The sequence below is a fragment of the Salvia miltiorrhiza genome, chromosome 6 (assembly GCF_028751815.1).
Source record: "Salvia miltiorrhiza cultivar Shanhuang (shh) chromosome 6, IMPLAD_Smil_shh, whole genome shotgun sequence".
Taxonomy (NCBI): domain Eukaryota; kingdom Viridiplantae; phylum Streptophyta; class Magnoliopsida; order Lamiales; family Lamiaceae; genus Salvia; species Salvia miltiorrhiza.
Genome location: NC_080392.1, coordinates 4,747,157 through 4,808,104, shown reverse-complemented (window position 1 = coordinate 4,808,104; position 60,948 = coordinate 4,747,157). Strand labels below are relative to the sequence as shown.

General features: G+C 34.4%; 7 protein-coding genes, 3 long non-coding RNA genes and 1 other non-coding gene across 15 annotated transcripts in view; 7 read left to right on the top strand and 4 right to left on the bottom strand.

The window, feature by feature from the left end:
- Positions 1 to 653: 653 nt before the first annotated feature.
- On the top strand, positions 654 to 4,512 carry LOC130988109 (uncharacterized). Its single transcript, XM_057911868.1, has 8 exons — positions 654 to 886; positions 1,241 to 1,329; positions 1,568 to 1,631; positions 1,912 to 1,989; positions 2,762 to 2,838; positions 2,926 to 2,992; positions 3,072 to 3,179; positions 4,096 to 4,512. Exons 1-8 carry the CDS (start codon positions 815 to 817, stop codon positions 4,123 to 4,125), a joined length of 585 nt encoding a protein of 194 aa, XP_057767851.1. The 5' UTR covers positions 654 to 814; the 3' UTR covers positions 4,126 to 4,512.
- Positions 4,513 to 5,587: 1,075 nt separating this feature from the next.
- On the bottom strand, positions 5,588 to 7,106 carry LOC130988108 (uncharacterized). Its single transcript, XM_057911867.1, has one exon. It carries the CDS (start codon positions 6,899 to 6,901, stop codon positions 5,774 to 5,776), a length of 1,128 nt encoding a protein of 375 aa, XP_057767850.1. The 5' UTR covers positions 6,902 to 7,106; the 3' UTR covers positions 5,588 to 5,773.
- On the bottom strand, positions 6,992 to 7,094 carry LOC130991093 (U6 spliceosomal RNA). The gene has a single exon (XR_009091056.1). It is a non-coding gene; the product is annotated as a U6 spliceosomal RNA (small nuclear RNA).
- A 1,195-nt stretch (positions 7,107 to 8,301) lies between the features above and the next one.
- LOC130988105 (formin-like protein 13) lies at positions 8,302 to 20,551 on the top strand. 3 transcript variants are annotated; one of them, XM_057911865.1, is made up of 17 exons: positions 8,303 to 8,627; positions 9,148 to 9,848; positions 12,433 to 12,654; positions 12,748 to 14,501; positions 14,621 to 14,744; positions 14,981 to 15,052; positions 16,141 to 16,239; positions 16,361 to 16,402; positions 16,493 to 16,573; positions 16,661 to 16,711; positions 16,804 to 16,885; positions 17,932 to 18,026; positions 18,410 to 18,481; positions 18,580 to 18,696; positions 19,376 to 19,444; positions 19,546 to 19,612; positions 19,855 to 20,551. In XM_057911865.1, exons 1-17 carry the CDS (start codon positions 8,555 to 8,557, stop codon positions 20,025 to 20,027), a joined length of 3,894 nt encoding a protein of 1,297 aa, XP_057767848.1. In that variant the 5' UTR covers positions 8,303 to 8,554; the 3' UTR covers positions 20,028 to 20,551. The 3 variants fall into 3 exon arrangements, 1 of the variants encoding a protein (XP_057767848.1); XR_009089984.1 differs by lacking the exons at positions 19,546 to 19,612; positions 19,855 to 20,551 and having other exon boundaries at positions 8,302 to 8,627; positions 18,567 to 18,696; XR_009089985.1 differs by lacking the exons at positions 18,410 to 18,481; positions 18,580 to 18,696; positions 19,376 to 19,444; positions 19,546 to 19,612; positions 19,855 to 20,551 and having other exon boundaries at positions 8,302 to 8,627; positions 16,809 to 16,885.
- Positions 20,552 to 21,490: 939 nt separating this feature from the next.
- Positions 21,491 to 24,713, top strand: LOC130988106 (reticulon-like protein B21). The gene is made up of 8 exons (XM_057911866.1): positions 21,491 to 22,294; positions 22,368 to 22,415; positions 22,489 to 22,591; positions 22,695 to 22,769; positions 22,853 to 23,003; positions 23,104 to 23,173; positions 23,713 to 23,778; positions 24,272 to 24,713. Exons 1-8 carry the CDS (start codon positions 21,685 to 21,687, stop codon positions 24,550 to 24,552), a joined length of 1,404 nt encoding a protein of 467 aa, XP_057767849.1. The 5' UTR covers positions 21,491 to 21,684; the 3' UTR covers positions 24,553 to 24,713.
- A 3,920-nt stretch (positions 24,714 to 28,633) lies between these two features.
- Positions 28,634 to 30,503, top strand: LOC130988103 (probable protein phosphatase 2C 22). The gene is made up of 2 exons (XM_057911864.1): positions 28,634 to 29,140; positions 29,813 to 30,503. Exon 2 carries the CDS (start codon positions 29,817 to 29,819, stop codon positions 30,342 to 30,344), a length of 528 nt encoding a protein of 175 aa, XP_057767847.1. The 5' UTR covers positions 28,634 to 29,140; positions 29,813 to 29,816; the 3' UTR covers positions 30,345 to 30,503.
- On the bottom strand, positions 30,496 to 31,701 carry LOC130988104 (uncharacterized). The gene is made up of 2 exons (XR_009089983.1): positions 31,446 to 31,701; positions 30,496 to 30,859 (listed from the first exon to the last, which is right to left on the bottom strand). It is a non-coding gene; the product is annotated as an uncharacterized LOC130988104 (long non-coding RNA).
- Positions 31,702 to 33,212: 1,511 nt separating this feature from the next.
- Positions 33,213 to 35,329, top strand: LOC130988102 (CBL-interacting serine/threonine-protein kinase 6-like). Its single transcript, XM_057911863.1, has one exon. It carries the CDS (start codon positions 33,915 to 33,917, stop codon positions 35,163 to 35,165), a length of 1,251 nt encoding a protein of 416 aa, XP_057767846.1. The 5' UTR covers positions 33,213 to 33,914; the 3' UTR covers positions 35,166 to 35,329.
- Positions 35,330 to 39,763: 4,434 nt separating this feature from the next.
- On the top strand, positions 39,764 to 42,563 carry LOC130988101 (syntaxin-51-like). Of its 2 annotated transcripts, none has more exons than XM_057911861.1 (5): positions 39,764 to 40,138; positions 41,037 to 41,111; positions 41,756 to 41,856; positions 42,138 to 42,182; positions 42,301 to 42,563. In XM_057911861.1, exons 2-5 carry the CDS (start codon positions 41,048 to 41,050, stop codon positions 42,412 to 42,414), a joined length of 324 nt encoding a protein of 107 aa, XP_057767844.1. In that variant the 5' UTR covers positions 39,764 to 40,138; positions 41,037 to 41,047; the 3' UTR covers positions 42,415 to 42,563. The 2 variants fall into 2 exon arrangements, with proteins under 2 accessions (XP_057767844.1, XP_057767845.1); XM_057911862.1 differs by having other exon boundaries at positions 39,771 to 40,139; positions 41,043 to 41,111.
- An 8,312-nt stretch (positions 42,564 to 50,875) lies between these two features.
- LOC130988100 (uncharacterized) lies at positions 50,876 to 56,328 on the top strand. 2 transcript variants are annotated; one of them, XR_009089982.1, is made up of 3 exons: positions 51,375 to 52,229; positions 53,548 to 53,809; positions 56,020 to 56,328. It is a non-coding gene; the product is annotated as an uncharacterized LOC130988100 (long non-coding RNA). The 2 variants fall into 2 exon arrangements; XR_009089981.1 differs by having other exon boundaries at positions 50,876 to 52,229; positions 53,548 to 56,328.
- LOC130988099 (uncharacterized) overlaps positions 56,223 to 60,948 on the bottom strand; it is a 7,018-nt gene continuing 2,292 nt past the window's right edge. Inside the window, exons 2-4 of the long non-coding RNA XR_009089980.1 lie at positions 58,066 to 58,254; positions 57,766 to 57,806; positions 56,223 to 56,461 (exon numbers count right to left, since the gene is read on the bottom strand). This is a non-coding gene — a long non-coding RNA (uncharacterized LOC130988099). The remainder of the gene's footprint in view (positions 56,462 to 57,765; positions 57,807 to 58,065; positions 58,255 to 60,948) is intronic.

Genomic DNA, 60,948 nt, shown 5'->3' with positions numbered 1-60,948 from the left:
TCAGTACCAGGAAGCTCGATCCTCCCTTACCCTCTCCCAATTGATCTTACCGGTTGAAGGTGATCGAATTTGGAGGCCACCAGATCGACGAGTTCTGAGATTGGATGTTGACGCAACTTTTAACGGCTTGGGCCAGAAAGTGGGGGTTGGTTTTATTCTCCGTGACTTTGCCGGTAACGTGGTGATGGCTTCCTGTCAGACGGTGGGTTTCACCGAGACGGTCCTCATGGCGGAGCTCCACGCTATGATGATTGGTATTGGGTGGTGCCTTCATTATGATGTGGGACCAATCGTCCTCTACTCGGACTCTTGGCTATCCATGTTCTTCACGACACTCATCGGGGCTCTGAGTCGCTTTGTGACGAATTGTGGGAGGTTTTTCAACACGCTAAGAAACATATCGTGGTTGATTTTCGTCATATGCGCCGCGAAGCTAATGCGGCTGCACACGAGTTAGCTAGTAGAGCTACGACCTTTCCGAATGTAATGATTTGGAAGCATGATTTTCCATCATGGCTTCTGGATATTGCTTTCTCCGATATTAATACATAGTTTGGTTTCGTCTCAAAAAAAAAAAAAAAAAAAAAACCTAAATTATAAAACGTAGTTTTTCCTTAAAATAACCAAAGTGATTATTGTTATTTTGTAGGAAGGATTATACAAATACAAATAAAGATTTACGCGATACCGGAAGGTCGTCGTTTTCACCCAGCATCCAGCTGCGCCGCTTGGTTCGCGCAACTGCTGCAAGCCAGCAACGCACCCTCTCAATCGACACTACGAAATTGCGTAGCAGTTAGAGAGTGAAAGAGAAATGGTAGGAGTTGGGAAAACCAAGCAATATTCAAACGTGCTAGATAGACCCATTGGTAAAGGGAAACAAGAGGTAATCCTATTGCTTCAGATCCTCAACTTATCTTTATTCGGCCATCACCGTAAAGCTTATAAATTTGATGGTTTTTTTAAAATTGAGATAAAAGGTCTTCGATCAAAGCTCTTATTGTTGAAGATCGTTTCATTGCTTTGCATTAATAGTTGTTTGGAGTGACGAATTCATGTTTTTGACTGAATATTTTGTGAAGACGATAAATTTATTGAATCTGCTGTTTTCAATTGGGGGAGGGTGATTACTCATCATTGTATTGGGTTACAATTAACTAGAGCTTGTTGAAGAAGACTATTTATGCCCTTTATTGATTCTGTGGCGTCGACGAGTAAATTGAATGAGGATTTGGTACAGGTCAGTTTGAGTGCGTTCGCCTTCTTGTTTTCGGAGCTTGTTCAGTACAATCAGACTCAAGTTGACAACATAGCAGAGCTAGAACGAAGGTAGTTGTTATTCATTTTCTTTCAGTTAATCTTCCTGATGGTGATCATTGCTATTGAGCATGATATATCACTGCTTGTTGTTCATATAGTTTTGATGTCAATAGATTAAACATCTTCAGAGGATTTAAAATCAATATATATTTTCACTAAACATCATTGCTGGTATATTTTCTTCAAAATTCAGATTTGATGTTTACAGTACATGGAAAACTTGATTAGTTTTCTGTATCTGGATCAGGTTAGAGGATGCTGGCTATGCCGTTGGAGCCAGGATTCTGGAACTGCTTTGTCATAGGGAGAAGGTTCGGAACTTCATGCTAACATTTGTATAGAAAGTTTCACAGCTTCCTTTAAGTAGCATGGAGCAACTTTTGTATCTGCATATAATTAGGGCATCAGTTGTTGATAACCAAAAAATTTCTTCGTCTAGTGAAGACCAGATTAACAAAATCCTTAAATTTCTTTTGCGCTTCACTTCATCATCTCATATATTGCAAACCAGTTTTATTTGTCAAAAAATGATATGAAAATTATTAGAACTATGAAATGTATTAATTATTTTTTCTTTTTCCAATGCTCTAGGGTAACAGGAGGGAGACACGGCTATTGGGTATTCTGTCTTTCATACACAGCACCGTATGGAAAGTGTTGTTTGGAAAGGTTGGGACAAAGTCATTCTTACTATGATTCTTCTGTTTTGTTTTGGTCTCATACTGTTTTATGACTACACCTTTTATATCTATTGGCATACTACATAGTAGATGATTAATTAGGAGCAGTCTATGCATTGCTAACAATTTTATCAGAGATATTATCCTTATCCCTTAGTAGGCTTTCAAAATATCCTCTGGAAAGGATATGGCATCTTTGACTACTTTTCAAGACGAATGCTAGTCATCTTCTAAGGAATATCTAGTTTGTATCTCAAAAAAGGGATTTAATATTGTGATTCTTAAGGAAACACTATAATGGATTTTATTGAATGAGCCATGAAAAAATAAACTTCTTTAACTACAACAGTTTGACCTGGTTGATGAGCATTGGCATAAATATTGGTTCAATATTTCACGTGTCACATAACATAAGATGGGGAAAGTTTTACTCTTGAATTATACAAACCTGTGCATAACAATGTTTGTTTTCCCTTCTTTTAAATGTATGAGTAATGCAACTTAGTTTGGTCTTTTGATCCTTGTATGTAACTCCTGAGACCATGGGGGGGCAGGGCCCAGTTGCGATACGATGGCACAGTGGGTTCCTCATAGACCCAGGGTGCTACATCAAATGAGTAGTGCAACTTAGTTCAGTTTTTTGGCCCTAAGACTTAAAAATCTTAAATTTTGTGTGATCATTCTGATGCTTTAAATCTCACGACCAAGTATTAGAGATTAAGCGCATAGCTACTTTAGTTTTAACATTACATCGACACCAGGTTGCTGACTCTCTTGAGAAAGGCACCGAGCATGAAGATGAGTACATGATCAGTGAAAAGGAGCTTCTTGTCAACAGGTTATTCTATTAGGCTAATTTTCATTATTATGCAAGATTTCCTTTACTCCCTGCAATATCCTGCTGATCTGGGAAATTGTATGGTAGATTTATTTCAATTCCCAAGGATATGGGTGCTTTCAACTGCGGAGCATTTGTTGCTGGAATTGTGAGGGTACATACTGCATTGACCGAAGCTTTTAAAATGATGTTAATGCTATCGGATGATTTAAGTGGTTTTTCCCATTTTGAAGGGGGTCTTGGATAACGCCGGTTTTCCGGCTGTTGTAACAGCTCATTTTGTACCTGTGGATGGGCAGCACCGACCCAGGACAACTATTTTGATTAAATTTGCTGAAGAGGTATTATATAAAAAAAACCTGTGAATAGTACTTCTCTTTACAACTATTTATGTTTATCACTTGTATATAATGGATGTCTTATCGTCATGAATTTATGATTTGACAATATTAGTAGTAAGACTTCTGTAGTAGTAACACAAGTAAGCCAGATGTCAGCTCAGTGCCTAATGTGCATGTTGTACCTTGGTTCATGTTCATCCTTCAGGACTGATGATTGTCATGCTTTCTTGCATCCCTTATAATACAGAACTTCGCGGATTTGAAATTAATTTGAAAGGCTAAATAAACAGGGACCCTGAGTTTAAACAATAAAAGCAAGTATATGTGAACTTCAATTACTTGAGTTTTGCTATAGAATGAAATCGCCTTTTGTTAGTCCAACAGTTAGTAGTTTTGGCAATTAGAATATACAAAGAGAAAATTTGAACTCTCTCTCTTTAATGGTTCCTGGAGAAACAAAGACAGAGGCTTTGTTCTGATAAGAGGAAATTTGTTACGTTGCATTTTTTTTGTTGAGGGGATTAAGTTTGCATTTTCTATGAAAGAAGAGTGGAGCTATGGCTGCAAGCTAAATAAGAAAGTCATATGCATATCTGCAAAGTCCAAAAAATAAGTAGTTTCCTGCTAGATGCTTGTTCGAAATCTTTTCTAACTTGGGCAAACATGTAAAAGTTGCTTGCGTGGTTCCGATGTCATAGATCATTACTTTTTGTTGTCTTTTTATTGAAACTAATGTCACTCTAATATGTGATTCCTTTCTTTTCTTCGTTCATTCTTAAGCTGATCTTCTGGGAATTAAGTAAGAAGACTGCATCTATTTTGCACCAATTTTGGCAAACATCTTCAGTGTAATTGGTAGCTTATGTGAATTTGTGCGTTACAGAATCTAAGAAGTTCCACTTTTGCTGCCTTTTAGGTACTGCGACGAGAAGCAAAATTAGGTTAACAGAGTGCTGGTTTCTCGGAATTATTGTTTTGGACATTGGAAAACAAAAACAGAGTGCGAAGATTGGAGCAATGCTGCCATTAGCTTCAGTTTGTTGACATATTTGCCAGCATGTGGTAGTTTGGCTTTTAAGTAACTAATTTGCGCATCACATAACGGTGCAAAAAACTACGAAATTAAATGAGGCTTATTTCAGAAAGGTGAATGTTGAGATGATTGGCCAAGTTGGCTATCTTCTTGTACTTGTAAATTTCTTGCATACTAGTTACCTCTTTCTTCTTTAAGATTTGTCTGTAGAGGCATTTGCAATTTTTGGGAGACCAACCCTTGTTCTCTCGATGTAGGCTGCTTCTTTTTCACGTAAAAGTAATGAATTTAAATTAAAATATACTTCATCCGTCCACAAAATAGTCATCTTTTTTCATTTTGGGATGTCCATAAAAATTAATTTCCTTCTATTTTTAAAAGGGTTAAGTATCAAATGCCCCCAACGTTGGGGCCCCTATCGCGTATAGGACCCTATAGTCAGGGTATGCGCTGTTTACTACCTCAATGTGGCTAAACCTAAGCAAATCCCCCTTCAAATACCAAATACCCCTGCATTAAGTCACCGTTGGGGGTATTTGGTACTTAATACCTGACTATAGGGTCCTATACGCGATAGGGGCCCCAACGTTGGGGGGATTTGCTTAGGTTTAGTCACGTTGAGGTAGTAAACAGCGCCTACCCCTGACTATAGGGTCTTATACGCGATAGGGGCCCCAACGTTGGGGGTATTTGGTACTTGACCCTTTTTAAAAATTATCTATCACATGATGGGTCATATAAACTCTACTCATAATACAATTAATTATCATTATAAATATTTTTTTATTTTTTAAGTGGAACTTTTTCTTCATTCATAATACAATAACTATTTTTTATTAAAATTTGTGTCTATTATCATTATAAACACTATTTTTTAGTACATTTTTAAGTGGAACTTTTTCTTCACTCATAATACAATAACTATTTTTATTAAAATTCATGTCATCCCTTACTAGGATTATTTTTTATGGTCGGAGGGAATAAATGAAAGTTGGACTTTACTCGTCACCGGAATATACATATTTTTCTTAAAATTGCAATACTGAGTGTATCAATTGGTTTGCCAACTAAAAGGATACAAGCATGCACTTACTTCCCCGTTTAGTTACAGAATAGGAGCTGCTATTATACAAGCACCAAAGGGAATCAAGCCTAATGCATCGAAAGATAAAACTTTTATGTAACCATACAGTCAAATGTATGCTGCTTAGCCAAAGGCATGCTCAGTTAAGAAAATGGAACTGATTCAGTTTAGGTACAAACTATCATAGCATGCTTACACACCATAATAGATATCCAGTTTTGCTTAATTTTCATATGCTTGATAGCCATCAGCACATTAAGTTAAGGATTTTATGGGCAGGGGATGTCGAAGTAAACTCACAAAAAAGCAATATAAGTTAATAAATCACCCCAGTTTCAATAGTGTAAGAGCAATATCAGAATTAGTATCATCCAAAGACAGAACAATCAAGCCCTCTATAGATATGAGCAATGAACATCTTTAGATTTACATAACAAACAGCAAGAGGCACTGAAAACCACCTTAGGAAACCAGCTTTCAGTTCCGACCAAGCGGCAAAGATCTGCAACTATATGTCTCTTTGAAATCTTGCTTCTTCGATGAAGTGAAGAGCGAAGTATAGATTTCCTTGGTGGCATGAGCAGGAGCCAAATCAGCAACCTTAAACTTCTTATTCGCCGCCTTGGCTTTATTCTGTGATCCATTAGCCTCAATACCATGTTTCGTCCCAGTCAATCGCCCCACCTCCTCTCCGTTCTTGAGCTTCTTCGATTTCTTGCTATTTTCTTTTACCTTTTTATCCGCCAGCATCTTCTCCCACAATTCCTTTACCTCCTCTTCAGTCCCATTGATAACAATTTTATCACTCTCCACAAATTCCCGGTGACAAATCAAGCAAGCCGAAGATTTCACCTCCTTAAAACCCTTGGCACTCAAAACATGGCCGCAGCTCCTGAGCGCGAAGAATTTGTACTTCCCGTTGAATTCGAGGCCCGTAATTGGGCACTGGAACTTCGCCTCCCCATCTTCCTTAGCTCCCGGGCTCTCCGTCAGCTCCACCGTGATCATATCCTTCAAACCCTTAATGTACCAAAACTGCTTAGGCATGTTCTTCTTCAACAGAGCTTCAACCAAAGCCTCTTTATTGAAAAAATTCCCCAATGCATCGATCACCACCGGTGGCCTTAGCGGCTCGTTCGATAAACTGCAATTGAGCCACTTGGAAAGGCGCTGCTCATGCGGATCGACCTTGTCGGGCTTCTTCACGGCGTACATCTTCAGATAACAGTCCCGCGACTCCGCGCCCGTGGCGCCCCCGTCGCCGCCGCCGCCATGAAACCGGATGTGGAGGGTTAGGGTGGAGAACGGGGTGATTTGGCGGTTTTGCAGGAGGGGAGTGGAATCGGAGAGCGGCTTTCCATTGAGAGTGAAGAAGGAGGAACCCTCCGGGATCGAAGCTGCGGGGAAAATAGAGGACTTAAGGTGGTGGAGGGTGAGATTAGGGTTAGGGTTTTGAAAAATCAGGGCACGCGTAGCAATTCCGAGGTCTGGAGATTGCAAGAAAATCTGGAAATTTTGAGGTGTGGTTTTCATGGCTGTGTGATTGGGGAAGTTTTTGGACGATCTGGAAGATGAATCTGAGACGAAGGTGAAGAAGGGATGCATAGACTGCTGCGAAGAGGCTAATGACGTCTTTGAAGAAAAAAAAAAAAAAAGTTAAGTTTATTTTATTAAACTTTTAAAAATATATATAAAAAAAATTTGGACCATTTCTCGATTTATGCGTGTCATCCTTGCGCAGGGGCCATGCTAATCTTCTCTGTATCGTTCCAATTTTATCGGATGTCCCCGAAGGGACAAGCTCTAATGCGTTACTGCTTGTTATAAACGTAAAACACTTGTTTTGCTGCGGCGATGTGGGAGAATTGAGCTAGAATAAGATGGGCCTCTTTGCTGGGCCAATGATGTTTTGGGTTGTAGATTTGGGCTTCTCATTAACAAAGCAGACGTCTCATCTCATGCACATATATAGATATATGCTCCGTTCTCAATTTACATACCCTTTCCTCAAAAAAATAAAATAAATAAACAAATTACATAGCCCTAATTCAATTTCATTTTATTATTTTATAATTAACAAATTAAATTAAATATTTGTTGGGGTCTTATTTAATAAATAAGTTGAAAACTGTACGTATAAATATCTATGTATTGAAGAAATTAGTTATATATAGTGCAAAATGTCTTCCACCGTGCAGACTAATTTAATATTGTTTCATAATAAAATCCAAATATTTTTTTGGAACCACGTCATTTATCAGATGAGATCCTCTGTCCCAGAATATTGTGTGTACCACGTGTACCACTATTCATTTCTTTGTTTTATAAATTATTTTTTATAAAAATAAAAATTATTATTATATTATAAACTCTAATTAGTATTTATCATTGAAAAATTAAAATTTAAAAAATTATATACCCTAACTTTGAATTAATGAACCCAAATAATCTATTATTAATTCAAATAAATATAAAAAAATAATTATAAACCCTAAATGAATGAGTGAACCCTTGTTAATTATCTTTATATTATATAAAAGTATAATAAATTAAAATTGAATAAAAAATAATTTAAAAATATAAAAAAAGGAAGAGTGGTACACACTATATTTTGAAACAGAGGATCTCATTTGGTCATTTATGCTACGTAAATGGGAGTGGGACCCTTGTCATTATAATAAAATCCAAAATAGTAGTATTAAAATTGGGTATTGCCTTTTATTTCGATAGTTTACATCAATATAGTAACGAGCTAACATTTATTTGTCCGTTTTGGTTTTGTGGGTCCAGAAACAATCACCTGCCCGCCAAATGTACTGTAGCACTAGCTGCTTTCTAGTTTACGTAATTACGTATATACCCCAAAGACTTAGTTTTATTTCATTGTTGCGAATTTAGTATTAATGAATTAATTAATTAATTGAGTACTTACTATTTTCCCCCATTTTTCTTAAATTATTATTTACTGAAACGGAAAATTTCTTTGTTTATATATGAAACGCAGTGCTAAAAAACAAAGAGTGGATTTGTCGTGTTTGCGATACACATGTCCTCGTCTCTTGCAGCTCACGTGGCGCCTCTGCTCCCGGAGTCGGTAGTTGATCCATTTCACAATCGGATTTCAGAAAACGACTTCTTTCTCTGCCGCCCTTTTCTTCTGAGAAACCCCAAATAGAAGAATTTTCAGCTCAGATTCTCGATTGGATTGTTCGAGACTGCCGAATTCCCACTCTTCTACTTCTGTAGTTCGATTCGCTAATGGCGCTGTTTCGCAAGTTGTTCTACCGCAAGCCGCCTGATGGGCTTCTCGAGATCTGTGAAAGAGTTTATGGTGATAATTTCAAACATATATCTTGCAGCTGTGATTCATTCTTTTCCTTACTGTGCTGTCTCAGACTTGGCTTGTTCGAAATTCCGTGTGTTTGTTTAATTTTTTGTTACGTTACGTGGGGAATATGGAATTGTTGTTACGTTCCTGCACAGACAGCTGAGACGCGGCGTAGGCGATGGGTGGTGATAAAAAATTGGCTCTTCTTCTTCTTCTTCTTCTTCTTCTTCTTCTTCTTCTTCTTCTTCTTTCTTTAATCAGTGAATATGTGGAAGATATTTTTTACTACCTCAGATTTTTGTATCAGGTGTCCAATTTGCTAATTGGTGGTGTTTGAACTGGCAAGGTTTAAAGGTCATGTTTAATTTGCAAATATGGTCAAAGGTTGTAATTTTATTTGCAATTAACCCTTATTAGGAACTGATATCCGGGTTATGTCATCTATGTTTGCAGCTTGTTTTAAAAGAGAAATTTTGATTTAGCTTCTGCAGCATACTGATTGCAGAATGTATTTATTCTACAGTGTTTGATTGTTGTTTCACAACTGATGCTTTGGAAAAACAAGATTACAAAGGCTATGTGGGAGGCATTGTCACCCAACTGAAGGAAAGCTATCCTGATGCTTCAATTTTAGCTTTTAATTTCCGAGAAGGAGAGACCCAGACTGAGATAGGAAGTGTTTTGACAGAATTTGATATGACCATTATGGAGTATCCTCGACAATATGAAGGTTGCCCACTGCTTCCAATGGAAGTTGTTCACCACTTCTTAAAATCTAGTGAAAGCTGGTTATCACTTGGGCTCCAAAATTTGCTTCTGATGCACTGTGAACGTGGTGGTTGGCCTGTTTTGGCTTTCATGTTGGCTGCATTGCTGATCTACAGAAAGCACTACAGTGGGGAGCTTAAGACCTTGGACATGGTGCACAAACAAGCTCCTCGTGAGCTTTTATACTTGATGTCCCCCTTGAACCCAATTCCTTCTCAGTTAAGGTACTTACAATATGTGACAAGGAGGAACGTCGCCACACAATGGCCCCCTTTAGACAGGGCACTCACCTTGGATTGTATTATTATGAGAATGATTCCTAATTTTGATGGTGAGGGTGGTTGCCGACCAATATTTCGTATTTATGGACAAGATCCTTTCTCTGTTTCTGAGCGTGCACCCAAGGTCCTATTCTCGACTCCAAAGAGGAGTAAAGCTGTTCGACAGTACAAGCAGGTGAGCTCTTAAGATTTAGAGCAATTTTATATGCAACTGAAATATAATATTCTTGAGGGGATGAATATTTTGTTGTTTTAACTTCTGAAATATTCTTACCTTTAAACTTTCCAGTCGAATGCCCACTGGGCTCACATCATCATAACAAGTACGTAAAGGGATGCTGCATCCCGCTCTTAAAAGTTTATAGAAACAGGGATCAGCAAGAAGCAACTACTTTTGTACAAATATTATTAATTGAAACGTACAATGTATTCTGATTCAAGTTTGAAACATGTGGAACAATGAACATTATTTAAATTCTTCAAGTATCAGACCTGAACTATCCAAAGAAGGTATACTCTAGTTACAAAGGTGGTTTTGAAGGTCCACATTCATCAAGATATGCTGTTAACTCTTTCTTCACTTTTTCGTAAAAATCGCCCTTGGAAATAATGTCATCCGGAAAGCTAAGTTTCCTCTGATACATGCTATTTTATGAGAACTAGCATGTGACATTCCTATGATTCTGCTCAAGTGCGAATATAAAATCTGTGTAGTTAGAATTGGTGCTTCATATGCTATTTTGATGCTGATAGTAGGAATCCATATACTGATGAAATAATAGCCAAAATGATACATTATGTAACCTATATGGTAATCACTAACAAGGTTCTAACGACCAACAATATATGATAACCTCCAACATTTTTCAATATGTTTCACAGCAGTGATTGAAATCAATTAAAACATAAAAAGAAACAAGATATATGCAAGTTGTAAATGATATATGCAAGACGGACAAAAATAACATTGCAGACCGGGGACGAAGAAGCGTGTCTCAGTTGGTAAGACGCTTTCCCTCCAACCAGGAGATTGGGGTGTTCGAGTCACCTAGAGGGTGTGCGTGTGAGTGTGTGTGAGTCTCAAAAAGAACAAAAACATTGTAAACTGGTACTATTATTTACCAAGAACGGAAAAGGTGAACCATAAAATAACTTCTTCACCCATTTAGTATGTATTTGCTCTTGCTGTTCAATATGCTTCAGCTCTTACATTAAATTGTAAAACAACTTCTTCATGCATGCAGAGTGAATTTCCTCTTTACTATTCAGCACGTTAAGTCATCATGTAACTGAAGAATTAATTTGTGACAAACTTCAAATTATTATCTAAAGTATTGGGTAGGCGGGAAACTAGTAATCTGTATTCTGAAAGCATACTAACAGGTTGGATCATATTTGTAGGAGACAGATGCAGTTTGTTGACTGAAAGGACAAGTAACTGACCTCTAGTGGGTTATTTCATTATCGTTTTTGTGTGAGATAGAAGTCACATTTAGGTTGTGTACCACCAGCACTATATTTCATTATCTGATCAGTCGTGGCTCTTCTTCAGTTGTTGTTAATTGTTTTTTGGTTTCTTTACAGTGTTGGATAGTTTACGCTCTTTGAAGATTATACTGTAAATAGGTCAGATCAATGAACTTGGGCTTATTGATGAAAGAAAGCTACCAGATATTTGAACAATTCTTTCACTAAAATTTTTACTATCTAAAATAGTTGGGCGAAATTCTTTGGACCGTTGGGGATGGAGTTACTTCAATGATTTGTACAAGTCTTTTTATTTCACTAATTACTACTGTTTTAGATAGGCCTGGTATGGGATCAGCTGGACTACAAAATCTAATCAGATTTTAGAAGAAGAGTTGATAAGTAATAGCCAGCAAATTGGAATTCATTTAGGAATGGATTTTTTTTTCCTTCCACTTGAACTCATTTCAATAATCCTTTTAGTCTTTTTAATAGGTGCTATTTCTAAAGCTTGTCAATAAGAAATCTTTAAAACAAGTAATTCAAATATAATTAACTAACACAAAAGCAATAATTCGTGATTTGGAATGACTTTTTGAAAAAAATCGAATATAAAGGCTTTAGTTTTTTATCGATCTGTTACCAATCTATTTACTTGTTTCATATTTGTTAGAATTGAATCTATTAAATTATTGTTCAGATTAAAACGAATCAAAATGGAGTGAAAGGGAGATTAGAATTATGACCTGTGTCTAGCAAGGAATCAGGGAGAATAATTTTTTGCTTCCTTTCTGCCTGTTCCTGTCATGCATTGTAGAAAAAATGGAAGACGGATTTGGAGTGGGTAAGATTTCCAAAAAGGATGGTTCTGGATCACGTCTGCAGTATGATGAATGACACTAGTTTTGTAATACTTCAATTGTGTTAAAAAACATCTATGGTTGCCTGAGTTTATTTTCTATGCTTTTCCGATGTAATGGACTGTGACTCTTTGCAAGTTTGATGCCGCATCCTGTAGTACCATCTATTTTCTAACTTCTATAAATAATTTGTAGTTGTGACAGCTTTAATTTTCTCTCACTGAAGTCAATGGTGATTCTCCCTGGAATCTCTTTCGTATCCCCTTCATTCTGTCCCTGCTCTATAATATGTACAAGTTGTGCTTCATTTACATAGCCACTGTTTCTTTTCTGAATGGTCCCTGCACATCTGCAAGTATATAGACTTTGTTCAGATGCTACCTTCCCAAAATCATGAAGTTCTTCATCCTCATGGTTTCTGGTTATTATCAGGGTGAATCTGAAATAGTAAAAGTTGACATCAATTGCCACGTTCAAGGTGATGTTGTGCTGGAATGTATCAGCTTGAATGATGACATGGAGCGGGAAGAGATGATGTTTCGTGTCATGTTTAACACTGCTTTTATAAGGTCAAATATTTTAATGCTCAATAAGGATGATATTGACATTTTATGGAATGCAAAGGATCAGTTTCCAAAGGACTTCAGGTCGGAGGTACGCTTTTTCCTAAATGGTGCTATACTGCTATTTATGATGCTCACACACTCTATGAGGGTGTATCCAATTATGACTAGTATATCAATGAAGGTTCTTTTCTCGGAGACGGACACTATTGCTTCCCTGGTTCGTGAAGACTCTTCCTGCTTTGAGGAGAAGGATGATGGCCTTCCAGAGGAGGCCTTTGCTAAAGTTCGGGAAATGTTTAGTAGTGTGGATTGGTTAGTCCCGAAAGGAGATTCTGGAGTTGAAATTCTCAAGGCTCTCGCTAAGAGCTCAAAAAGTCCAAGTTCTGGGAACCAATCTGGTTTATCACCAAAATTTTCCCCAAATGCTGACATGGCTAGGATTCAGGCTGACCACAAGTTTTCACCGACTGAAATTAGGGCCAGCATATCCTCAAAGCTAATGCAAATCCCTCCTGGAGATCATTCTCCACCCTCATCAACTTCACCACATCATCAATTTTCTATAACAAAAACACTTCATTTGTCACCCAGACAACAATATGAAACTAAGGCTCAACCGGGTACTATGACTGAGGCCAAAGATGTTTCTCCTCGAAGTGAACCCAAGGAACCATCAAGTGCTCCATCTCAGTTGGCAAGAGATGCAGGTTTCTTTGGACCTTCTCTATTTCGACAAACATTACCCTTTACCTCTTCAGAGGATAAAATCAGCTCTATAAGTTCAGTTCCTTCTCTCCCACTTCTGCCCCCAGAGACCGCCTGTGGTCGCCCTTTAAGGGATGACAATATATTTAAGCCTGGTACTTCTCCTCATACAGAACGTTCAAAGAATCATGATAGTAGCATAGAGGATGGACTTCCTAAATCTGAATCTCTTCTTTCATCAGCATTTTCAGCTGAAGATTTGACCGAAGCCCCTAAAGTTGGAACTCCTCCTACTCCACCTCAACCACCACTTCTGTCAGATCGACATGCAGCTCCTACTGAGGATAATTCAGCTTTTATATGTCGTCCAGCCCAACCTGCACCTCTTCCCTCTCCCTCCTCTCATTCAACAGAAGACTCAGCACCTCGACCTCCAAGCTTTACCCCATATTCAACAGAAAAAATGGCTAAAGCACCTGCATCTTTTCCACCTTCACCAACCCTTCCTTGCGATAGTTCATCTGTTACTGAGGAGATCTTTTTTTCGTCACCTCCACCTCCACCTCCACCTCCACCACAGATGCCCCCATCAGTTTCACCTTTAAGGAAGGATTATGCTCCGAAACCTGTGCTTCCACCTCCTTTAAGTCATCCTGTGAAGGAGGATTTGGTTTCGAGACCTACTCCATGTCCTCCTCCTCCTCCACCTTCTAAGGAGAGTTCTAGTGGAGGAGAGCCTACTCCACATTCTGGGGTTGATGCATCTCTCTTAACCCCAGCTATAGGGGATAATTCGAGCGTAACATCTGTACCTTGCCCCCCACCTCCCCCTCAACTTCCTAAAGAGATATCTGGTGGAGGAGGGCCTCCAGTTCCTCCTCCACCTCCTCCACATCCTGCGGGACCTAGAAATCTACCAAATGTACCTCCACCACCACCTCCTCCTGCCCCTGCCACCAAAAGTTCTTCTACTGTTCCTTCAGCACCTCCTCCGCCTCATTCTACAAATGGTCCTGCTAGTTCGAGTGGTGGCAGTTTGCCTGGAGCTCCATCTCCTCCACCACCTTTGGCCCCTCCACCTGGAACAAAAGGGAAATCTTTGTTGTCCCGTACTATGGCTTCAAGAAATAACCAAATGAAAAAGTTGAAGCCATTGCATTGGCTAAAAATATCAAAAGCTGTTTCAGGAAGCTTGTGGGCTGAGACTCAAAAATGTGGTGAAGCTTCTAAGTAAGTATAACCAGGGCTGAGGTGGAAAGTCCTATTCTTTCATATATGTTGTAGGTGTATTTGCAGATTTTCCTATTATCCATATTTTTCCTGCTCATTTACATTTTTTCATGTGTTAGGGCGCCAGAGATTGATATTTCAGAACTTGAATCTCTCTTCTCAGCAGCAGTTCCGAATCAAGATGGGGGCAGAAAAACTGGTTCACTAGCTTCAATGAGCAATAAACCTGAAAAAGTGCAATTGGTGATTATTAATTGTTGACTATTAGTACTTATCAATTCTAAAATCTGATTTGTTTGTGCCTTCTGAACTCTCCCAGGATTCTATTCCAAAATTTGTTTTGTTTTGGTATGAAAATTCATAAATGAATGTAGACACATCTTTAACTAATCAGTTTTGACCTTGTGACTTGGTGGTCGCAAGTATGGTTCCCTTACAGGATTGGACTTGCTGTAACCATTTCTGCTCTGGTGTTGCAGATAGAACACAGGCGTGCATACAATTGTGAAATAATGCTGTCAAAAGTGAAGATACCGTTGCAAGATATGCTGGTGAGCTAGAACTTACACCTTTTATAAATCATTTTCAAGAATTACATTTACGTATTTCTTAGCTTTGCTGTGATGGAGGCCGTAGGCAGCATGCTACCAATTCCAGCCCATCATTGTAAATTACTAAATAATCCATCTAATATTTACTCGGATGTGAGTTTCTTTGTGAAAATAATGACTGAAAGAAATCTTTAGCTTCATAAGAAAAGAAAAAAAAGAATATTTTGTGCTTTTCATATCTAAGAGACCTCACTTTTTGAAGTCTCTTTCTCATGTTACAATTTTTTCTTTCTTGAAGGGTGATTTTAGGTTGTTTAAAGTTCACTTTTTGAGGACTATTTTAGGTGATTTTATATAATTTTATTTCCAGCATTTGGTTTTGTGATTCCATAAAAGCATTTCCGGCGAATTTAAGGGTTGCCTATTTCAAGGCGCTCTAGTTCAATCCCTATCAGGATTATTTTTAAACATTCCATTTTGACAAGTACAGTCTCTTCTAACTTGCTGATGGAGTTGCATATTTTGAATGGCTCTAAATGCTGTTAGAAGGTAGGCTTAGAGGATCAAAATTGTAATTTTCAAACCTAAGGTATATTTAAAATATATACATCTTATGTCAGAACTGAGTACATGAGAGAGCAATTCTGATGATGGCTTAACTTGTAGGCTCAATTAGTTGCAGTTGCAGAAATGAAATCTCTCATTTTTGTACTTTTGAAGCGTCTGAATCTCAAATTCATGTCTTATGTTGCTTGAATCACATTTACATGTTGCTTGTATCATGTTCATATTCATGTCCCATTTACTGCACATCTTCTTTACATGATGGTGGTTACTGATTTTGTCAGCTTGAATCTGGTAACATGAGGGGAAATGAAACTATTCCAAGTTATTTTACTCTCTCAAGTTTCTGACACCTAAATTGACATGCTTCATGTTGCCCCTTTCAGCTATGAGTATTTTTTATGCACTGCACACCTTGTAGACTCCTTGCATGATTTGTAGTTACAAAATTTCTGTAGACTCATACACGTATCTTCCTTAATGGTTGGTTCCAATAATTTCTGAAATCTGTGGTATTTATGCAGAGTTCAGTACTTTCCTTGGAAGATTCTGCATTAGATGTAGATCAGGTTGATAACCTAATCAAGTTTTGTCCAACTAAAGAGGAGATGGAAGTTCTAAAGGTGGTGCTTTAACATTCTCATTTTTCGTTTTACATATGAGGGCTCCTGAATGGACTGTGGTTGGTTAGGCGCCAGTCTTTGTTCATTATTGGATATTCTAATCAGATTTTTCTATTTCTAGGGCTACAAAGGTGAGAAAGATAATTTAGGCAAATGCGAACAGGTCCGTAGCATTAGATTGGTCGCCTTTTCTTTTGGTCTTTTTTGTTTTATACTGATTCTATTATGATGGTCTTTTTCTTTGTAATCTCAGTTCTTTTTGGAGTTGATGCAAGTGCCACGAATAGAACATAAGTTGAGAGTTTATTCGTTTAAGATTCAGTTTCGCTCCCAGGTCAGAAATCAGTATATAACTTACCAATTTTCCATATTGTGTTGACCTTCATCTATGATGTTTATTCTTTTCATTTTTTGTCCTCAGGTTTCTGACCTCAGGAATAGTTTGAATGTTGTGAATTCTGCTTCAGATCAGGCAACTTGATTTTCTATTTGTTAATTTTCATTATCAATTTGCAAGCCTGTAAATATGCTGCCTTATTAATCGTCATATCATGTTCTCATCAGATCAGGGGTTCTGCTAAGTTGAAAAGAATCATGCAAACAATTCTTTCTCTGGGTAATGCTTTAAACCAGGGAACTGCTAGAGGTGTGTAAACATGTTCATCTGGTATTTTAAATTTGACTAGCCTCATCTCTTTCCTTATGCCAACTTTATTAATTTGTTCATTAGTATTACTTTCACACACTAAGTTAAAAACCTAAATATGAAAGCTGTTCTTTAATTCCATAAGATCACTCGCAGACATTAACACTTGAATTACTGTAGTTAAGCAATCAAAGAGTAGGAATTTTCGGTTCATGAGAAGATGAACTGATGCCACCTTTGTAAGATCCATTGATCTCTCATCTGGCAAGTCATGCTGTTGTGTGTGTGCATTTTTTTTCTTCCTGCTTTGGCACTGTGTGCACAAGCCATACAAAGGAAGTTTCTTATTGTCTTGTTGGAAAGCCCCAGGAGCAACGCATTATTTGTTGTTCCTTGGTGGAAAGAGACATGATAGACACTAAAGGTCTATAACATTATTTTAGTCTTGCAATGAAAAAGGCTACAAATCGTACATAGCGTTATTTGCAGTGTTTTCGAAAAAAATCTGTTACATGTTTTTAAGAATAAAGTAGAAAGATTATCTGATTATCTTTTTGATAGCTGTAACTCCATTTTTGGATACACCAAGATTTGGTAGGGATGGGGGGTACAGAAGCTGACTAACTGTGTGTCACTTCTATGCATTAACGATCCAGAAATTCGAATGGCAGAGAAAAACTTAAGAATATGAAGATAATAGTGTCGTATATAATATAAGTGGTGTTCATTAAATTTGTAGTTGCCCGTGAGGCGGAATGTTAAATAGAAAAAAATGTTAAAACTATATGTGAGCTAAATATATATAGGATAATACATGGTAGGACACTGGCTGCCTGAAGGAAAACCCCATGACTCACACTCCCACTCTCCCATTATTTCGGGTAGTCTGGGGTACCATTAGGTTCAATATGTGGGCTGAAAGAAGCATTTTTGGTCTCGTATACCAAGACAGTAGTTACATACAGTTGCAAAGAACCTTCTCTTTTGTAATAATGCCTCATTGTTTCTTCAGTTCTTACTTTCTTCCAATGCTATTATTATCTCAGGATCTGCTGTGGGGTTCAGGTTGGATAGCCTCCTTAAACTTACTGAGACTCGTGCCCGGAATAATAAGATGACCCTGATGCATTATTTGTGCAAGGTACATTTAACATCTCTCTGTTTCGTAGTGAATCATATTAACCATGTACTTGCATTGCTACTTAGATTTTAGTACAATTGGAAAGGTTCATTGCTACTGAGCCTGCCAAATCTGCTTCAGATAATGTTTCAGTCATTCCACTGATAAATGTAGTGCAAAGCAGAGCACTGCATAACATTTGAAGGTTTTTTAACGTGCAATTGGGACACAATAATAAAATTATGTTAGTCACGGGCCCACAAATTGTAAATCTTCCTCCACTTCATTCAACTTTGCTTTGCGAGTAATACCCTAATTATAGAGTATTCCAATAATGCTAGTCAAGACTTCAGTCTTGACTCCTAAATATCATCACTTATGTTTTTCATCATTTTTCCATCCAGGTTCTTTCGGACAAATTGCCGGAGCTTCTTGATTTTTGGAATGACCTCTCCAGCCTGGAACTTGCATCAAAGGTATGCTTATATGATTTTTTGTTGTGCATTCAAATGATCTTTTGTGACTTGAATAATGTCCAAGTGGCTTGCTTAATGGACGAAGAATCCTTTTCCAGATACAACTGAAATTTTTGGCTGAGGAGATGCAAGCTATTAACAAAGGACTTGAAAAAGTTATGCAAGAGTTGTCCATGGCAGAAAGTGATGGCCCAGTGTCTGATCACTTTTGCCAGGTACTTCCTAAACCCTACCAATATGGATCTTGGTGCTTGCTTCTATCCACAAGAAATAATTTAGTTTTTAGCCCTTAGGTTTGTAATTTTGAACCATTGTGTATATGTATATCTATTTTCGTTTCTTTGGTTTCTTCCCTATGATATTATTTAGCATTTCAATATTGGAGTTTATTAAGTTTGTAGATTTGGTTTTGGGGAAGCTTTGAGTTTGTGGAGAAGAGTGGAGGGAAAGCATTGATCTTTTGTCTCAAATCATGTGTGGGTTCTATAATAGTGTTACTTTATATATTAAAGCATTTACGTTATATACCCTATAGAGGGAGAGGTTCAAATAAGAACCACTAAATAAAATAATAACGAAGAACCATTTTAAACCATTCGATCATCAAGATCTACAGTGGATGCATCGTCTTAGTGGATGAATGAAGAACCTGGGTTCGAATCCTAAAGGGAGAAAAAATTTTATTTTTTTCGAATGCAGTAAATTTAGTAGCGGATGCATTAATTTGTATAGCAGATGCAGTAATTTTAATGGTTCTCATGTTCTCACGAAAATTGTGGTTCTCGGTAGAACCGCACCCTATATGTATCCCCATGTGTGTATGAAGATTGGTTCGTATGTTCTTAGGCAATTGTGATGTAATAGTTCTTCTTCTTTTTCTTTTTTCCCTTCCAGGCGCTGAAGGAGTTCCTTTGTTTTTCTGAAGGTGAAGTAAGGACACTGGCTTCACTTTATGCAACAGTGGTACGTGCCCCTGCCATTACCATCAACGGCTAGTAGGCGTATTTTTATAATGTTTCTCTCAGTAATCCTTTTTAAGGGTGTGTATCTCTTTCTGACTGCAGGGTAGGAATGTAGACTCACTGATCCTTTATTTTGGGGAAGATCCAGCGCGTTGCCAATTTGAGCAAGGTGGTTCTCAATTCCCTACTGTCTTACAGTGGTGTATTATTTTATCGTAGGACTACCAAATTGTTGATAATGTGGTTGGTGTGCCGTTAGCTACATTCTACCTTCTAGAATCCTGTGACATACTATGTTTCACTCAGTCTCGGTGACAAAATAGCATGTCGTGGAGCATTTGTTCTACTGCGAATATGCTTATAGACAGTATCACAACACACTCTCATGTTTGTTTTGCATTACTGTGGCAGTGATCTCGACTCTCTTTAACTTCGTAAAGATGTTCAAGCAATCCCATGAGGAAAACTGCAAGCAGTTAGAGTTCGAGAAAAAGAAGGCAGAGAAAGAAGCGGCGGAACTTACGAAGATGAACGCCTCAGATACCGGGCATTTGTTACAGTCGCAAGTCAAAAGCGTCAACTAACTGGAACCAGATTCTACTGAAGCAGTTCCGTGAACGGGCGTTCGGGGATGGCTGAAACGATCTTTCTGGAACTAAACAGTCCGCCTTGCTGGCCAGTCGCCCGATGATCGCCTATTCCTCTGTTGGACATCCGGTGCAGAAGAACTTCATGATGAAATACGATGACACTCCCGGCCCTCGATGTCAGGTGAGTTGAACTCTCTGCTCTCTTTTATCTCTTTATAATTGGAGAAAGAGATTTTCATCCGACTCCTCAACTCAGTTCATGTCGGAATTTCCGAAGAATGAGACTTTTTTGTTCCTGGTCAACGTTGTATGTATCTTTTAGGCCTCTCAGAATATGAGATATCTTCTCACACAAATCTTTTTTGGGGGGATATAGTTGGTTATCTCAAATACGTTGTATAGTCATCTCCTTCAAAAGTATCATCTTGAAATAAAATTTAGCTCTTTGTATTAACTCTAATTAGAGTTCACCAATTTTGAATTATGATTTATTAATTATAATTATAATTCCGAATGCACTGTAACATGTCTCCTTTATTTAATTAATAATCTGACATTTACTATTATTCTTATTTATGGGATAGAAGTCAATCATTTCAATTATTATTATTATGCTGAAATTCGGTGCGTGTCACTGCCTCACTGGGGACAAGAAGCCAAACTTTCCTCGGAAGTAATTTTGTGACATGGTTTTTTCTTCAATAAATAACACTGCTTTTTACTCTTTAATGAAAGAATCTATTGTGGACAATAGTAAAATGAGGAATTTGATATACTATTTGTTTTTATAAAATTTAAAAATAGAAGTACTTATTAGGAAGTTGGTGTAACATTGATGTCAGTGTGGACACTTATGTTTAAATATGATTTGAGCATTACCTTCTACACGAAATTAATGCCTGTCACATGAATTGTGTGTGTGTGTGTGTGTTTGTAGAGGGAGATGAGGGGCTCCTGAGAAATTGGCTTTTGCTGTAATGCTAAATAGTTGCACCTATCCAAGAACAAAGTAGAAAATAAAGTGTGCATGTGTTAGCCGGTAAGGGATTAATGTCTAATGCCAAAGGTCTTGAGTTCGAGTCTCTTGTGGTGTGATTTTTAAATTTCTTTAATACTGTTAATTTATAAAAAAAAAATAGAAAATAAAAATAAAAATAAAGAAAAATAATGCAGCATGTGCATGTGGTTTCATAACAAAAGTAAATGAAAAAGTTGACTATAAGATGGTCCCTAATTTTCTTGCAAACCAATCATTATTGACCCACCACCCTTATCCACCTCTACTTTTGGGCTACGTACATTGCGGGTCACAAAACATTATTTTAAGCCACTAAACACATTAAATTTTTGGGAACTAACTAAACAAATTGAATATTATAATGTCACAATTTGAAAGGTTAGGTGACACTAGAATCTCTAACATAACGACACACAACCAACACTAACAAACTTGTATCTGCAAAATCTAAAGTAATACTATATCTAAAAAAGAAGAAAAGTGGAAAGCAAAAGAGGGGCAGCAGCATTCAAAGCTCTCTCTCTCTCTCTTTGTGGGAGTGCATGACTTTCATCACAACCACCAGCACTACAAAACCTTGGATTCAAAGTCACAATAAATAGGGCACAGCACTTAAAGGAAACAGAGAGTGAAATGAGTAGCAAAGAAGCATTGGATTTGGATGGCAGCGCTAAAAAAGGCAGAGCTAGAAAAGCAGGGCCTGTTTGGGAGAGCAAAATGATGGTCAAAGCTGCAGACGTCAACACAGTAAAGATTCGCAGCAGAAGTAGTAGAATGAGCAATGCAGAGATTCAGGTAGACAAACAGAGTCCAACGAGTGCCATGAACAAGAGATCTGATTTCGGCATCATCAGGAAAAGTCCGCCTCAGATCAAGAGAACCAGATCCGCTTCAACCACCACTGTTGCTGATGAGATTAACACGCTCAAGTTAAGGAAAATCAAATCCGGTTCTGACCATCAAGTGCCACTCGATGTCGATCAACACACAACCAATGATGAAATAGTGGTTGCCGATTTGAATGAAGAAGATGTCGGGATTATCAAATCGAGACACGAAGCAGATGAGGCCATCACCACAAACAATGAAGATCATCATCTTGAGGAAGAGGAAGAGGAAGAGGAAGAGGAAGAGGAAAAACTTGTGAGTGAAGAGAAGAAATTGCTTCACAGCAACGATAGATCGCCGCCACCTACTGTGGAAGAGATAGCTCCGGCGAGAATTCAACAAAAAATCAATCCAAGTAATCACTACTTGTAATTCAACATTTCTCGCTGCTGCTTAATTAAATATATTAATCAATCTGTTGTTACCAGTTCCAGATCATCATCACCATGGAACTTCAAGCAGACTTGAGAGTTTTGGTGAGTTTGATCCTATCACTTTCCAAATGCACTAAATTACTTCTCAATTCTCATTGCCTATTTTCATTTTCAGCTGATCTAATAATGTGGAGAGATGCATCAAGATCAGCATTTGTATTTGGGGTTGGAGCATTTGCCATAATTTCCTCTTCATACACGAAAGATCTCAATATCAGGTGAGATTGTAGATTCCTCAATAATGAAATTTACGCAGCAAAAATTCATGCAAATTATGTGACTTTTTAATTTATTTATTTTCTTCTTCTGATCAATTTGCAGCTGTATCTCTGTGCTTTCCTACTTAGGCCTTGTGTATCTTGCTGCAAGTTTTATCTTGAGATCCATCATAAGCAGGTAAAACTACTTAAAATATGACACCATTTTTGTACCATATCTGTTGAGTATAATTTTTTAAAGATTATATTGGAAATTTGTAGGGAAAATGTGGATACTGATAGCAGAGATGAAGAATATGTTGTTGGAGAGGAAGAAGCTGTTTGGCTTATAAAACTGGTTTTGCCTTATGTAAATGAGTTTCTATCCAAATTGAGAAGCCTTTTTTCTGGAGATCCAGCCACCACAATGAAGGTATAACAAGTTTATTTGTTGAGAAACATTTTGAAGCTCAAACTCTAGAATCCTTAATTCCTCTAAAATTGGGGAAAATGTCAACTTCTGTCTGTTGCAGTTGGCAGTTTCGCTGTTTATTTTAGCAAGATGTGGAGGCTCCATAACCATCTGGAAAATGACAAAATTAGGTTGGTCTTTTTTCTTTTTTATAAATTAAACAGATAGAAACCCCCACATTTAAAAATAAGGGATTATGGCTAAAAAAAATACATTAATTTTGAAAAAAATGCAATTTTCACCTAAACTTTCAATTAAGCCCAAAAAATATATATTTTTGTTGCAATTTTCACCTAAATTTGACTTTCAACAAAATTAGTCTAACTAAGCTTAGTTGACAATCGAAATTAAATGAAATATATTAATTTATGCATTTTTAGACCTCCGAGCTTCTATATACTCCTTGTCATCAGAAGTTAGACCAACATCAAGTGATAGTCCGACTGCCAACTAAGCTCTAATTTCGCCAAAAATCAAACTCATGTGAAAATTGTAACAAAAATATAAATTCATGGATAGTTTTTTGGCCTAATTGAAAATTCAGGTGGAAATCACAACTTTTTTCCAAACTTCGTGTATTTTTTTTGTCATAACCCCTAAAAAAAATACATATACATACACAAACACAAAATATAAGTATAATTTCACAAATTTTGTTTGTTGGTGACAGGTTTTTTTGGAGTTTTCATGGTGCCAAAACTCTGTTCTTCCTACTCCTCTCAGTTAGCTGCTTACGGTAACAAACAAAAACACTGCTTCTTCCATTCATAATTTTGTCTACTTATTCTCTACAAACTCATCGATATATATATCCTGTACGTATTAGATCCATCGTTTAATCTACATTATTTGTTTATATGATCATTGAATGCTAATTAATTCATAATAAAAACAATCATCACACAGATAATATATACATTGATAAAAAAAAATAAAAAAAATGGAAGCAGGTAATTATTGAAACCATGTGATTTTGCAATGTAGCGGTTGATAGTATTTACAAATACAACTACTAAATTTATTATTAGTGTTTATGAGTCTTGCGCGGGGTCCACTAGATAACGGCTCCTTACATTTGTATAAATAAACCTAATTTTGGAGTGGGCCGATATTAGGTTAAATAAAAGAGTCACGTTTGGATTAGGCCTAAATGTAAAGGTGGGAAAGCCCAATATGCTAATATTTGTAATTAAAAAATAAAAAATTATGCATGCATGGTTGGTGTGAAGGTACATTCTGGATTCGAAGATTCGGAGATGCTTGGGAATCATGTAGTCACAAGAAAGCAGTGGCGTTTGGAATATTCAGTCTTGTCTGGAATTTGTCTTCAGTTGTTGCTCGAATTTGGTCGGTTTTTCTGTTATTCGTTGCGTTTAAGTACTATCAACAGTGTCGCATCAAAGAGGAAGGCTTAGGAGAAGAAGTTGCTGCTACTCCATACAGTGGAAAACGAGTACCACCTCAAAATTTAAATTGTATAGATATCAAAACACAAAAGATAGTGTGCTAGAGCTAGATCAATAATCCCTTCTATAGTTATATATGTATATTCACTTTTTCCTTCCTTAACTTTAAAAATATATATATGTATGTGCATTCATAGTCATAGAATTTCCTTTTCTTTTTTTCTTTCCACCTTTTGAAAGGGATAATGAAGTGAGATTGTTTTTAGATTGGGGGATTTGGGCCCAAATCATAGTGGATTCAAGATACACTCAACTCTACTACTCCCTTGCAATGCATAATATGGGAGTGATGGATTTAAATTTAAATGCTTCATACCAACTTCAAACCCAATTTAATTTCAATAAAAATAAGTGTTGGATAAGTTTTATCCATTGCAATCCACAAAAATAAACAAGGCAAAAGTGTAGAATTAACCCACTTAATTATGACGGATACGGAAAATTAATTTAGGAGCTAAAATAAAAAAAGTTCCAAATCAGAGGAATGGTAAACTAATTAAAAACAGTTTGGTGAAATAAATATAAAATTTAAAAAAATGACCGAGGACGTTGAAACTACCTAGCATCAGAGATGGATCCAGGATTTAACGTTAGGAAGGGCTGAATTTATTGAACTTCGGCGGTTGAAAATATTTACACAGAGGTTCGGGGGCTACAATTTTTTTTTAGCATTCCGTACACTTCATTTTCATCCATTAATATAATAGATAATTGTTCGCAATTCAATTAATTCAACATCAAGTAGATTGAAAGCATATAAAGACATACTTTTATGCATTTAAAAAAAAATGTTTCATCTTCTAAACAAATAAACTAATTTTCATTATTAATAATCGTAATTTTACTTTTAACTTGAGGATTCACTCAAATTCAACATTAAAAATTAAATAAGAAAGAAAAATAGGATAAAAACAACATAAATGTAACAAATCAATGTATTATATTTTTTTCATGTATTTCTTATTTATACCTTAAAAGTTGGGAGGGGGCTTCAGCCCCCCCCCCCCCCCCCCCTAGTCCCCCCGGATCCGCCAGCACCCTCTAAATTTGGTAGTACCAACCGGCAACAACCATAGTTTTGGTAGATAAGTCTTGTGATAAAAATATGGTTCAAAACGATACACAAACTATTCTGCACATCACAAAACAATCAAATTTCGTTGCATCACACGCGGCAGCATTTAATTCGAATTATTTATGCGTAAGGAGATGTATCTCGTTATCCAATCTCCATCGTCTTCACTTCAATTACTTTCTCGATCACCTCAAATAATAAAATATATCACGTGCAAAATGATTTAAAAATTAAGTCATGATCATATCAAGAAACAATAGGAAGTCTTGATGCATTCACTTTATATTCTGTGGTGTTCAACATTCTTTTTGATCAATAATATCATAGACTTGGTAATATATGACTGTCAACAATTTTATTGACCTCTTCTATGTAATAATGTAGGATTCACTAGATAATTCTAAATTTGCGATTTAGAAATTTATCTCATCATACTGAAATATGATTGGGTATCGAAAATTAGAGAAATGATCCAGTGAAAATAAAAATTTATATGAATAAACATTGATTGTAATGCACGAATAATCATTCCAACATCAGTTCAAATCTTAGAGGGGGCAAAAAATTCACAAACTAACTGAGTTACAACTATTCATGTATTACAAACACCTTATTCAACCTTATATAATACTACTAGCTTATTCGTTATTTTCATTTATAATGAAAATAGTCATTCTCATGTAATTTAAACCTTGAAAAATATATCCCAAAATAAAATACTTATCTTATAATTAATGGCCCCAATATAAAGAGCGGTTTAATTCGTTGTCTTGTTCATAGGATAACATGATGAATAGACGACAATTTTCCTATGCCTATTTTAGGCACGAACTAGCATATAGGAGAGTGATTGATTTAACTCAAATTATGAACCGTGTTTTTAGGTTATTGGTTGAGATGACTCGAAAATTTGAAAATAAATATGATTCAAAATTCTCTTATACTATTAAAATCCCCAATAAATCCATGTAAAATCGACGGTTGGTCGAAATAAGTTGAACAATCACTACAAATGTAGTGTTATGTAATTATTGACGATGTTGACAGAAAACTGAATGAGACTCTTTAGCTAATCCTCACACCTATGTTTTTAGAATAGATTTTATTATTATTATTATTATTATTATTATTATTATTATTATTATTATTATTATTATTCGGGGATGAAGAAGGATTGAGATTCATAACCTAGTGATGCAGCCCAAGGTTCGTCGTTGAAGACACAAGAGTTGAAGAAGAAGTCATTTGGAGATGGTGGAGTTGGCGCCCCATGTTTATGTTTGCTTTTGATTTAAGTATTTGATTTTGGGTCGAAGTTGGAAGACCTTATTTATTTTATTTTCAGCTTTGTTATTTTAGAGCCCAATAGTTTAGTTTTTGGGTTATTTTCGAAAATTATGAGTAAGGGCCTTGTTTGGTTGATTAGGGTTTTATTTAAAGTTGTTTCCTTATTAGACAATGTTTAGTTTTTGCCTATATATACGGTTTATTTGTGGTGGACGAAAATTACACCTATTATCAATCAAATTTGTGAGTTTTATTCTCTTATGAGAGTTTTCGAATTCCTCTTGATTATTCCAAGACGAATTCATCTATCGACGTAACGGCGAGTCAACCAACCCTCATCGGGTGTCATTCATCGTCCCCGAGTTGCTGCGTCAACATCACGTTGGGGTATAGGGATTCCATCGAAAATTATTTTCGAAAATTATGTGAGTTTTTTTTGTCGTTGTTTAATTTCCTCTATCAATAATTATGGGTTATAAGTAAATTTTCCACACCTTAAATCATCTCTCTTGATTCTTAAACTTGCTTTCTTTTTGTTTCTTTTTCATTATATCTCTTAGATTTAAAATTTTCTAATTAAAACATGGCTGAAAATTATGGTTGATCAGTTCATCAAATGCTCAAAAGATTGTTTCTCAGAATTCTCAATTCCACCCTAGCCCAGATTCTCAATATTATCTATATATTTCCTTATGCGCAACAATTCTCACGGTTTTGTGTTGGTTTGATGTACATTATTTGACTAATGAAACATACTTTAAATAATATTTTTCTCATACGAACGACAAAAAATATTTGAATTAAATTGAACATGTATGAGTATTTTTTTTTATTTTGTACCCAAAATCTCCTGTACACCCGGATGTACCGTATACCCAAGTTGACCTGTACCCAAATCTTGATTCGCATGTTAATTCAAACCCGCATCCTGACCCAAATCGTATAAATGACACTATTAAGTTATACAAATAACACTACTTATAATTGACATTATTCAATTATATAAATGACAGTGTAACATTTAAAATGTTATAGTATCATTTTCAATCTTACAGTGTTATTTAAAATATTATAGTGTCATTTACAATTTTATAGTGTCATTTATATTTATGAATAGCGTCAATTATACACATTGTCATTTACAATGTTATTTTGTCATTTATACGCAGTGTCATTTGTATAACAGAATAGTGTCAATTACAAACAGTGTCATTTGTATAATCGAATAGTATCATTTACACGATTTGAGTCAGAATGCGGGTTTGGATCAAGATATGGGTCAAAATCTGGATACGGGTCAATCCCTGATGTACGGTACACTCGGGTGCATCCAAGATCACCTCAATTTTGCATTGATATGCGGTGTACATCTTAACGTGGAAATCAATGCACAAATAGTAATTTATAAAGGGAAAACAAATGGTTCCAATATCTACGAAATTAAAATTCAATTGCCACAATTTTCTCAAGCGAAGAAATAAAATATCATTCGCAACAATCTACATAAATCTTAAGCACATTCATTTTATTTTTATGTAGGCATTTGAAAAAACGAAAATAACTGCCTTCACTGTTGCTGCAGGGGCCAACACACAGACAGACACCCAACACTTTTCTGTCAAAACATTTCTTATAATAATTCAGTGATCAAAATAATAATAATTCAACGATTCACATACATTCTCTGTTTTTCTTCGAAACTGTGTCACGATAGGACAATACTTTTATTCATTTATAATTATAATAAATGCTATCATCTATTCAACTTGACAATAATAAAAAGTATCTCTCCATACCATCTATGGATCTAATTTTAGCGAAGGCCAAAAACGAATGTGACGGTTGGTCCCCAGTTCGGATCCTCTGTCCCAATTTCCTATCCCACTTCGTGTCCCCAAAGCAAAACTACAGCGTTTTGATTTAAATTAACTATTTTTTCTTTTGTTAACACTCCCACAGATCGGCTCGGCTGGTTGAAGCCGCAAGTCATCTTCTTCTTCTTCTTTCCTTTTCCATCTAAATCTCCTCTATTCTCTCTTGGAAAATTTCTCTCTCCACCGAAAAATGGGGATTTCATATTCTGCACGGGATTTGGTTATGAATATTCAAAATCAATCTTTTTCTTGCTTCATTCTTTTCTTCTTCTTCTCCACAAAGCTTTCATGCTCGATTTTTATTAATTTTCTTTTTCCAGAAGAACCGATTTAGAGTGAAGAACATCACGACATCCATTTTCGACGCAATCGAACATTTTACCTTGAAGACGACGGGTGAGTTTTCTTTTATGTGAGTTCTTAACTAAGTACACTGGCTCTTGATCTATACATAAATTATTTCTTCTGCCCATTTTCTATGTATTTTTGCGTTAATGTGATTCTTGATTGAGTGAAAATACTGTTAGGATATGAAGTCTGGCGATATACATACGTGAGATGGTGTATAAATAAATAAGATCATATGTTCTATCAATTTGAACTGAATATTGAAAATTTTCACATCAAGATGATGAACTGAAAACTGGCAAATATCACATCCATTTAATCATTGGTTAAATTAATAATGTTTGTGAAATTCGTTTCAACTGTAAATTGGCAGTAAATTAAGATTGATTTTTTATATATAAATTAACAAGTTATTGTTCTGCTACTTTACACGCTTGCTGACTGCTGCATTTTACATGCTGAAACAAATATTGAGATTTTTGTTCAAAACTGATCTCTAGATGTTGCTTCCCTGTTCATCTCTGTTCTTTTCTTTAGCTGATCTCATCTCTCTCCTCCTCTATCAGTTATTAAAATTGCAATAGTAAATAGTGTTGGTTGCATACAAATTTGCAGCATGTAGTGACTTTGTTAGAGATGGAAAATTCCTTAGAGAAATGATCATAATCTTGCAATTGCTAGTATATGCTCACTGGTGGTGGTGAATGCTGGAGACTGCAGAGCAATGCTGTGTCGAAGGGGCAAAGCAATTGAGATGTCGAGAGATCATAAACCCGTTTGCTTGAGGGAGCTGCGTCGTATAGAAGCCTCGGGAGGTTATGTATACGATGGGTATCTCAACGGGCTGCTCAACATTGCTCGTGCATTGGGCGACTGGCACATGGAAGGGCTGAAAGGTGGTGATGGCGGACCACTTACATCGGAGCCTGATCTCATGACCACGAGGCTCACGGAGGAAGACGAGTTTCTCGTCATAGGGTGTGACAGCCTGTGGGACGTGTTCCTGAGCCAGAACGCGTTGCATTTTGCCCGTAGAAGACTCCAGGAACACAATGACCCATTGATGTGCAGCAAGGATCTTGTCGACAAGGCTCTGAAGCAGAGGAGCGGGGATAATTTATCCGTGGTCGTGGTCTGTTTCCAGCCGGAGCCACCGCCCAATCTGGCCGTTCCTCGCGGAAGAGTGCATCAGAGCATCTCCACCGAAGGGTTGAAGGAGCTGCAGAGCTTCTTGGATGACTTAGATATTTGAGATTTTGGATGGCATCTTCCTCACTTCATCTTTTTCTTTATTTACCATCATTCTTGATTGTTGTTGAGAGAGGATGTAATTTCAACTGTAACATATGCTGCTATTGACATCAAACTTTTCTTTTTCCTAGTATATATATTCAAGACACGAATTAACAAACTTTTTGGCATTTTTCAAAGACAAATCCAACAACTTTATACTTGCACAAGACCAAAAAGATACAAAGAAACACTCTTTTATTTGAATAGAAAATCACAACTGCTTATAACTCACACCCTACAAGGTCCAATGCTAACTTAAAATGAACAACAAACCAAGATAAAACAACATATATAGAGCTTTATGTATGGAGCTTTCAAGCATCAGAATTTGCGTGAAGATAAGCCTCAACAGCCTTCAACATATCCATGTCCTTCCTTCTCTTTTCCTTCCTTTATTTTTCAGCCAAAAATATTTCATGTTCCCAAGTTGCAAATATGTTGAGCAATCAACAAGTCTCTCGGTAGACTAAAAATCTGAAAAAACAACAGATCATATATACAACAAAAATTAATTTGATCTATCCAAATGTAGTATCACATAAATCAAGAAACAAGTTCATCCAAATCATATACTAAAATTAATTTGATTCAAAAGAACATAAATAAATAAAAATCGAAATCATATATAACTTAATTGTTTCATTATCAATTGAAAGAATCCAGTTTGCGTTTATTATTTTTACATACTTTTGCAGGTAAGACTTTGCACTTATCGACCAACCATGGGAGTCTCAATATCAAAAGGGTCGGTTAACTCATATCCACCAACTGTTAGATAAATTTACATACTTTGGCAGCCATTAGAATTTTCGATTAACAAACAAGGAATTTTCAGGAACACAACAATAATTCTCATTTAATCAAGAATCACAATAACACAAAAAATACATAGAAAAAGGGGCTGAAGAAACCAATCCTTGACTTGAGCCAGAAAAATCACAACAAAAAATTATAGCCAATCACAACACTCTGTTAATTAAGAATTCACGAAGAACTATAGAAAATAAAAGAAACCCATAGCTAAATCTCGTGAACTCTTTGGCACAATCGAATAGTTTACCTTGAAGAAATTCAGAATATGAAATCCCCATTTTTCGGTGGAGGGAGAAATTTTCCAAGAGAGAGAATAGAGGAGATTTAGATGGAGAAGGAAAGAAGAAGAAGATGATGATTTGCGGCTTCAACCAGCCGAGCCGATCGGTGGAAATGTTAACAAAAGAAAAGATAATTAATTTAAATTAAAACGCTGTAGTTTTGCTTTGGGGACACGAAGTGGGACAGGAAATTGGGACAGAGGATCCGAACTGGTTGGTCCCACGGTCCCACCTACATAAAATTGAATCTTGATATTTCACGCCTCAAAATAAATCTTTTAAGTCAAGTTCATAAAAAATTTAGATAAAAGTGGATTTATTGCATTATAAGATTATAATTTTATAAAATGCTTCGGATTTTTAAATTAAGAGTAAGAATGGTCAGAATTTAGTTATTTCCTACATTTAGATTTCAAAATATAATTGAGTTGTTGATTTGAGTTTAAATTATAATGTTAATACTTATTTGGAAAAAAAATGCGACCGCCCATGAGGCTGAACTATCCAATTGCAGTAATCACTCGTAGTTAGTATGCTATTATTAATCATTGGTTGAAGAAATTAAGCCCATTATTAGGAGTGTTTTCGTGGTAGGGAAATTGAAAAACTAGAATGAAATTGGTAGCACAAATTGTCCTCTAATGGCCTCCATGTTATATATTGGGAAAAGAATATTAAGTGTGGAGTATAAAATAACTCTAAACAATCCCTAAGTGAAGCTTATTTGTGAAGGCAACATGGATTGAACTTTGATGGTGCCTGTCCATTTCACTAATTAAAGTTTAACTGAGACAGCTTAAATAATTAAAAATTAAAATAAAGATGTGACAATTTAAATTTGAGGTGGTCTTGGGTATAATCGATTGTACCGTAATGACACTATTCGATTATATAAATGACATTGTCTATAATTGACACCATTCTATTATACAAATGACACTATAACATTGTAAATGTCACTATGTATAATTGATACTATTCAGAAATTCACATAATACCTCATGTAATTGACATTATAAAATTATAAATAACAATATAATATTTTAAATGACACTATAACATCTTAAAATGTTACAGAATCATTTATATAATCGAATAGTGTCAATTATAAGCAATGTCATTTGCAGGGTCGGCCTTTAGTATATTTGGTGGGGCAATCGCCTAGGACCCCTGATTTTTGGAGGCCCATGATATTGGCCTAATAGTATTATACCCTAATAAATATATAAATAAAAAATTTACTAGACCTATTTGTCTCTAACGAGTCAGGCAGCAATTACAAAAAAAATATCTCTCATTAACAGTCACGACTCTCAAGTCTCATCTCTCTCTTTCGCTTCTTTCTCTCAACGCTCTCTCAACTCTCTCGATACTATTTTTCTTCGACGACTACACTTTCGGCTCTCGCTCGCACAATTGCAGGCTCGCAGCAAGCCAGCAAACGTCTGTTCTTGTTCCTGCGTGGCTGTGTTCTGTCGACGCCGGAGGAGTTCTACTCCAGTCTCCAGAGTGCTCGCTGGTTCTGCAGCAGAACTTCCCGAAGCTTCATTTATCTTTTATTCCTCTTCGCCTAGGGCCCGAAATGTTAGGGTCGACCCTGGTTATTTATATAATCGAATAGTGTTATTTATACTATTTAGATTAAAATATAAATTTGAATTAAGAAATTGGTTAAATTTTGAACGTGGATCAACTCAATTGTACAATATATCTGATTGCACCGAAATTTGTGCGTTTAAATTTTCAGTTTAAATTAATCCGAGTATGCGATTGTTAGCCTAATCTCCCGCTGTCAATCTATCGCTAATCAGTACGCGGGTCCCACTGAATTATTAGCTTAGAATATACCAATTCTGTCGCCGTGGTAAAATTTACTAAACTATACCAATTTTCCTAGTAAAAAAACAGAAAGCGGAATTTAGTCCAACAAAGCCAGTTGCATATAACCAGGATCTCCGCACACGTGTCGATTTCGTGCCTACAGCCGTCCGATTGAAATTGCAGAGAGCGAGAATTTAATGACATATATACCCCCAGAAGATCCTATTAATACACTGCTCCGAGCTGCTAGCAGAAACAGAAAGTGAGAGGCTGAACTGCAATTGCTAATCTCTGTGAAGGATTGCTGATAGAAACCCTAGATATAGCTATACATTGTGTATAATATAATCAGAGAGAGTGAGAGAGAGATCCCTGCGAGGGAATGCAGAGAGATGATGAGAATTGCGGTTTCTAACCCCCAATTGAGCGGAGGGAGGTCGAAGAAACCACTCACCAGCGGTAGAAACTGCCACCGCAAACACGTGGAAGACGGGTGAGCTCGCCGCCGTCCACCGCCACACCTCACATCTCTCTCTGTCTCTATCTCTCACATTAAAAAATAGCAAAACTCCTTTATTTCACTCTCTCGAATCAACAATCGAACAACAGCGACCATGGGATCGGAAGAAAAATGCGGTGTGCTGCATGGAAAATACGAATTGGGGCGGCTGCTAGGGCACGGAACGTTCGGGAAGGTGTATATGGCGAGAAATCTGCAGACCAACAGGAGCGTGGCGATGAAGGTGGTGGGGAAGGAGAAGGTGATCCGCGTGGGGATGATGGAGCAAGTGAAGCGGGAGATCTCGGTCATGAAGCTGGTGCACCACCCCAACATCGTCGAGCTCCACGAGGTCATGGCGAGCAAGACCAAGATCTACTTCGCCATGGAGCTGGTCCGCGGCGGCGAGCTCTTCGCCAGGATCTCCCGCGGCCGCCTGCGCGAGGACGCCGCCCGCAGCTACTTCCAGCAGTTGATATCGGCGATCGACTTCTGCCACAGCCGCGGCGTCTACCACCGCGATCTGAAGCCGGAGAACCTCCTCCTCGACGACCAGGGGAATCTCAAGGTGACGGATTTCGGGCTGAGCGCGCTGCCGGATCACCTCCGCCAGGACGGCCTGCTGCATACCACGTGCGGCACGCCGGCCTACGTGGCGCCGGAGGTGATCGGGAGAAAGGGATACGACGGTGCCAAGGCCGATATCTGGTCGTGCGGCGTCATCCTCTTCGTGCTCCTCGCCGGTTACCTGCCGTTCCAGGACGACAACATTATCTCTCTGTATCGGAAGATCTACAGAGGCGATTTCAAATGCCCGCCGTGGCTGTCGCCGGAGTCGCGGAAGCTGATCGGGCGGATGCTGGAGCCGAATCCGATCGCGAGAATCAGCATCGCGAAGATCATGAGCTCGTCGTGGTTCAGGAAATCATCAATGCCGGTAGCTAAAGAGAGGGAGGAGCAGGAAGACGTGGAAACAGAGACGCTGAACGCGTTCCACATCATCTCGCTGTCGGAGGGATTCAATCTGTCGCCGCTCTTCGAGGAGAAGAGGGTGGAGAGGGAGGAATTGAGATTCGCGACGACGAGGCCGGCAAGCAGCGTGATATCGAGAATCGAGGAGGTGGCGAAGACGAGGAATTTCAAGGTGAGGAAGACCGATTCGTGCGTGAGGCTGCAGGGGCAGGAGAGCGGGAGGAAAGGGAAACTGGGGATCACGGCGGATATATTCGCCGTGACGCCGTCGTTCCTGGTGGTGGAGGTGAAGAAGTCGAGCGGTGACACCCTCGAGTACAATAACTTCTGCAACACGGAGCTCCGGCCGGCGCTCAAGGACATCGAGTGGACGTCGTCGTCGTTGCCCGCTTGAAACATTACGCATCGTTTCTTCATTCCGACTATCTTTGCTTGCGCAAACATTATTTTCATTTAAGACTTTGGGTGGTGTTAATGTTTTTTTTTTTTAATGTTATGATGTCATTTCCTATGTACTCTAAATTTCTTTCAAAAGGTCAAGATTAATTTTTTTTCTTTTTTCGATCGATTCAAAGGTCAAAGAATTAATTAATTAATTATCTTAGATGCATATGAAGGTCCGTGTTACAGCAACAACCCGATCAAAAATCATTGTTTCTCTTTATATTAGGTGTCTCATCTATCCCTTGCGATAGCCGATAGCCGATAGCCTTCCAACATTGAACAATAACCAAGATAGAAAACTTGTTATTCCATCACCTACGGTGAGCACACCAGGAGGAAGAAAAAAGTGGCGGTGGGGGATCTCTCTCTTGCTTAGATCGATTCAAATCAATCACGCGCCTCCCTTTCGATTAGGTTTAGCTCATGATTATGTGATCACCCGCCTAGCTATCGGGTTGCCCACTGCAGCTAAGGGTGACTCGATGCAAGCCTGATGGAACGGGGCAGCCCCGATGGCGAAATGTTCTGGCGCGTGTAAAACACGGGATGAGATCCAGTGTCCCACAATTTTATGTGTGGCACTGTGTCTCATTCTTATATCTATTATTTTAAAAATATTTTTTTTATAAAGATAAAATTTATTATGATACTATAAATTATATTTAATTTTTATTTTAAAAAATTAAATTTTTTAAAAAGTGTATACCATGACTTTGAATTTATCAACCTATTATAAACTATTAAAAGTGAAATTAAATGATAAAAAATAATTATATACCCTAGATTGATGGAACAAACCCTAATTAATAATCACAAAATTAAACTAAAACATATAAAGTTGAAATTGAAGAAAAAAATATATAAGAAAATAAATAAAATTGAAAGTGGGACACAAAGTGGGACATAAAGTGTGGTACACTGAATCTCATTCCGTAAAACACGCGCCTTATTAAAAAAAAATCGGATTTTGAAAGATGATTATTTAGCCATTTGTTTCTCTTTCTCTTCCCAATGGCTATTCTAGTCGTTTTCCTACTTTTTTTTAATTAATGCAATTTAAATTTGAAGTAAATTGTGTTATGTAAATTTGTGCAATTAAAATTAAATAAAAAATATAAAAATCAAAATTAAAAAGGTCAGGTCAACTATCATGTCATCCCACTGCAGCCTCCTTGACCCAATGTGATCTCTCCTCCATTAGGTCACCTATCAAATCATCCAAATGCTCTAATTATGCCTTATCCGTGATACATATCTTAAATTTTATCTATTTTGACTTATCCTAACAAACCTACTAAACATGCTAATAGCATATCTTCCCCACATCATGCCATGTGGGTTTCCTAGAAGCAATTCAAGTTGATTGAATCAAACTGCGCATATATACACGAACCTACTCAAAATTCTTGATAGTGAAGATGCATCGTTCATGTCGGAACAAATTCGCTTGTACGGCGATCAACCTGCATGTGCATTTCAACTCTATGATTGAGTATGCACCCCAAGCAACAAAATTACTTACAGTATATATAATCATATCACAACTCCACCTTCTTCACTCTGGTTTTATCATAATTATCCTCCACTAAAATAACTCGTGCAACTCTTAATTCAGTGATTCTATAGATTTAATTGAATTTATTTCTTGATGGCCAAAAAAATGTTCGATTAGAGCTATCAAAATGGTTTTTTTTTTTTTTTTTTCAAATTAGTTTATTGGAGTGGGCTAAAATATTTTCGAATCGAAATTTAATTATAATACCGTCTGGTCGAAAATTGACAACTCTAGTTCAAATCAAATATATTTCCAACCATATAGGCTTTTACCCTTCTAAAAATATATGAAGAGATGATTATAAAAGGTAGGGATAGGTCGCCCTTCATAGGAAGACCTCCTATCTGTTAGTTGTGGACAAGATTAATGCTCACAGCCTATGGATACTCGAAACCTAAAATTCTGGCCACATGTATAATTAATTAACTGAAAAAATTAAGATAATTAGTCTATATAACATTGTAGTGCAAAATTAATATACTTTATATGTTTGTATGTTTTTTATAAACATTACTAGTATTTTCTTATTTATGAGAATAAACAGTTTTATTACTATAACTTACGTATATTTATTTGTTAACTATATTACAATTATGTTCATATTCTGTATGAAGATCATTTGTTGATCGATGATTACAAAAAATCACATGGCCATAAGTTCACAATTTAATTAGATTGAACAATCTATTAATAATGACTGAAGTATCTACGTTGTAATTAGGTTATCTTGACTAATCATAGAAGACGAAAAATTCTCTTCAATTCATTGTATTTTTAAAGTTCAATTAGTATTAATCTTCCTCGTACACTATTTATTTATATCCGTTTATTAGCTAGAGAACTAATTTTATTGACCAAACAAATGTTCTTTGTTTGAGACCAAATAGAATCCTCTGTCCCACAATTTAGTGTGCACCATCGTGTACCACTCTTAATTTGATATAATTTTTAATTATTTTTCTTCAATTTTAATTTATTATGCTTTAATATAATATAAAGATAATTAACAAGGGTCACTTAATCAAGTAGGGTTTATAATTATATTTTTATATTTATTTGTATTAATAATAGATTGTTGGGTTAATTAATTCAAAGTAAGGGTATATAATTTTTAAACATTTCAATTTTCGGTGATAAATATTAATTAGAGTTCATAATCTAATAACAATTTTTATTTTTATAAAAATAATTATAAAATAAAGAGAATAGTAGTGGTACACAGTGGTACACACGGTTTGAGACGGGTTGCACGACAATTTCTCTAATTCACAGTCGCTGATTAATCCTAAATTAAGGGAGATCGAAGGTACGAAATTGAGGCCGTCCAAATATTTTGTAAAATATATATGTTTAACTACGTCATTATATAGTTAACTAGCTTAAGCGGTACAGTGCATTAATGTATTTCTTTTGTAAGAGGTCATTGTTGAATGTTTTATATTTAAATTTTATGTCTGATATTTATTCAAAATTATCACGTCAAATAAGAATAACGTATAAGGTAATATAAATTTATGAATAAGTTGATTGTAATCAAGAATAATCTAGATAGAGGATTTGAACCTTAGTCTCTAGAAAATAAACAAAGCAACTTATCCACTAAAGCAACTTATCCACTAGACTAAAGCTTATTCTTTGTAATCAAGAATAATCATTTAAATCTAAATTCAATTTTTTAAAAATAAATCTGAATTCAAATTTTAATAAAAGGTCAAAGGTCATTCTCATTTCTCGCGATAACCAAATCATATAAATATACATGGAGAGATTAGTAATGTTAGATGCAAAATTATTCGAGATTAATGACGTGGTGTTTCGCCAATAATTATTCTAAATCTTCATCAAAATTATTGAAATTTGAAAGTGAATATTCAATCATCTCCTTCAACCACCAGTTAATAAACAACCTAATCTCTTCCTCAATCATGAATGGTGAGCGCATCGAACGAAGGGATCCATGATGCAAAACTGTCTTAATCGTGACGAGAAATCTAGAACATGTGTGATGTTTGATTTAGGTACAATGAAGTGGTAGGAAATAGGAATATACTTAGTCACCAAAGATTTAAATTTATTTATTAAGCTATAAAAAAAGTGACAGTAATATACTCTAAATATTGAATAATGGTATTATTTCATTACATATATAAGTATGAGATGAGGATATTTGCCTTTCTTCTTCATCCTTTTAAGAGCATCCACAATAGAGAGAGCTCCGCCTCTTTATAGAATCACCCCAAACAACAGACGCTTAATTAGATAGTGATTTTTAATGTGAAATTATTTCTTCACACAGCAACTTTCTCAATCATTTAATTAAAATCTTTGCCGAAAGATTTTAGGCATAAATACTTAGAGATGAAGTAATCTGAATTTCTTACAAATTAACTCTTCTAAATTTAATTATCGCATCAATTCACTTCACTGTAATAGATAGGTTGGGCCTACTTACATGGGCCTTAAAGTAAATGAAATAACTAAGGCGAAAAGCCCAGTAGGCGAAGTCAATATTTTTGTATATGATAATGATATGGCCTTACGTCGCACGAATTTATTTATACGGCCTTCTAAAATAAAGATAAAATATGTGTGCATCCATCCCATCCTAGTTAAGCTTAATTAAGATTTGTTAATTTTTAATTAGTAATACCAATTAATTTTTTACTAGTATAACAATAGTTCATTAAAAATGAAAATAAAAATAAAAAAATAGTTGCGTGTATTCGAATATTCCGCCCTAATTTAATTCGATTAGGATTTATTTATTAATCTCCAATTAGAATTTATCAATCCACCGTGCATCCAGATGCACTGAAACGTGCCTCATTAAAAGTCAATCAAATTAAACTTCAAAAAAAAAAAAAAAAAAAAAAAACAGTCAATCAAATTGATTAATTAAATTAAATAGACAAATAAATGATAACAAAATTTGACAACTTGAATGCACCTAAGACCACTTCAAAACAAAATTTGACAACTTGATCAGATAACTGAAAATTGTTCAACACCTAATTAGGATTTTTAAAATTCAAAAAATTGCCGATTCATCTCCTTCAAAATACTTGTCAATGCTTGTGGGGGTTTTCGATTTTCAGAGTAATGTTTATGTCAAGTGTGCTTACTACTTGCAAAAATTAATTGATAATTAGCAATAATAGTGCAGACTGAGTCACCTTTAAAACCAAATGGAACGAATATTAGTTCAGCTATTAGTATTATTCGCCGGCGACTGCAGGTGGCACCGCCGCTGCATCTGCGTTCAGTAAACTCATTCAAAAGGTGTATCTGCTCATTTTTCTAAACAATTTTCTTCGCGAATTCGTTCAATTCTGGAAGAATATCGGCGGGTTTCTGCTCGAGAATTAAAGGTCAACTGATCTTAATTACGCTTTTCTTTTTTAGATTTGCATGCCCCTAGGTTATGTATTAAGTGAAAATATAAAATTATGGGTTAATTGCATATATGTATATTACTGGACTTTCAACAAATTTTCATTTTGCACATGAACTTTAAAATTTATATTAAAATTATTTAACTACTATTATTTTCTTTTCTTTTTGGGTTAATTACGCCAAAAATCATGATTTTCAATTTTTTCATGATTTTTTTTTTTATCAAAAATTCCTTAAATTTAATGTGTTGAACAATTTTTCCATTATTTTTTTCTCCGGTGAAGCTCAAAACGACATCGTTTTACCCCCAACTAAACGACGTCGTTTCTCTTCGCCGCCGGCTATGCCATGTCAGCACTCAATTTGGGGATTCTTGAAAGTCATGGAAAAATTGTTCAATACATGGGAATTTTTGATAAAAAAAATGTTCATGGAAAAGTAGGAAACAGGGGTATAGTGCATGATTTTTGGCGTAATTAACCCTTTCTTTTTTCGCATACTCACTCATTTTTCGCCTTGGTGACATAGCATAAATATACTCGGGTATAAATCATATTTATGTAGAAAAACATGAATGGAAACAACGTTGTTTTAGCCTCAAAGTTTGACCGAAAAATTGATGAGTATGCAAAATGAGAAAAAAATTTAATAATTGAATAATTTTAATAAATATTTTAAAGTTCGTGTGCAAAATGAGTCGAGTATTGAATATTTTAATATAATGTATACTTATGTGGTTTAACTTAAACTAAGTTTTTGTTATGTAATATGTGAATTATGTGTCCTAGTTGAGATAGGATTCTTTTGAGTTTTATTGATTTGTCTTGTTTTTGGTCAATTTGATGATCTTGTTTGTTTCGTTTGGGATCCAAGATTACGATGCCATGAGCAGAGCAAGTGGTCTTAATAACTCCGAAATTCTTCATCTTCAGAACCAAATCATGAGAGGTTTGTCCGTATAGCACACTTTAATTCATATTTATGTCCTTCATTGTTGTTTCTAGGGGTGTAATCGAACCGAGCCGAATCGAATAGTGGTGTGCTCAAGTTTGGTTTGTTTAGTATCGAATCGATTCCCGAACTTTACTTACCGAATACTTTGAGGCTCACGAGCCTAATCGAGCCTATACGAACTTTCTAAATTTATATTTATATTCAAAATATTGATTATTTTATTTTAAAAATAAATTATTTTATTTAAAATTATAAATATATTAATTATTTTCTTATGACAAATAAAATTAATTAGAGATTTAATACAATTATTATTAATTTTAGTGGATAAATATAAGTTGTATATACTAATAATTTATATTTTTCAAGCTGAACTTGACGAACATGTTCACGAGCTAACGAGCCGAATACTACTAAGCTCAAGTTTGGTTTGTTTATTTATCGAGCTTCTCTAAACGAATTTGAACGAGTTTTTTTCGAGCCGAGCTCCGAATAGTTCGCGAGCGGCTTGATTTGTTTACACACTTGCTTCGTTAGTATCTGATTATTTATTTATTTACTACGTTTTTTAAGGGACATATTTTACTCCACTTAGTCCACTATATTGTTATTATTAATTATTTATTGCTTTGATGCAGAGCAAGATGAGGAGCTTGAGAAATTGGCGGAGACAATTGGAAATACAAGTCATATCGCATGGGCCATCAACGAAGAGTTTCGTTTACTTGAACGACTAGATGTTAGTTGCCTTTTATCACATTTTAATTCCAGATTGCTTCATTCTTATTCATTTAATTTCACCATTCTCATTTTCAACTATTCCTTTTTTAGTGTTTTTGGTAATTACCACATTTAGGTGCACTCAAAATTTCATTAATTCATCCAAGTATTTATAGTTAAAAAACAACATTTATTTTGTCACATTATATCGATCGCCCTTTGGTATTCAAGAAATTATTTTATACGACCCTTAGTTAGAAAATGTACTTAACTATAAATCTATAATCAATGTATGGTCAGGTTGATGTGAACAAGTATGTTGAGGTTCCAGACTCCAAACTACAGGTGAAGTATTTTTTTTAATTTTTTTTTCCTTTTTCAAAAATACTAGTAGCTAGCTTCTGAAAACTAAATATTATAAGTTGATATGATTTATTATTTTACTTTTTTTTGGCGATAATAGCAAGTGCAGAGAAGACTTGAAATCTCGTACAAACGCAGAAGATTACTGCTCTTCTCATTAATTGGAATTCTTTTGTTGGCTGTTGTGATTATCATGCTCGTCAAGTTTTTGTGATTGTGTTTAATTGCTATGTAGAAATGAGATTGTAAGAGTATGTCTTCTACATTGTCACAGACTTGTGAAAATCCATATTCCACTTTAAAATGTAGGTGCATGTTATATTTCTGTATATAAAAGACAATGAAAGATTATTACTTTTGTTACTACTGCCGCTTAAACATTAAGCACTCTATCACTAGATCAACACGCACGAATTTTATTCCATCTCAAAATCAAATTGTGTTATATAAACTCCTAAAGATTCAACAACGTTAACGCCTCTACCTATTTATTACTGGTTGAACAATTGTTTGTGTTTTCTTATTTTGTGTAAATACACCTATATAATGTATTTAACATAGTAAGTGTAGTATTTCCATTGTCGCACAAAAATAATATTTTCTCTACCTCTGAACAAGTGTCCTATATAGATTTGAATTATATTGCCAAACTTCTAATTTTACAATCATACTCGATGCAAATTTCGTTAAAAGGAGAATTGATAATGAATAAGTCAATAAAATTTATGAATACATTAATATAATGTACGAATAATTATTTTTAACTGAGTTCAACTTCGTATTAATTATTATAAATATATGGCCACCTAACAACAATATACATTCAAGAACAAGTACTTGGTCGCATTGATATTTTTCAACCACATAAAAGAAAAGGATTAAATATATATAGTATAGTATATCCTTGCAAGAGGTATATATATATATTTTCATTGCATACCTAACGTGGGGATAAACTCTTTAGAACATTAATAATGCTACTGGAGTTAGTGATACACCCATGGATTGAACTCTTTAGAAAAATAATAATGCTATGTTATTAATGTGGTTGGTTTTCTGGGCCCTCGCTTATTTCGAAGTTACTATTTGATTAAATGTAAAGGTACATTATCAAAGACTATTCGCATTTCATTATGGAGTGAATAGTATATATATATTAAATAGCTTGGCTGACCACAAACTAATTAATTATAGAGTTAATATTACTAGTGTATCTCCCGCGCTATGCGCGGTGATTTTAGACTCGCATAAATTATTTATATATTTTATATTTTCTTCGTCCACAAAAAATAGTTCTAGAAAAATATGATACAAATTTTAATAAAAATGATTAGTGTATTGTGAATGAATAAAGGATCACACTTAAAAAGTAGTGTAATAATAATAATTAATTATACTGTGAGTGAAGAAAAAGATCCATCATGTGATGCAAACTTTCCAAAACTATAATAAGACTAATTTTTGTGGACGTCCTTAAATCACAAAAATAGACTGCTTTTGTGGACGTAGTGAGTAATTATCAATATAACCTAAAAAAAATTAATATCAAATTTATTACTTGCAAATTGATCTAATATTTTAATATAACCAATGTAACTTATGCAAATATATAACATTTGTTTGTATATAGATATAGTATCACTAAATCCTAAACCTATCTCAACACATATTTTTAAAATATTGACAGACACATAAAGATATCCAAACTTAATTTAATACATATCAAAGATAATTGTATGTATACAAAAAAACATACATTAATACAAAATAAAAAATTGTTATATTTAGAAAGCAACAATAGTTTTGAACAAATTCGATCATATATAATTTTCTTTATCTCTTACAACTTTTAATTCAATAAAAATGGATTATTTAATCTTGAATTTAATTTGAATTCATTTCACGTACGTATATAGATAAAGTTTTTAGAACAGTTGATTCTAATACCTACTTAAAAACAACAATTTATTTTAATTTGAATTTTTAAAATTTTGCATTGTATTTATGCATAATATTCCCTATCTGAATTTTAATTAAATTTAGTTTCAATGTATTTAAAAATTTTAACTGCATAATAATTAATCACTAACCTTGCCTATTTTGGTTAGTTAACTCCAGGAATTTTTTTTGTTGCTAGATTTTAATTTATAATTATTTTAATATTATTTAATTAAAAAATTAATTAATGAATTCAATAAAAATAGATACACTATTATTATTATTATTATTATTTTTTTTTTTTGATCGGTCAAAGTCATGTTAGATGTTAGTAGTTAGTTCCCCATCCACTCCAAGAACCACCTTATCTCTCCATTCACCAAACTCCACCTTATATCTCCAATCACCAATTCGTTCCCAAGAGGGATCGAACCCGGGTCACTTCACTTAAGTGAGGACCCGGTGGCCAGTGGGCTAAGCCCCCTGGTTAGTAGTGAAGTGACCACTGACCCGGTGGCCAATGGTCACTTCACTTATTATTATTATTATTATTATTATTATTATTATTATTATTATTATTATTATTATTATTATTATTATTATTATTATTATTAAAGCCAACCATTTTGTAATTTCCATCATAAAATAAACTACTATAATATATAGTTTGATGTCTTTTGATAGTAATGTGATTTTATTCTATTAGTAATTTTTATACATAAAATATATAGAAATGCATAATATAAAAATCAAAATATCATAAATAAAAAGGAAAAAGAAAAAAAGGAGAAAATAAGAAGTAAAATTAAAGAAAAGTTTAAACATGTCTGATCTTTAATTTATATAAAAATCAAAATATCATATATATATAATTTTTTTTAAATATTGGTTTAAATAAATAATAAATATAAGCTATTTATTTATTTCAAATTCATCATATACCAAATTAAATGGCTTTCCATTATCTTTTATTTAAGATGAAACCACATAGAAATAGTAAAGTTATTTTTTGTATAAGAAATAAATATGATAGAAATTAAAATATTACACACTCTTCGTCTTTTTCAAAATACATCTACCCATATTACATAATAATTGGCAGTATATATATATTTTTAAAATAATACTATATATTAGTAGATATTTACTATATCATCTATGTTATGTTTTAAAAACAAAATAATTCACTTTTGTATTTTTATGTGTAGTAAAATTTAAAAAATCAATTACTTGGATGAGAGTAATAAAAAGGTATGTGTTCATACATTTTCTTATATAATTTTAAGAAAATTTTATAATAACCAATTAATTGGATAAGAATTTGAGAAAGTACGTGTACGTGAATTGTAATTTATTTTAAAAATAAATTAATATTCAATTAATTGGATGAGATTATTGAGTTAGTGTTTCTTAATATAAATTATACGAAGTAATATATAATATGATATCAACAATGACATAATGTAATATTAATAATTTATTTTTAATGTAAAATAAACATAGCTACATAATTTTAAATTAAAATATTAATAACAAAAAAGAAAATTATAAAAGTTAAAATATGAGGATACGTTCCTCATTTTAAGGAAAGATTTTGATAGTGGGAATGCATAGTTGCATACATTAAAAACTGCCGAAGAGTTTGACAAATTTTTCCACAAATTCCAATTATATCCTTCTAATTAATTGATTTTATTTACATTTACTTTGCTTTTTTATATATATAAAGATTTTATGTCCTGAACTTTCAGCGTTTTCTACAAAATGTCCCGAACTTTTATTTTCTCCTAAAAAATCCTCAACTTTCAATTTTTTACATAAAATGTCTCACTATATAAAATTCGATGACAAAAAGATGAATTATCTCGCCGGAAGAAATATTTTAGGGACCACTATTGTTGGAAAATCATACTGAGAACCACCATATTGAAAAACGGTGAAAGTTTGGGATTTTTTTTATCATCTTTCCGTCATCGAATTTTGTATAGCGGGACATTTTATGGAAAAAAAATTGAAAGTTCAGGGTTTTTTAGGAGAAAATGAAAATTCGGGACATTTTGTGAAAAACGCTGAAAGTTCGGGACATAAAACACTATTAACCCTTAATTATATTATTAAAAAATATTAATAAAAAATAGTTATTTTATTATATTATTCACGTTTTATTTATTTCTTTTTAAAATAAAAATTATCAAAAAAATAAAGAAAAAAATTACTACAGTGTAGACAATACCATAAAATAACTAAATCCCTTTTACTTAAAAAGTAAATTATAGTATATTTTTTTTGTTTCTATTTAAATAGTGGAACTAATTGTTAGTATAATATATGACCGTAAGTGTTTTAAAAAAGATGACTATATGTTACGGAATTTGAAAATGAGGACTATAACTTTCATTTTTCACATTTACACTCCTATTTTGGGCACAAAACCAATTATTTGGATTTTTCGTGACACCTAAAGCCCCTTGCTGACGCCGCCATGCCATGTAACCTTTTTGGCAAATTTTTTTCTTTTTTGTATTATCAATTTTCTAGCACATTTCAACCTAAAATAAAAATTTAATTAAAATTTATTCATTTTCAGTTAGAATTTTCTAATTAGAACTGATTAATTAATTTAACTAAATTATAAATAAATAAGAAGAGGATGGGCACTTTAATACGAATATTATTTGAACAAATTTCTTTGTATTATTGTTGAGACAATTTAACATAATTGATGTGTTAAATAATTAGATTTTTTTTGTATTATTGGATCCAAAATATGAGTGTAAATATAAAAAATGGAAGCTATAGTCCTCACTTTTAAATTTTGTAAAATATAATCTGATTTATGAAAACATTGAAAGTTACGATCAAGTTTTAACGATTAGCTCTAAATAGTGTGTGGCAGACTGGCAGCCATATTGGGGATGCATATATATAACTTTATTGTTCATTGTATACATGTATGTTAAAAAAAAAAAAAAAAAAACTTTCATGATTAATTTGTTGGAGGGATTATTAGGATTTACTGAAGCTCTAATAAATCCAAATTCTGTATTGAACAAAACGCAACATATTATTTCGATCTTTTTTCTTTTTGTAGAACCATACTATTTCGATCTTGACACTTCCTTCCAAGTTTTAGGTTTATACAAAAAAGAGATTTCAAGAAATCCAAATAAGTACTAGTAACATAGGTTTATATATAGTATTATATAAATATAGCATAAAATGAACCAAAAGAAAATTTGTATATGTATATCCGATCCAGCCTTTTAGTCCTCACTTTCTCAAAGAATCAACTCGGTTTCTTTAGTGTAATTTTTTTTTATCATTTTTATTACAAGTTAAAATTAAAGAGCAACTTATGGGTAAGGTATATTCTTTCCCTCTAATAAATAGATCGAGATCGAGACTCGAGAGTTCGAGTCACCTAAATATGTATGAGTGTGTTTTTTTTTTGTTGGCAATAATTTTTTTAAGAACATGTATTATCTCCGTTTATGAAAAATATTTTCTTCGTTCATATTAATGCATTTAATATTTTTTCTTAAAATTTGTACCACTCCCTCTTAATTTTTTTTTTACTGCACTCTCTTTTTCTTACCAGAAATAGTAATAATAACATTACATTGCCATCCATGAGCCACGAGTTTGAGCTATTAATAAGGGCTACCAAATGTATAGGTTTGGGTTCTTATTAATTATCTGTACGAAAAGGCTGTTGTATATATATACATTATTTATAAATGTCTGCATTAATTAAAAAAAGGTGTATTCCCGCGGTTTAATAATTAAAATAAAAATTATGGTTTATTAAATCTTAATTCTTAGGTAATAATTAAGGTGAATTTGATGAAATATCAGTCTGCCACGCCTAACATTTTCCATACGTAAACCATTTTATAATTTTTGTTCTTTTTCTTTCTGAAATTACGAAAGGTATTTGAGTATAATCAATTATGCAACTCACACGCAAGCGGGACCTCACCACCACCCAAACGATGGAAAAACAAATCAAATGGTGGGAAAACATCGCCACACAGATGAAAAATGTCCTGCGTGTGGGATATCAGCACCAAACAATACAACACCGCACGTAGGCGGGAATACAACACCAATTAAAGTGGGTAAACATCACCCCATACAGACGGGATTGAACTCAAGAAGACCTCTGCTGAATTGAAATTTTATTGAGAAAAAGAAGAAAAACAAAAGAATTATGCTTTGTTATATTTTTTATAATAGTCACATATTTATTTATTTGTTATAATTAATTGCCATGAATTATGCTTTGTTATGTCTGCATTAATTGTCAATTGATCGATTGAATATATAATCTAAATATGTTAAACAAAAAAGAATTAGTGCAGATAAAGGAAATTTGAGGAAAATTAGAGGATCTTATCTGTTGAAATTCATATCCCAGTTACTCATCAATAGAAACAAGATTATGAATTTTGTTTAGAACATTTTTTTTTGAATTATGAAATTTGTTTAGAACTTATATATAGTTTTTTTATCCTAAATTAATGTAATTACTATTTCATTGCAGTTCTTCCTTTTTGTTTCGATTTTTTTGTAGTTTTATTTTAGCATCTGTAAGAAATAAAATGATGGATAAACGTGAGATGAATTGATTTTATTTTTCGTAGCGTTAGTATCTTTTTCCTTAAATTAAAGATGTTTTGATTGATCCATAAAAATGTAAATTATGTGATTAAATATTTTTTTAATAAAAAAAATATTAACACTAAAAGATAATAATACTCGCCGTGCATGAAAGAACTTTCTAATTTTCCTTTTTGAAATGTACACAAAAACATTTCCTCATATTTTTGGACTATACCGGTCACATATAAATACCTCGTATATTCTTACATTTTTATCGCTTACAATATATGCAAGAGTCTTTTATTTACTTTTAATGTACTCGCTCTGTCCCATTAATGTTTCATTATTTTTTGGTACGGCCGCATGGAGATTAATAGGGCTGGGAATCGGGTACCCTACCCGAAAAAATCGGGTACCCGATCCCGAATAAGACCAAAATCCTAAATCCGACCCCGAACCCGAAAAAAAATCAGGTACCCTAATACCTGACTCGGGTACCCGAGTCGGGTATTCGGGTACCCTAAATAACCTGATCAAAATTGCATCTTTCAAGTCAAACTGTGAAAATCGGGTATTAGGGTACCCGAATTACCCGATTTGAAGCAAATTCAATTTGAAGCAGCCAATTCAGCCTAAAGGTAATTCTAACAAAATCGATGCAGTAAATTTTACCAAGTATAGGAGGAAATCGAAATTTTAACAACAGGTTACAGTATATAGGTTAATTCTAACAAATCCTCTCTAACCACATTGACATGGAAATTGAAATCTGTATGAAAAAAAAAAAAGCTCAGCTGTTGTTGGAGCTCGGAGGCGGCACAGCAGCTTAGGGGCGACAAGCTCGGCGGCGGAACGAGGGCTCGACTGTGCGAGGGTCGCGGTGGGACTGGCGGTCTGTGAACGACGGCGACGGCCAAGGAGAACGGCGACTACGAGCGGGCGAGGGGCGCCGCTGGGTCGCCGGAGACGGGAACGATTTCTAGAGTGGAGGGCGGCCGGACAGGAGTTAGGGCTGGGATTGGGATTTGGAATTGGATTTCAATTCAAAATGGGAACTTGGGAAATGGGAAGGGCCGAAAGGAAAGGAACATGACAACTGTTTCATAGTATCAAATTTAATTAAATAAATTAAAATATATTAAATAAATTAATTCGGGTATTTCGGGTATACCCGATACCCGATTTTCTAACACCCTAAATACCCGATCCTGAACCCGAACCCGAATTTTTCGGGTATAGGGTACCCGATACCCGATTTTTTCGGGTCGGGTAATTGGGTACCCGATACCCGATCCCGAACTTCCCAGCCCTAGAGATTAAGAAATATGTAGAAAGTAAATAGAGTGTGTTGAGGAAAATTATTTAAATACTCTACGTCCATGAAAAGTATGACATTTTTGCCATTTTTGGTGTTCATATAAAGTATGACACTTTCATTTTTTGAACATGCATCCACATCTTTTATCCTTACAAATACTTCATCCGTCCACGAAATAAACTCCTACTTGCCCTTAAATATTTGTCCATGAAATAAACTTCTACTCTGCTTTTTGGACACTTATACCCTCTCTTGCTTTTAAAATTACTACACTTTTTTCCTATTGGACCCACTTTATTCAACCATTACTTATGTAATTAGTCTCCCCTAAACTCATTGTTGTTGTTGTTGGGCGTCCGCCAAGATTATGTCACTTTCCTTTTATGGCAATGGTCCCACCATCCTCTTTAATATTTTATCCTTACTAACACTCTTTATTTACAAAAAAAACTACTCAAAATTCAATCTCAACCACTCATCTCATAAAGTGATGGAACCCTTTCTCCACTACATCAAAATCATCATCAATTTTATTAAATCTCGTGCCCAAGCAAATTGCCATAATCTTGGCGGACGGAGGGAGTATTATTTTTGTTGTTGTTGTTGTTGTTGTTGTTGTTATTATTGTTGTTATTATTGTTGTTGTTGTTGTTGTTATTATTATTATTATTATTATTATTATTATTATTATTATTATTATTATTGTTATTATTATTTTTGTTGTTATTGTTGTTGTTGTTGTTGTTGTTATTATTATTATCAAATAGCTAGTTGAAAGATTAGTAAAAGTAATCACAATACATAAACACTACCCTTTTAGTCTTTTACATCACCTTAATTTACACCACATTTTCCAGCTTTCTTAGTCTCCGTGCCAAAACCCAACTGAGAGTTTATTTCGTGGACGGAAGGAGTACCATTTATTTACAAAAAAATACCCTCAATTCAATCTCAATCACTCATTTCAAAAAATGATGGGTCCCTTTTTCCACTACATAAAAATCATCACCAATTTTATTAAAACATGTGTCCACCAAAAGTGTTATACTTTTTGTGAACGGAGTGAGTATTAGGTATAGAAAAAGAAGGGAAATAATTGTAATGGAAAATCCCATTATAAAAAGTGGAATATTTGAAATAACACGGAGAGAGTATTGAACAATCTTTTTGTGAATGGAGAGAGTAGTAAAATAAAAAATTTAAATAAAGAAAAGTAAAGAAATACTATGATGATACACTATAGTAGTGATGGTAGATAGATAGTTTTATAGTAATATATAATTATTATTTTTTTGGTCTCGAGAAACGGGTGAAAGAGGAATGATTAGATTAATCCCAAAGTAAATGGTCCTTTCACGAAAAACGAAATCTGACTCTCTCTAACCCACGCTCCTTTAACTACCCAAAAGATCTCCATTGAGGGGACATTTTAAGCTAATCCCAACTCTAATCCCTCCCTTTCTCTCTCCTCTCCAAACCACAATGTCTAATCTTTAACTGGAAGATCCCACCGACTGCTCTTGTCCTTTTTATGTCCTTCTCCCTATATTTATTTATTACTCCAATATGTAAAAAACAATAAATACAATCTAATTCATTCATAAATTACTGCTGCCTTCGTTTCTGCCCTAGCTGCCAGCAATCAAGACTTGTTCAAAAACATGTATAACTTGCGAATTCGGGTTTCGACAAAAGTGGTTAGATTTCAGGTTAGCTGGATTTTTTTCCAACTTTTCGAGAAATCGCGTTTTCCTAAAAAAGGTTTTGGTCTCCAGTTCCCAGATCTACCCATTTGTTTGTTTGTGTGTGGAGAGATTGAGGGAGTTGACAGAAGAGAGTGAGCCCAGGCAGGCAATTATGCAGAGAGAGATTATGCCTCTGTGTGGATGCGTGAGCTCGCTCCTCTTCTGCCAACTTCCCTCTCTTTCCCTCTCTCTTTTCCTCTACATTCAACCTGCATTCATTGTATTTGGAGTTTCGAGGTCACTTTCTACCCACATGAAATCTTCACACACTCACTATTAACTTTCTTCTTTACTTGTTTTTGAGTAATATATATTCTTCTCTTCAGTATTATTTTTTGCCTTGTAAAGTTGTAATATAAAAAAATTGCGGTGATTGGGTCCTTAATTTGGAGGCGGAGTAATTCGTTTTGGGAAAATAAGTATCAGGTAAACAAATCGCTCTTATCTTATCATCTCCCTTCTTCAATTATTTGTTTCATGATGATTTGATTTAGTATTTTAGTTAATAGTAATACATGAAATGATTCATATATATGATGTTTCCTCAGATACACCTTTTTGGCTGTATAATCTTGCTGCTATCTGCCGTTGTACGCATCTTTTAGTCTGGGGCTTGACTATTCTTATTCAAATTGGCTGCTTTATTGTCTGAATTAAAAACTCAATTACATGTATCTTTTGAACTTAGACGAGGTCATATATATTAGTTTTATATTCTTGTGTGATATATATGGCGTAACTTAGATTATATGATTGAAGCGTTGTTATCAAAGTGACAATCTAAACTCATACTGAACCTATTTATAAGAGGGTGTTTGGCTAAGCTCTAACTGTTTATAAGTTGTTAAAGTGGCAAGAGAGAGAAAATCTTTGTTAGAGAGGTGAACTAGAAATGATATATAATGAAATAATAAATTATAATTTAATAATATTTGTAAAATGATTGTTGCATATAAGACTATGAAAAAATAAATTGAGGTAGATTAACTTATTTTTTGGGAGGCTTATTTTGAAAGCTTATAAGCTATTTAAATCACCCAGACATGCATCCACAACAGATCTCTCAAAATTTTACTCCTAAATTCTTCCCTAAATTATTTTTAACCCCTATTTTACAATTGCACATAGCAGCTCTCCTATTTTTCATTATCTATTTTATAAATTTAGGATTAGATTTTTAAGTGGGTGTAAATTTAGGATTAGATTTGAGAGGGTGTAATTTTTTTTGTGGACCCAACTTAATATAGGCGATCTGTTGCATGATCATTTTATCTCACTTTTTATTATTTAGCTTTAAATAAATTTAAAGTTAGGATTACTTTTGAAAGATTTGTTGTGGATGCTCTTAGTTATTGTCCGTGTAAAGGATTTATGACAATCTATACTCATACCGAACCTAGCTATTAATTTGTTATGTGCTAAACAAGAAATGATTTAGAATTATTTTCAGCAATGATTTGAATACCACCACAATTTTAGAGCACATGATGTCTCCTTCAATACAAACGAATGATGATTCAACAACCGACGACTTCAAGTAGAGTCCAAGAAATGTTACCAAAAAGACTAATTCTATGTCTAAAAAGGGCTGTAGAAAGGCTTAATTTCCTGCTGATTGATTGCTAGGAAAAATTTATAATGGCTTCTCTTTGTTGTTAACAAAACTTTCCAGTGGTTTCTATATGCATCTGAAATTTTTGAGAAGGTGTTTTGGAAATTGAAAGTTCTCTTCATTGATTCTCAGGCTAGACGTTTTCCACGCAAACAAGTAAGTTTGAAACATATTTTGGCGTCTTACTTTTTCTACCATCGAAAGGGGAAAAGATAGAAAAGAAACAACCACTCGGCAAGGTATGACTAAGCGAAAAAGGACCTATGCTAAATCATGAGTTATTTTGCACTCTTATGAAGTATATGTATATTGGAGATTTTATTGCCGTACGTCAAAACTCTTGGTCATTGAAATTTTGGTTCAAGGATTGAAGAAAATACAAACATGGATAAAGGTATGAACCATCTACATATGTAGCTCTTACTCATCTAGAAATATGTGTTATGCAATGCATATTATGCACTCAAACTTAACTTGTGGGTTCTTTTTGAAGTGTATGATCATAACTTTTAGGATGTGTTTGCTTTGAGGTATAAGGAAGGGGTAATACCTTATACCTTGTTTGCTTTAATGTATGAAAAAATCCGGGCAGATTGTATAATTTTTCAGGCAGCTCCTTATCCATTGGAAAAATGATAATTTTATAACTAAGAAAGGGAGATATAATTTTATACCAGGAGTGGATAAATATATTATCCTTCAAATCAAACAAGATATAAAAAATGTGGTTCCCACTTTAAGTGTATTATCCCTCCATTTAAAAGGATAAAAAGTAAATACACTCTTAGTTTCTTCTAAAGTACTCCCTCCGTCCCAGCTTTTTGTATCCACTTTTAGTAGTATTAAAAGTGGATACAAAAGCTAGCTGGGACGGAGGGAGTAATAAGTAAGGAAAATTGCATTTGCAATCTCAAGTATGAACGTTTTTAGACTTTTCCTCTTTTTTTTACTCTAAAATAATGTACCTACTGAAAGTACTCTTTGCATTGAACTAGTTTGAGCTTCCATTTGAACTAGTTTTTCACTTGCCACATTGAACTAGTTTGAGCTACCATTTGAGTTCATAGCTAGCCAAAATCCTTGCATGTGCTCACAATTTTTTCATGTTTTATGGTGTTATTTTGTTTATGTATTACTCCGTATAAAAATAGAAAACATGGGGCAATTGGTGAGTTATAGTACTGAAAAAAATAAAAAGAAGATTGGATGCTTGTCAGTAGATTTGGGATGCTTGAAATTGTCACGTGAAAAAATTGTCTTCCTTATTTGGTGGCATGCCAACCCAAAAAAAAGATAAAAATGACAAACTAAACCTGTTCATACATTGCCCATATCTGTAGTTGAAATTGTGAAAATTGGCTAATCATCATCATGTTTGTTTTCATAGATTGAGCGCTGTAGTAATCTAGTTTATATGACATAAAATTCTCTACTGTTCATCAAGCTAATGTTGTATTCCCATAAATAAGACGTTATACTAAGTAATCGTTGGTGTTCACTTTTGTGGTTAAATCTCAGAAAACTTGAATGACAACAAAGTTGCATAAATACTTTGAGATGTTGTAGCAGTCAACAAATCTTGACATCTTAGTTTGAACTACATATGAAGCATTTCATGGCTTCATGATTCTTCCTTCATATTTGTACAATATATATATGGTTTTTAGGGATGACAATTTATCCGCGGGTAACGGATATCCGCGAAAACCCGAACCTATTAGGGTAGGTTTGAGAGGCATTTGATATCCACGGATAGTTTCGTGGTTACAATTTACTATCCATTTAGTTCGTGGATATGAGTTTGGATACTTACTATTCATACCTGTGAAACCCGTTTATCCGCGAAAAATATCCGCGAAAATACCCGTCAATTACCAGTCAAATACCCAAAAAAAAATCCTAAAAATATGAGCTTTGAATATACATTTGAGATATGGGCCAATATATTTCTAATCTAAATAATTGTTTATTTCATAGGTCAAGGAAAGAATGAAAGTTTTTGGACATGTCTTGAAAATGAAGAAGAAGCTTTCAATGAAGAGAGCTATATTTCTACTGTTGAGCAACCATAGAACTTTGTTGTATTTTATATTTTAGTTGATGACTTTGGATTTAAATTTTGTTATTTGTGGATTTCAACATGTATGAAAGATGTGGATTTGAACTATGTTATTTGTGTTGATTTTTTTTTATTATTAAATTTGTTATAAATTTATAATTAAATTATGTTTTACGGGTATCCAATGGATAGTGGGTGGCGAATATCCGGCGGATAGCGGGTTCGCGGATACCCGATGGGTAGCGGGTATCCGCGAGTGGCGGGTTTGAATACCATTTGATATCCATGGATAGTTTCGTGGTTAAAAACCACTATCCATTTAGTTGTTCGTGGGTATGGGTATTGATAGTCACTATCTGTACCCATCGTACCCGATTGCCATCCCTAATGGTTTTTCTTTTGCACTGTTAGTGCACTCTGGTTAGTGATAATAGTGGATTGGAGTTTTTGTAATTAGGATGAGCTAACTTCCTCTTGTATTTGGCTCAACTATTTGAAATACATATGTGAGCTGAAGTGGTGATTTTTTATTTTGGTGGATACAGGGTGATGGTTGATGCATCCCAATAACCCTGATTGGTGGTGTTCGGAAGTCGACAAAGTCAGTTGCGACACCGTGATTCAGCTGCACTGTCAAACGCTCGCTGTGACATCGTCTAGTTCCTCATGAAGATTGCTTTGTTCAGAGGCTAATTACTGATTTTAGACTCATTTTGGAGATTTTATCATAACACTAGTACTCTACTTCTTTCAAGCTGTAATAATCTCATTCTATATTCAACCAATCTTTTTTGTAATGTATGATACACTTATTTATGAGGAACATAAAAGAGTAGTGTGTTCAAATTTACAAATAAGATGTCAAGTAGAAAGTTGGCTACTTACTCTTGTTTCAAATTTCCCTTTCATATCAGTGCAAGAAGAAACTGCTGAATGCTGCTGTTGACTTCAGAAACTTCCAAAGTCTTGAACAAGCGCTGTTCCCAGCTGGTAAATCAAATGATAAGAAATTAGCTACTCATTCATCAAACTCTACTTCAAAAAACCAAATACATCATGTGAACATTCTAAAATAATTGAACCAATAACGCAGCAACATATATGCTACTAAGCTCACCTTCAGACACACACACAAAAAAGGGTCCTCTCCCACTTAGGTCTCTCAAACTCCCTATCACCATATACATACTCAAAACATTCGAAACACGTCTAGATGGTGATCAAATCCAGAATATAGCGCAACGACAATTTTCAATGAAAGTTTCTATCTAGTGGAAATCTTATACTCCCTCTGTCCATGAAAAAACTTCTTATTTTCCCTTTTTGGGACCCTCCACAAAAAAACTTTCTATTCTATTTTTGGACTATACCCCACCACTTATAATACCCCATTTATCCCTTACTTTTCACATTTTCACTACGCTCAAAACAAATTAAAAACAACATAACACTACTTACAATGTATTTTTATTTTAAAATCCGTGCCTCTCCTAGGAAGTTTTATCATGAACGGAGGGAGTACTGTTTATATACTAAGGTACACCAGTAAAATTACTCCAATAAATATCATGGTGGATGGGATAACCACCAAAATACACAATCCAAGAATAGTGGGAAGTTGATATTTGCAGAATATACTTAACTAAAAACCGGCCAATTTACCAACTGAATCAGCATAATGCAATCTTGAATTTACCAGCCACAGAAACATCACATAACTCCATCAATTGCTTTTATAACTGATGAAATTTTCAGTGGAAGTTACTTTCAATAAGTTCTAGCTATATTCAAGAAAGGAGATCACTAACAACATTGCAAAGAATGGTATTAAATGTTCCGACTTATGCATTGAACCAACAAATACATAAATTGTCATTATTGATAAAGAAAATGTCACTTGTCATTCAAATAGAAAAATTTATTGGAGTCTAATTACATGATGTAGAGGAACTTGTCATTCAAATAGAAATTTCTAAGACAACGAATTGGTTGGAGTCTAATTACATGATGTAGAGGAACTAAAGGATCCATGTCAATTTGGCTAATTATTTTACCACCAATGAGATACCAAGACAAAATGATAGGAGTTCCAAACTATCAAGAATGCAAGTTATATCACCTAATGTCAACTTTTGGTTTTAGGAGAAAACACTTAACTATGAAGCTTCAATTCAAGAACAAGGAACAAATATATATCAATATAAAATACTCGCATTGTACAAGTCGAATAAATATCAATATAAAATACTCACATTGTACAAGTCGAATAAATATCAATATAAAATACTCACATTGTACAAGTCGAATGTCAGAAAGATCTCCTTAAATCAAGCTGGAAAAATGCGAAGCAAATTAGAAATCATGGTAAATTGCTCAAGTTATATAAAATTTTCATAAAAGACAGATTTTCCATAATTAAATTATCAAGTCAATCAACCAAGAATACTACATGCATCATCCTATTTGCAGCAAAAGGAATAGACTTGTCTAGTTCATAGTCAACTGCATAATGAGTGCATTACGAGATCTGGCCGTATACAAAGATTTATCATGTTTTCCACAAAAAATCATCTCTAATTATCACCAGGTACCTTAGGCAGTGGGATCAATTAAACATCAATGTGCATGCAATAGCATAGAACAACTTTTAAGCTCAAAATGAGTGTGGCCCAGAATTTGATGTTCATGCATTGAAAACTTTCGTATTTTCATAACTGGACATAAAGCATAAAATTCTACTCGAGCCTTTGGAATTTCACTCAGAAAGCAATGTAGCCCACCTACAAAAGTTTAAGAAGCAATCAAAAAATTTATCTCAAATCACGAAGAATTTAGTTATTACCGACAAAGATTACAAACATAGATGAAAATGTCATGATTTGAAAGAATACAAAAGATACAGTTACCATACACGTAAGAATATATATTCTCAAGAAGTTAAATGCATGTTGCAATTTCTATAATACGACATTCCAAATATCTACATATCTAACATGTATTCATATTCAAACTTCCAGAAAATCTAGTTAATATCAATTAAGTTCCTAAATCATACTCTTATCATCGCTCATTTTGTAATTCCATTATAATCTAGTTAATCTCAGTCTTCGATTCCATAGCGCTCTAAAGGCCATTAGTGGGAAGGTGCTCGGTTTCATTCGTGAGATGAACTCAATAGTTATATCTATATATAGGGAAGGTAACCAATTGCTGCTGACTTATGGCGACACTCAGGACAGTTGATGGGTGGTGGACCACTGACCATATTCGATTAGTGAGGTTGTTCTTCGTGATATCTACTCTCCTGCTTATATTCATACTTTTTCTTGAATGGGTACTTCTGGTGTCCCTTTAAATTTTTGCCAACAAGGTTTTAATGAGGCCCGGCCTTGAGTGATCCACATGCATGTGATGTCCTTGGTGCATAGGTAATAGGTTTGTTGTCTTCTTCTTCTTTCCTTTTTCTTCTTCTTCTACATATATCGATAACTTCATTTGAAGTAAGAAGATTTATTTATCAATACAATCTATGTATATTTTATGTTTTGTTAAGCATTTGCAAAATTCAAAAGGGACTTTATAATCTGTCGATCAAAATGAAGCATGGAATTCATATGAATATATAAGTTGGGAACAATTCCATTTTGGCCAAAGTTCTTAATATCTCATTGAAAGAAATATATTTGCCTAGGGATGATATATAGTTCGCTATTGTAAAGATCTAGTATGAAAATTATATATTAAGACCTTCCTCAACCTGCCACTAGGTACTTCTGTGAAGCCATTTCAGTCCAACTACTAACTACATTTCTGTGTTAATAAATTCCAAATAGATTTCTTTGCAATTCGAGAACCTTTTGCATGTTGATGACAATTTCTATATGCATATCCAATACCCCTTACTGGAGAGATGCTACTGATGAGATTTAATAAGAACAAATGACCAATTACCCTCGTACTTGCCAAAATTGGAATCAACAATAGGGGATGGCGTATGATTAGGTTCAAGAAGTTTACATTCCCATCAACATCAATATAGATTATCCTCACTAGGTTCCTATCACCATTTAGTATATACTTCACTTCACACACCACCATAATTCCTCACCTATGCATTAGAATATTGGACATGTATGATGTATCCATATCGTTCCTAGACACCACCTATATACGATCTTGGGTTCTTCCGAACTTGGGTGCCGCTAAGTGAAAATACCCTCCAATTCTCAAGGATCATGAGAACAAAATTAAAACTAAGGAGCTTATAAGCTCTAGCAAAGTGTTTGCCAAACAACTCTTAAACAACTTATAAATTATAAAAATAAACTCCATCAGCTTATAAGATCCCCAAAAGATAAGCTCATCGATTCTGTATAAGCAACAATCATTTTATAAAAATAAACCCTACTATGGTTTATTATTTCCATCATATATATGTCCTTCCAATTTCATCACTCTTCAACTTTCCCTTTTCAACTCGCAATTATCTCTCTGACTTATAAGCTCAATTATCCAAGCATTTTTGACAGCTTTTAAACTCTTGAGACATGACATCTTATAAAATGTTGAAGCTTATAAGCTCTCTAAAATAAGCTTAGCCAAACATCCCCTAAAGATGTGATACAACTGGATAGTTAACCATAATATATATCATATATAACCAATAACAAGTCATTAGGGTCACATATTTACTATGATGTATGGACAAGGGTGGATATGAGTGAATAAGCCATATCCATCCAGCCCCATAGAGGAGTGATATTGTTTATAAATCTTTCTCTTCTTAATGCATCAAAGTAGGTAGATATGATATTTTTATTAATTTTATATTCTCTTCATTAAACTATCTGTCAAATTGATTGCAACTCCTCAAATTGAACAAGCTCACTATATCATCCAACAAGAATAAATGAAAATATAACCAATTGAAATGTACGTGCATACAATTTGACAATGGATGTTATCTTGTCATACTAATCCTCGTTCCCTCCCCATCCCCCCAAAGCCCCAAACTTGTAACTCTATTATATTATTGGATCCTTGAAGCACATTCATATACCATTCACCATTCATATAAGGCATTTAATTTAAGAAAAAAAAAATGATCTCTATCCCTACACGATAATAAACTTGAACAATATTTTCTACAAGATTACTCGCATCCCATGAGGTTGCGAACCAGGATCCCACTTAGGAAAAGAAAATTTTCATGGAAAACTAGAGATTCCAACTCTTTTTTACCAAAAGATATATTCCAAGCAAATAGAATAGAAAACAAAAATTTGAAACCTCAAGACAATTGTGCATAAACACTATTCAATCCTAAGATTACTCAAAGTTTGATTTGCCTATTATATCATGATTATAAAATTGAAAGGTCAATAGTGTAAATTAATATATTATATTTATCTAATACTATTATAAAATAAATATCCTTGATTTTAAAAAAAAGTATCCTTAGAAATTTTGATATA

Excerpts from the sequence above, each read along its gene's own strand:
- LOC130988109 (XM_057911868.1), top strand. The coding sequence starts at position 815 with ATGGTAGGAGTTGGGAAAACCAAGCAATATTCAAACGTGCTAGATAGA. Across the intron at positions 1,990-2,761 it reads GGAAAGTGTTGTTTGGAAAG|GTTGCTGACTCTCTTGAGAA; the intron begins GTTGGGACAAAG and ends CATCGACACCAG. Across the intron at positions 2,839-2,925 it reads AAGGAGCTTCTTGTCAACAG|ATTTATTTCAATTCCCAAGG; the intron begins GTTATTCTATTA and ends ATTGTATGGTAG.
- LOC130988108 (XM_057911867.1), bottom strand. The coding sequence starts at position 6,901 with ATGCATCCCTTCTTCACCTTCGTCTCAGATTCATCTTCCAGATCGTCC.
- LOC130988105 (XM_057911865.1), top strand. The coding sequence starts at position 8,555 with ATGGCGCTGTTTCGCAAGTTGTTCTACCGCAAGCCGCCTGATGGGCTT. Across the intron at positions 16,886-17,931 it reads AAACCAGGGAACTGCTAGAG|GATCTGCTGTGGGGTTCAGG; the intron begins GTGTGTAAACAT and ends TTATTATCTCAG. Across the intron at positions 19,445-19,545 it reads CTTCACTTTATGCAACAGTG|GGTAGGAATGTAGACTCACT; the intron begins GTACGTGCCCCT and ends TTCTGACTGCAG.
- LOC130988106 (XM_057911866.1), top strand. The coding sequence starts at position 21,685 with ATGAGTAGCAAAGAAGCATTGGATTTGGATGGCAGCGCTAAAAAAGGC. Across the intron at positions 23,174-23,712 it reads CTGGAAAATGACAAAATTAG|GTTTTTTTGGAGTTTTCATG; the intron begins GTTGGTCTTTTT and ends TGTTGGTGACAG. Across the intron at positions 23,779-24,271 it reads CTCTCAGTTAGCTGCTTACG|GTACATTCTGGATTCGAAGA; the intron begins GTAACAAACAAA and ends GTTGGTGTGAAG.
- LOC130988103 (XM_057911864.1), top strand. The coding sequence starts at position 29,817 with ATGCTGTGTCGAAGGGGCAAAGCAATTGAGATGTCGAGAGATCATAAA.
- LOC130988102 (XM_057911863.1), top strand. The coding sequence starts at position 33,915 with ATGGGATCGGAAGAAAAATGCGGTGTGCTGCATGGAAAATACGAATTG.
- LOC130988101 (XM_057911861.1), top strand. The coding sequence starts at position 41,048 with ATGAGCAGAGCAAGTGGTCTTAATAACTCCGAAATTCTTCATCTTCAG. Across the intron at positions 41,112-41,755 it reads TCAGAACCAAATCATGAGAG|AGCAAGATGAGGAGCTTGAG; the intron begins GTTTGTCCGTAT and ends GCTTTGATGCAG. Across the intron at positions 41,857-42,137 it reads GTTTACTTGAACGACTAGAT|GTTGATGTGAACAAGTATGT; the intron begins GTTAGTTGCCTT and ends ATGTATGGTCAG.